Here is a 72,089-nt window from a genome sequence, read left to right on the forward strand (position 1 = left end):
CTAAGCATTAGAGTCTCATTTGAATTGAGCCCGCTTAGATGGCTGGATGGTCTGTGCTAAGTCCACACTTGTGGAGAGAGCATGGAAGATTGGCAGAATCATCTCATGAGTGGCAGGGCCAGTGTCTCTGACCCCCTGAGCAGATGGTCTGAGCTGAGCAGCCGTGGTAAAATGCCTCCACACCTGGACACAGGCCTAGGTTAGTCAGGAACATGGCAGCTTATTAAGAAAAGTAAGAATGAATGCTGCCATTTTAAATATTTCATGCAACAATCTCCCTTATGAATATCTATGCAAAAATACTCAAAAAATTCTCACAAACTGAATCCAAGAACACATCAAAACAACCATCCATCATGATCAAGTAGGCATTATCCCAGGAATACAGGAATGGTTCAATATACAGGAAATCCATCAGTGTAATCCAGTATATAAACAAACTCAAAGAAAAAAATCACATGATCATCTCATTAAATGCTGAGAAAGCATTTGACAAAATTCAACATCCCTTCATGGTAAAAGTCTTAGAAAGATCAGGAAATAAAGGACAATACCTAAACATAGTAAAAGCAATATACACCAAACCAGTTTCCAACATCAAACTAAATGGAGAGAAACATGAAGCAATCCCACTGAAATAAGGAACAAGACAAGGCTGCCCACTCTCTCCTTACCTATCGCAATATAGTACTGGAAGTCCTAGCTAAAACAATTAGACAACAAAAAGAAGTCAAAGGGATACAAATAAGAAAGGAAGAAGTCAAAATATCACTATTTGCAGATGATATGACAGTATACATAAATGACCCCAAAACTTCCACCAGAGAACTCCTAACCTGATAAACAACTTCAGCAAAGTGGCTGGTTGTAAAACAACAACTCAAACAAATCAGTAGCTTTCCTCTATTTGAAAGAAAAACAGGTTGAGAAAGAAGTTAGGGAAATGACACCCATCACAATAGTCACAAATAATACAACATACCTTGGTGTGAATCTAACCAAGTGAGTGAAAGGTCTGTATGACAAGAACTTCAAGTCTCTGAAGAAAGAAAACAAAGAAGATCTCAGAAGATAGAAAGATCTCCCATGCTCATGGATTGGCAGGATTAATATAGTAAAAATGGCCATCTTGCCGAAAGCAATCTACAGATTCAATGCAATCCCCATTAAAATCCTAACTCAATTCTTCATAGAGTTAGAAAGAGATATTCTCAAATTCATTTGGAATAAGAAAAAACCCAAGATATCAAAAACTATTCCCACAAATAAAAGAACATCTGGGGAAATCACCATCCCTGACCTCAAGCTGTACTACAGAGCAATAGTGATTAAAAAAAAAAAAAAAAAAAAAAAAAAAAACTACATGGTATTGCTACAGAGACAGGCAGGAAGATCAATGCAATAGAATTGGAGACCCAGAAATGAACCCATACACCTATGGTCACTTGATCTTTGACAAAGGAGCTAAAACTGTCCAGTGGAAAAAGGACAGCATTTTCAACAAATGGTGCTGGTTAAACTGGAGGACATGTAGAAGAATGCAAATCGATCCCTTCTCATCTCCTTGTACATAGCTGAAGTCCAAGTATATAAAGGACCTTCACATAAAACCAGATACACTGAAACTAATAGAAGAGAAGGTGGGGAAGAACCTTGAATACTTGGGCACAGTGGAAACTGGTCCTGAACAGAATATCAATGACTTATGCTCAAAGATCAAGAATTGACAAATGGGACCTCATAAAATTGTAAAGTTTTTGTAAGGCAAAGGACACTGTCAATAGGACAAAATGGCAACCAATGGATTGGGAAAAGATCTTTACCAATCCTACATCCAATAGAGGTCTAATATTTAATATATACAAACAATTCAAGAAATTAGACTCCAGACAACCAAATAACCCTATTAAAATATGGGGTACAGATCTAAACAAAGAATTTTCAACTGAGGAAACTCAAATGACCGAGAAAGACCTAAAGACATGTTCAGCATCCTTAGTCACCAGGGAAATGCAAATCAAAAGAACGCTGAGATTCCACCTCACACCAGTCAGAATGGCTAAAGCAAAATCTCAGGTGATAGTAGATGCTGGTGAGGATGTGGAGAAAGAGGAACACTTTTTCATTGTTGGTGGGATTCCAAGTTGGTGCAAACACTCTAAAAATCAGTCTCACAGTTCCTCAGAAAATTGGACATAGCATTACCTGAGGACCCAGCTATACCACTCTTGGGGTATACCCAGAAAATGCTCCAAAATATAACAAGGACATATGCTCCTCTATGTTTATAGCAGCCTTATTTATAGTAGCCAGATGCCAGCACAGGTCTGAGGTCCCAATATCTGTGAGACTGCTTCAGAACAACCTTGAGTATAAGAATAGCTAGAGGTACCTAGTGAGACCTGACCTTAAATAATGTTGAGAGAGATAAAATGATGCCTATTCAAAGAAAGAAAGGAACAAAAAAAGAAAGAAAGAAAGAAAGAAAGAAAGAAAGAAAGAAAGAAGAAAGAAAGAAAGAAAGAACATTTTGTATAATGAAAATAGATTAAAGTCTTTTGAAATAAGTTAATTAAATCTCTACAATTCAAATAAAAAAAACAAAAACAAAACAAAACAAAAACTATAGTAGCCAGATGTTGGAAAGAAACCAGACGTCCTTCAACAGAGAAATGGATAAAAAAAAAATGTAGTACATTTACAATGGAGTATTATTCAGCTATTAAAAACAATGAATTCAAGAAATTCTTAGATAAATAAATAGATGGAACTAGAAAATATAATCCTGAGTGCAGTAACCAAATCACAAAAGAAACACACATGCTATTCACTCACTGATAATTGGATATTAGCCCAGAAAATTCAATTCACAGGCCACATGAAGCTCATGAAGAAGGAAGACCAAGTGTGGGTGCTTCGGTTCTTCATAGAAAAAGTAACAAAATACTAAAGGGAGCAAATACGGAGACAAAGTGTGGGACAAAAACTGAAGGAGTATAGTGGGAGATATTTAAATCTCCAACCCAAATATGATGAGTCAATGAAAACAAAACTCAGTAATTATGAATATATTCTGTAAGCCTAGATTGGGCAGATACCCCTAAACTACTCTGTTCCCAGCTATGAGACCCTTATAACTTGAGGATTTTCCAGACCCTGTGTCTGTCCTTTTACCTCCTGCTTTCCAGTCATCCGTTTCTTTGTCATCTTCTTCCTCCATTGTCTTCCTCCAGTCTTGCCTCTGTTCTCTTCCACCAACCCTTATTTCTCCACCTTCCCTTCTTCTGCCCAATCACTGGCTTCAGCCTTAATTTTACAAACTAAGATTGGCAGTAGGTTCACTAGAATTCACCTGAGTAATGACTCATACTTCCTCTACAGCCCTTCACAAGAAAGGGAAATTAGTATCAAAATACAAGGCAGGTGCTATCCACAACAAAGGATGGGCCATCTGGATACCATTCCATCTGGGTATTCATCCCATGTGCCATCACCAAAGGTAGACACTTCCTGTAGTCAGAAAGTGCATGCTAACAGGAGCCTGATATAGCTGTCTCCTTAGAGGTCTGCCAGAGTCTGACATATTTAGAGGAGGATGCTCACAGCTAACCATTGAACTGATCATGGGGTTCCCAATGGAGAAGACTGAAGGAGCTGAAAGGGTTTGTGACCTCATGAGGAGAGCAACAATACCAACCAACCAGAGCTCCCAGGGTCTAAACCACCATCCTGGGAGCACATAGAGAGGAACCCATGGCTCCAGCTGTAAATGTAAGGGAGGATGGCCTTGTTGGGCATAGGTAGGAGAGGAGATCCTTGGTCTCATGAAGGCTGGATGCTGAGTGTGGGGGAATTCTAGGGTGGGGAGGTGGGATGAAGGGATAGAGTATTCTTGGGGGGTAAGGGGGTAAGGGGATAACATCAGAAATGTAAATAAAATATCCAATAAAAAGACAAAAAAATCAACATATGTATAAAAGAATATAGGATGTGCTTTCATGTGATATATATGTGTGTGTGTGTGTGTGTGTGTGTGTGTGTGTGTGTGTGTGTGTGTGTGATATAGAGATGAGTAAGATGAAGTATACAAAAATTTTAAAGCTTTTCATATGTATTGATTTGGTCATATAGATATCCACATAATACGTGATTATAATGTGTCTACCTAGATTGTGTATGTACATTTATCTATAGTTTTAAACTTTCTACAATAATTATGGAAGTCCTTTATAACAAGACATTAGATTCTTACAGATTTTCTATGGCTGTTGACCATCTGTCCATTTGTTTGTTTGGTTTTTTTGTTTGTTTGTTTTACTCACATAGACATTACTGGAACATAAATACTGAATTTACTGTAAATGTGGTTGAATTGGGGCTATTTTATGCAGTGAGAGGTGGCCATTGGATAAGATAAAGCAAACTAGTGAATTGGAACTGAGCATTCTACTTTCTGAATACTATCTATGATACTAGAAAATGACAATAAGCTGGAAAAATTAAGCTTATGGGCTGGAGAATTAAAACTTTAATTCACATGATAAATGTGAATATGCTTTTGATAGACTAGAGTTCAAATGAACATTACTAAGTCATGAAGTAAAGTGGAAATTAGTAATAGTATAATAAGAAATGAATGCTTAAAGCTTTGTGACAGGATTTTGAACATAAACAATAAATAGAATTAAGGAGTAGACTTAGATTGACTTTATCCCCTTAATACATTCTCATTCACATCTTCACTCAATCATTCTATCTCATTTACCACATGAATGTGCTTTATTAATGTCAAAGCCATGAGTAAACTTAAAAATGAAAAAGTATGTGTTTTTGGTCTTCTCTATACTGAGTAGTAGTCTTCAAATACTGAAATATTTTTATGTTTATAAAACCTAGTAGAAGCTAATAGATATGATGATACAAGTTGATAATCTTAATATTCTAAAGATTGAATCAGGAATATTGCTACAAATTTGAGGCCAACTTTGTCTACATAGCCAACACTGGCTACATAGTGAAATCTTACCTAAAAACAAAAGAAAGAGGGGGAGAAGCCAATAAAAATGTGTCCTATCTATAGCTGAGCACTCACAGTCATTTAATCTCTGTACTTTGAATACATGTAAATCTCTGCATTAACCATTGCCTATTGCAATACAAACTTATCTGCCTATGACTGACTGTATCAAAAACCTATGGATATAAACATATATATTTAAGAGGCAATTTGGCATGAACATTTAGAATAATATCAATTGTTTCTTCCCTAACACCAATGACTTTCCTAGCTATAGGCTTTGGGATCATGGTAGCAGGCATGAATTTCCTCCTATGAAAAAGGCCTCATGTCCAGTCAAGAAAGTAATCTGTTTTCCTATAAACAATCTTGCTACTATTCTACTAGTGGGCACATCTTTCCTGGCAGATTGTAGTTACAATATACATATTCCATCCCTGGGGAAAACCACTTATGTAGTTTCTACCCAAGCTACCTTTCTTCACTATGTGAAAGAGAGAGAGGAGGGAGGGAAGAGGGAGAGGTTTTCAACAGTAGAGTCTTGTCATCTAGGTATGGTGGACAGCCAAGTACAAAGGCAATAGTTTTCTGTATTGTTTTATATATCTCTGGAATTTCCATAACTGGTAACTAATAGAAAGATTCTTTCTTATCTTGTTGCTTAGAATATTTTTATTCCACAGTTAATTTGTGAATGTAAACTAAGGCACAATTCTTTGCTGGCATATATTGGATATGATAGACTGATATTTGTGCTAATGCCAATGAAGTATGGATTCTGAGTTTGTAAAATGTAAAAAGTTACCCTGTGCCTTGCTCTGACATATTAATCATAGATGAAACTATTAGCAGTCATTTGGGAATAAAAGGGTTTGACAAAATCAAATGGAACAATAAAATATTTAAAAATTTAAAGTTTTAAATGTTATAAACTTGCTCATATTGCTCTTCATCTATCACCATATTTTTAATATGTAAAAAGTATAACTAATGCATTCCTCAAACACATTGTGAGTTTTTGAGTTGAAAATCCCTAATCTTGATTTTACTAAATAGTAGCTAAAACTGAGTATCACCACAAAAACAATATTTATGTGTATTGTTGTGTTTCATTTAAGAGAATTATTCAAACTTTAAGGCTAACTATACTATTTCTTATTAAGAGGATAAAAACAACCCATATTATATTTCAAACATGAGAAGGCATGATTGGACACTCCTCTGAATAGTGAGTGAAAACAAAAGAAAGGAAGATAAACCAAAATAATGAGAAATTATTCTTCAGTGCTTTAGATTTAAATTGGTTTAACTGCATTTTACAAGCCTCAAAAGTTATTTTTAAAATGAGTATCTTAACATAATACTATTAATGTACTTCATTGCAGATGTTACTTTGGTTATTAAAGAAACATGCTATGGACAACTAGCTTGTCATTATCATTCATCCCAAAATTGTCAGGATAACACGAGATTTTTTAAAAAGTCATATTTACTTTTTCATTTAAATTACAGTTACTAGAAGCCTTGTTGAATGGGAAATCTGAGGCCCAAGTAAGGGAGGCAAATTTTAATTATGAAGCAAGGTCTAATGGTGTTAGAAAGCCGAACACAGACATAAAGCATGAATTCATTTTCGAACATTAAGAAAGTGAGGTGAGAAACAGAGTTTATTCACTAGAAAAAAATCTGAATATCCTTACCATTTCTAATGGGTTATTCACAAAATAAATGTGTCTCTGTGATATAAATGGTACTGTACTAAATTAATGAATCAAACAAACCCACAGACTTTATGGAGCTTAAAAACAATAGAAGTAGGCCTCTCACTGGGATCTCCATGGCTGGAACAGTCACACAGCTGATCTGCTCCCCTTTGGAAACTTCATCCGTCCTGAGGCATCCTAGACAGGTCACAGAATGCAGAGCTGCAGGCATCCGAGGGAGGTCAGGGAACACAGAGCTTCAGGCATCCTAGAGTGTTCACAGACCACAGAGCTGTAGAGCAGGAAACACCATATCCTGGAACATCCTAGAGAAGCGACTACACTCAGAGCAGCAAACAACTAGCTGGTCTACTACTGTGGAGACACCATATCCTGGGATATCCTAGGAAAGCCACTGTACCCAGAACAGCTGGAGCTCAGGATCATAAAGACATAAGGACCACGAAGAGCTCTGACACAACCAAGATTACTGGAAAGGCAGACTCCAGTCAGAACCAGTGAGTGCAAGTAGCACTACAGCTAACCAAATGGCAAAAGGCAAGCATAAGAATGTAAACAACAAAAACCAAAGTTATGTGGCACCACCAGAACTCACTTTCCCCACCACAGCAAGTCCTGAACACCACATCACACCGGAAAGGCAGGACTCAGAATTAAAATCATTTCTCATGATGATGATAGAAGACTTTAAAAAGGACATAAACAACACTCTCAAAGAATTTGAGGAGAACGCAGGTAAACAAGTAGAAACCCTTAAAAAAATACAAGAAAACACAACCAAACAGGTGAAGGAATTACACAAAACCATCCAGGATCTAAAAATGGAAGTAGAAATAATAAAGAAATCTCAAAAAGAGACTATCCTGGAGATAGAAAACCTAGGGAAAAGATCAGGAGTCATAGACAAAAATATCACCAACCTAATATAAGAGATAGAAGAGAGAATCTCATGCGCAGAAGATACCATGGAAAATATAGACACAATGGTCAAAGAAAATTCGAAATGCAAAAAGCTCCTAACACAAAACATCCAGGAAATCCAGGACACAATGAGAAGACCAAACCTAAGGATAATAGGTATAGATGAGGGTGAAGGCTCCCAAAGTAAAGGGCCAATAAATATCTTCAACAAAATTATAGAGGAAAACTTCCCTAACCTAAAGAAAGAGATGTCCTTAAATATACAAGAAGCCTACAGACCCCCAAATAGACTAGACCAAAAAAGAAATACCTCCTGTCACATAATAATCAAAGCATCAAATATATAAAACAAAGAGAAGATACTAAAAGCAGTAAGGGAAAAAGGCAAAGTATGATATTATACAGACCTTGAGAGATCACAAATGACAGCCCAGACTACTGTACCCAGCAAAACTCTCAATCACTATTGATGGAGAAACCAAGATATTTCATGACAAAACCAAATTTACACAATATCTTCCCACAAATCCAGCATTTCAAAGAATAATGGATGGAAAACTCCAACACAAGGATGGAAACTACAAACTAGAAAAAGCAAGAAAGTAATCTTCCAACAACCCTAAAAGAAGGTAGCTATACAAACATATCTCCACTGCCATTAACAAAAAAAAAAAAAAAAAAAAAAAAAAAAACCAGGAAACAACATTCATTTTTCCTTAATATCTCTTAATATCAATGGACTCAATTCTCCAATAAAAAGACATAGACTATCGGACTGGATATGTAATCAGGACCCAACATTTTGCTGCATACAGGAAATGCACCTTTGTGAAAAAGACGGACACTACCTCAGAGAAAAAGGTTGGAAAACAATCTTCCAAGCAAATGGTCCCAAGAAACAAGCAGTAGTACGTGATTCTAATATCAAATAAAATCATTTTTCAACCAAAAGTAATCAAAAAAGATAAAGAAGGACACTTCATATTCATCAAAGGAAAAATGTACCAAGAGGAACTCACAATTCTGAACATCTATGTCCCAAATGCAAGGGCACCCACATACATAAAAGAAACTTTACTAAAGCTTAAAGCATACATTGCACCCTACACAATAATAGTGGGAGATTTCAACACCCCACTCTCAGCTATGGACAGATCGTGGAAACAGAAACTAAACCAAGACACAATGAAACTAACAGAAGTTATGAACCAATTGGACTTAACTGACATCTATAGAACATTTCATCCTAAAACAAAAGAATATACCTTCTTCTCAGCACCTCATGGTACCTTCTCCAAAATAGACCATATAATTGGTCACAAAACAGGCCTCAACAGATACAAAAAGATTGAAATAATACCTTGTACCCTATCAAACCACCATGGACTAAAACTCATCTTTGATATGGACAAAAACAATGGAAAGCCCACATACATGTGGAAACTGAACAATGCTCTACTCAATGATAACTTGGTCAAGGAAGAAAGAACTTAAAGACTTTTTAGAATTTAATGAAAATGAGGACACATCATATCAAAACTTGTGGGACTCCATGAAAGCAGTACTAAGAGGAAAAATCATAGCTCTAAGTGCCCACAAAAAGAATGTGGAAAGAGCATACATTAACAACTTGACAGAACACCTGAAAGTGTTAGAACAAAAAGAAGCTAATATACCCAAGAGGAGTAGATGGCAGAAAATAATCAAACTCAGGGCTGAAATCAACCAAGTTGAAACAGAAAGAACTATACAAAATATCAACAAAACCAGGAGCTGGTTCTTTGAGAAAATCAACAAGATAGACCAAACCTTAGCCAGACTAACCAAAGGGTGCAGAGACAGTACTCAAATTAATAAAATCAGAACTGAAAAGGGAGACATAACAACAGAAACAGAGGAAATTTAAAAAATCATCAGATCCTACTACAAAGGCCTATACTCAACAAAATTGGAAATTCTGGATGAAATGGACAATTTTCTAGATAGATACTGTGAGAATACAATTTTGAAACAACTTAAAACAATAACAAAATTCATGGTCAACAAGGGACCACCAACAACTTGTTAAATATAGCCATAATAAAAATAACATGTCCCTCCTGGGGTAGGGTGACCAAGAAATGACAAGGCATGCAAAGACATGCCCAGACAGGTCCAGCCCAAGTGAGTAATGGGCCATCTGGTGTTTTCTTCTCTCTTCCTCCCTTTCCTTGAGATCTGAGGTTTCATGATGACAAAGGCATGCAAGGACATGCCCTGACAAGTACAGACAAATAGTTAAAAATAACTAGTTATCCTGACAGCTCAAATGATTGCTTATGCAAGTTGCTGATGTTTAAAATAACCAATCACATGTAACAGCGCCAAAACTTCCTGCTCTCCCCAGCCTCCACCTATAAATATCCCAAGCTTCCTGGGGTCTGGGTTGATTCCTCTATCTCCTGCAGGAGATACATTTCGACCCGAGGGCCCTCACCATTAAACTGCCTCTGCTGTTGCATCAAGAAGGTCTCTCATGTGTCTATGGGTATGCATTTATCTGGACTTGAGTGAGGGTCTCCCTTTGGGGGTCTTTGGAGGTAGGTCAGTATGAATGGTGTATGTCTGAGTGCGGTGCCACTGTCTTTGTGTCTTGGTTTCGGTTTCTGAGCAGCTGCCTTTGTAGACTGTAAGGAATCAGTGGCTGCAGAAGCAGACATGCTAGGGCTGCAGGCTGCAGCCCTGGAGGATGCTCCAGAGGCAGAGGGGAGTCAGGAAGACCTGACCGCCCTATTTCAGAACGAAGGAGATGAAGTGCTCCTGCTTGAGGGGAAGACGTGAAATCCTTCCCCATCAGAGATTGCGTTTGGCTGGTTCTATACGACCAAACATGGGCAAATGTGCCTGACTGTGTTATTTCTGTGTACTTGTGTTTTGGTTGTGAGATTGCTAGGTTTTGAAATGGGACAGGCTGTGACGACTGACTCCACTATCTTTGACTTTAGACCATTGGGCTGACATTAGGGCTAGAGGACACAATTTTTCAGTGACTGTGAAAAAGGGACCTTGGCAGACGTTCTGTGCCTCAGAGTGGCCTAACTTTAATATAGGATCGCCCCCTGAGGGGACATTTGAATTTGCTAACTATCAGATCTGTCAAGGCAGTTGTGTTTCAGGAAGGACCAAGATCACATCCAGACCAGCAGCCCTATATTACTGTGTGGGAAGATTTGGCCTGCTACCCGCCCCCATGGGTAAAACCTTGGGTCCCTCGTTGACCTAACTCCCGAGTCCTGACTATTCTATTTGGGAAGATGCATCTGGGAAGAAATCGAAACCACAGAAGGATGAAGAGAACAGTGCTCTGTCAAAGCCCCTTCCTAAGATATACCCTGAAATTGAGGAAACCCCTGAGTGGCCTCCTCCTCCTGCAGAATGGCTGGCCCCCATACTCCCACCCTATCCACCTCAGCCCATGCCCTCTTAACCCCAGCCCGTGCCCCAGCCTTCTGCACCCCAGGTCCCTGCCACAGAGACAGCAGGTGGTAGACCCTCAGCGGGGAGGAGTAGGAAGGGAGCAGCTTCTGTCCCCGAGGGTCCCAATTCTATGATGGCCCTGCCTCTCAGGGCCTTTGGACCCACCCCGACCAGCCCAGATCAATTACAGCTACTGCAATATTGGCCCTTTACTTCTTCTGATCTTTTAAATTGGAAAACTCACCATCCTCTTTTTTCAGAGAATCCTGCAGGACTCACAGGTCTGATAGAGTCCCTGATGTTTTCCCATCAACCCACCTGGGATGATTGCCAGCAGCTCCTACAGACCCTATTTACCACTGAAGAGAGAGAGAGAGGGGGGATACTCTCTGAGGCTCGGAAAAACATCCGAGATAACGCTGGATACCCAGTCCAGGATAAGGCTACAATAAACCAGAGATTTCCACTGGCTCGTCCCCAATAGGATTACCATACGGCAGAAGGTAGGGAATGGCTGTCCACTTATCTCCGGGCTCTGGTGGCAGGTCTCAGAGGGGCTGCAAGAAGGCCCACCAATTTGGCTAAGGTAAGAGAGGTTATGCAGGGAGTGAATGAACCCCCTTCAGTGTTTTTAGAGAGACTTATGGATGCCTATAGGAGGTATACCCCTTTTGACCTCATGTCAGAAGGACAACAAGCTTCCATAACTGGCCTTCATAGGGCAGTCTGCCCCTGATATTAGAAAGAAACTCCAGCGCATCAAAGAGCTGCAGGACTATACTATTAGAGATGTGGTAAAGGAGGCAGAGAAGGTTTATCATAAGAGAGAGATGGAGGATGAGAAACAGAAAAGAGAAAAGAAAGAAAGGAGAGAAGATGAAGACAGGAGAGATAGGAGACAAGAGAGGAATTTGACACGTATACTGGCCACAGTAGTAGTTGAGGAGAGAAGAGCCAAGGTTAGACAGATAGGGGACCTGGGCGACAAGCAGAGGCAGGGGCCAAGGAGACCCAGAAAAATATAGAGATTTAAGACAGAGTCTCGGGAATAAAATAGTTTACATATATAATTCTGTATTTAGATTTTTAGTTCCATCAATTGCCTACATTTTAAATTATGTATTGAAAATAAAAATCATGTGGAAAACAAAACCTGGCATTTCACATATTTTCTTGTTTCATGTTGAAAGCATTTGAACAAATAATAATTTCAATAGTAAAATATAATCACTGTTAAACTGAATTAAAATTTGGCCCTGAGAACCAAATACGTTTTTTTATTTGTTAAGTAATCTAGACTCCTATCTAGTTTATTTTGCTTTCACCAATCCTAAGAATTATAACTCAGTCCTAAACTTTTAGTCACAATATTATGTGATCACATAAATAAGCAATTATTAATATGATTTCAGAAGGTAATGGATTTTTTTCTTCAAAAAATAAAAACTTATAAATAGTTTAAATGCATTAACAAACTCAAAAGCAGTATTGAAGGGCGTTCATCTTGCATTCAGTAATTAGTATATATAGCTCTTTCTGGATGATGTCAAGTATATCACATCAATGGAAAAGAATGAAGAAAACTGAGAAAGGGAAAGATGATTATTTTAGAAAACAAAGTTGCTTTTGTTTAGAGACAGAATAGTTCAAGTTCTTGTACTTCACCATGTCCCAGACCTATATGAATAATTTCTCATCTATCATTATCTAATGAAATAGCACTTCTGAGACCTTCCTGAAATTACATCATTCTCTATGACCCCCATCACCTCCTTCGACTAGGAATTCAAATAAGGAAATGCCTAACTGGTCAGGCAACAAAATTTTTACAATTAATTTTGGAAAGGATTTTATAGTTATTAAATTTTTTTCTGAAGAAGCTCCACAAAAAAACCAAAAAACAAAACAAAAAAACCCGGTTGTTGCAAGTTACTAGACTGTTCCAAGTCAAGAGATACCATATAAGAAAGTTAAACACAGTAAGTTGAACAGCAAAGATAAAAATTTCAATTAGACTCTTAACCAGTTGTTCTCAGCAGTAATAAATTTCTGCATGTTAAATGGTTAATGTGTATAATTCATATTTGTTATTTCCAGCATTTGAAATAACTTTCAGAGTTCTTCAACTTAAAAAGAGGACACAGAATTTTCAAATAGTTAATTATTTAATAAATTTTTCTGGCTAGATCTGATGGAAGGCCATACCCATAAAATGCATGTCTCAAGCATTTCTTCTGATTTTTATATACATTTTTATTAGAGATAAACTCCATTAGCATGGAGAAATCAACTCTTATGTTTTGGTATTTGTATGTTTGTATGTGAGCATATTTTTGTGTGTGCAAATATGGAGATGTGTGATTACACTACTGTATAAGTAAGTATATACATGTATGTGAGAGAAGAGTGTGTGTGTGTGCCTGCCTAGCGATCAATTTCAGGTGTTTTCCCTCAGGCAGAATCCAACTTCTCTTGTTTACCCTTGTATTTTGGATTTATTGAATTTTCTTCTCTTGTTGGTCTATACAATCTAGACCTGTATCCTTTGAGACACAGTCACTATGCTGGGTGGCCTGTAAGCTCCAGTGATCTGCCTGTCACTACCTACCCAGTGTTGAGATTAGAAGTGAACATCATCATACAGAGCTCCTTCTTTTAGAAATGGGTTGTAGGCACATAACTTATGTTGTCATGCTTTAAAGGCAAGCACTTTACTGACTGGGCTTTCTTGACAGCCCAATTCTGCAAGGTATTTATTAAACAGAAAAGCAATTTAAATTAAAGTAATATTCTACATAAAATAAATTATGTCAAAATGGGTAATTTATATCTATTTATTGTATTTTATTATTATTGCATTTAAGCATGTCATGCCTGTAACCATGTTGTTAATAACACACAAAATGTGTGAAATAACCTTCTAAACTTTAATATTCTCATCTTTTCTATAATAAACCCACTCCCTAAACATAAAGAGTGAATTTTGAATGTTTATCTGATATTTTCATCTCATTTCTTAACACTGATGAAAATACCAAGTAAGACTTAAATGCTAAAATCATGGTAATTCACCATTTGTTATAAGAATACAGACATTTCAGGAAAACCAACAAATTCAATCTCTGAGAATAACAACTCCATAAAATAGACAATAAACATGTACATGTATGTGTAGGTGTATACATATGTATACATGCATGCATATATATACATGTGTGTATATGTATATATACATACATATGTATATATGCATATGTATATATATGCATGCATGCACATCATTTCTTTAGTGCTGCTTAGATGTGTGGTAGAACAACCTTCTATAATATAGTATTGTCAAGATTCAATGAAACTACTTTTGCCTAAATAACTTGTTGGGTGATAGTTATGTGCACTCTACATTCAGATGCAAATTTCTGTAACCCAGAGACCAGGTTGCAGTCTAAGCCTTGGCATTGTCTTTATTATTGAATCATTTCCTTTCTCAGTGATATGTAAAAGTTGTTCTCTTTCACCTTTTATTCAGGCATTGTCATTATTATTGAAGGATCTCTGTAGGAGTAGTAGCCATAGAGGTAACAACTTCCTCATGAGCACCAAACTGAAGCCAGCCTCAGAGTCTAGAGATTGAGGACTCAGACGATGACAACCAATAGGTAACTGCCACTTGGAGAACAAAGTTTCTTGGTACCAATGAGATGGGGGTGGGGTGTGGAGGGTATAAAAGTGCTCGCTGCAGCTTTCTCTCTTGCTCATTCTGCGACACCTAATCTCCAACTGTAGAAACTTAAGATTAAAAAGAAGCTCCAATTTTGGTTTTAACTCGAAAATTGGCTGCCCCCAGACATCCCTGGAGAAGCACACTCCAAAGACTTAAACACACATTCCAGGAGAAGGGCCCAAGATAAAGTAATCAGGAAGCTGAGCCCCTTAAGGTAATAAACCTGGGTGAACAGAAGCCATTTAGCTGACACTCATTGTTATAAAGATAATATGCAAATCTGAGTTACCTAGAGATCTACCCTGGGAATGGCTGTTGAAGTTCAGCCATGGTGGTTATTTTTTTGAAAGACCCCCAAAGGGGACTCTCACCCAAGTCCGGACCTGCACGCACCCAAGGACACATGAGAGACCTTCTTGATGTAATAACAAAAGGTAGTTTAATGGCAAGGGCCCTCCGGTCAGAACATATCTCATGCAGGAGATAGAGGATCCGACATCCAGCCCGGGAAACTTGGGATATTTATGGGTAGGGGTTGGGGAGAGCAGGAAAATTTGGCATGGTTACATATGATTGTATATTTCAAAACCTGGTTACATATGATTGGATATTCCCAAACCTGGTTTCCATCCAGCCTCCGTCCCAATTTACAACCAGGCTCTATCCTAATTTACATATGTATCTTGCTCCTGGGAGAATTCCTTTTAAGTGACTTCCATTTACCCAGGTGTTTTATTGTCTCTATCTTGGGTCTTTTGTGCTTTTGAAATGTTTATTCAAGCCCTTGGAATGCACCCCAGGGGCATGTAACACTTGAGTGTAAATTGAAACTCTGAACCTAAGAATCTTTCATGTTGAGACCTAAAATTTCATTTTTACAATTTATTCTCACAGTTTGAGAGGTAATTGTATAATTGCCCTCGTAAATTCTGTGAAAATGGTATATAAACTGCCCTTAGCTTTAGTTCAGGGTTCCTCTTGTCTGCATACAAGGGAACCCCAGTGCACTGGTTATCATTATTATTATGAATAAGCCTCATGTTATTGCAGCGAATCCCATCTGTGAGAGTTAGATTCACAACCCCCAAGGGCAAGTTCTGTCAGAGTTGAGCAGTACAGGACATAAAGCAACACATCTCCTGTCTCAACGTTGTGTAAAATTGTTGACCTTCATCTCTGATTGCTTACTAAAGAGCTGATCAGCCTATAGCTAGACAGAAGAGTTAAAATGACCTTCAGATCCAAGGGACAGTCCCAGGTAGAGAAAGGAGAGAGAGAGAAAGACAAAGAAGGATACGGATAGGGAGAGGCAGAGGGAGAGGGGGAGAGGGAGAAGAGGGGGAGGGGGAGGGAGAAAGGGAGGGGGAGGGAGAAGAGGAGGGGGAGGGAGAAGAGGAGGGGGAGGGAGAGGGAGAGGGAGAGGGAGAGGGAGAGGGAGAGGGAGAGGGAGAGGGAGAAAGAGAGAGAGAGAGAGAGAGAGAGAGAGAGAGAGAGAGAGAGAGAGAGAGAGAGAGAGAGAGAGAAAACCATCATAAGGGTGGCCAGAAGAGTCACCACGAGCAAGTGTCAAGGAAGGAGTTGAAATGAGGACATAGATGGAGAAGCAACATCCAGGGAAAGACTAAGATAGCAGCTAATGGGGCAATTTGCTGGAAATTAGTCAGCAGAGTTGGGTTATGATAGATGAGTATGTGTACATCTCTAGTGCTTAAACTTATTACAAAACAGAAAGATCTCCGTGTCATTATTTAGAACAAAAGATGGCATAGAAAAGCTCCATACTTCTACAGTGACCAATAAGCCTTTTTTTTTTAGCATTTTCCCCCTCCAGGTAAAATATTATCATACTACCCAAATTTGAGAATAGAGATTGCCATGACACCAGCAAATAATTGAGTAAAACAATAGAGATGTATCCTGGTATATGATAATGGATATGTTAATAAACTCTAGAAGAATGAGGATGACAAGAGTCATAAGATTCATACCTGAGAGTCCACCCATTATATATTTTCCTGTCCTCCCCAACTTCAAGAGGCCTTTAGAGATTCTAGAGAATATAAGAAATAAAAGGTTAACTAAAAGAGGGGCTTCCTATGGCAGAGTCCATGAAGTCAATATCCATGATTAGATGGGACTTTATAATAAATGGATGTTTAAGAAATCCTTCTCCATGCTTTAGAAGTAAGCTCAATTGTTTACCTACATTGTACCTTGGTAGAATCTAGAATGAAACTTTGATTTGTCACTGGCAGCCTATCTGGAGTGCCTGAAGTTCAGGCTTCTCAGGAAAAGATATTGCAGTGGCATTTTAGTTGTTATATATATTAGAAATATACATATTCTTACATATATAAATAGAACCTGTCAAGTCTGTATGACGTTACTTGTTATCAGTGATGACCACAGGAATGTCTTCTCAACAAGGACTAGCTTTCATAGTACCGTGAGGCACCATTCAAGTTCCAAGGGAAGGAAGCAACTAATAAGTTTACCCAGTTGATAAATATGAAATAAATCAACAACCATCCTGGCATGATGTCCTTAAGGGTACAATAATGATACACATTTCTCTTTAAATTTTATTTTTTTCCCATCATTTGACACCTAATCAAATTACTTTTCTTTTCCTTTCTTTTTTTTTATTGAGGAAATTACTCTTAGATTTCTAGATCTCATCTATGATTTCATCATAGTTCAAAAGTAAGTTTTATACTTTGAAGTGTATACATCCTAAATGATAGTGTAAGACTCTAGGGAGCAGAGCCTTAGTTTACCAGAGACCCCCTGAGTGAACCATTTGGAGACCTGAGATCTGAGATCCCTGCAAAATGCAAGAGGAATTTTTAAAGTTCCAACTTGCTGGGGCCATCCTGCATCCCAAAAAAGAGAGGCAACCTAGCACGCTGCATGTTCAGTAGACATTTATACAATTTCTAGGGGTGATGGACATTATGCATAATGTGATTGGCAGAACAATGACATTTTAAACTGATTGGTCTTTAGGGAATGAGGCGGCAAAGACACCCCAGTGTCTGTGTGTGGCCAATGGTCCATTGTTCATGTGCTCTGGGCTCCCTCCCCAGCTGCAGATCAGTCCCCACCCCCTGTAGTCTGAGGAATGTTAATTAGCCTCTGCCTTCTGGAGGGGAGGGATGCCTAATCATTCTATGACCTTTCTTTTCCAGGAGGGGAGGTGTTTGGTGTAATTTTCCTCTTCAATGGTATTCCAAATGTTTTGCAATTAAGTTTGTTTTATAAAAATATTTACTCTTTAGAAAATGTGAGGACAGGATTCTTACTGCAATTTGTGGCTTTATGATATCCAGTTATAGTCCCCTCACATGAATATATTCGAGTATAGCACAGGTAAGTATGTAGATCATTCATTAACAGCATAACAATTATCACAGACAAAACTGTTATTAAACTTAGTGGTCAGAACCTGTGCTGCAAGTTAGGTTCAGCCACCATTTCAATATTCAATTAAAAGAATCAAATTAACAGTGGAAAGCTAAAACAATGTATTTGTTCAATGTGGTCACATTGGAAAGAACCAGGTTAAAGAAGCCCCAAAGTTCCTCTTACATGGGCCCTGAGCTATGAATAAATTTAAGTAGAAAGCCAACTATATGTATATCAAAGAAATACTCTCTAGGTGTGGTCCTGCCAACCATTGAACTCTCCTCGTCTGGGCTTATATCACATTGTGTAAGAGAGTCTGACAAGTTGTTAGCACTGTGTAAAATCTCTTTCCAAGTGACAATTTCTCCCTCTGGATGGGGCCTTTTCCCTCTTCCAGCAGTAAAATTCTATAAATAATACCTTTTCGTTGGAGCCCTTTGTTTCAACATTTTGGTAGATTGAAAGGCATACATGTCTTTTTTATGACATCTTTATTTTTGTCAGAACTATTATAAAGTCAAATGTATCTTTTTTACAGTTTCAAAATTGCATCATGACTCCTCATAAATGAGATTGCAGCTATTGTAAGGGAAACAGGAGGATCTTTCTCCCTACTCCAAATGAGAACACAGACAAATAATATCTCCCAAGAAAGCCTTAACTTCTTGACACTTTGATTGAACATAACCCTCCAGAACCAACAGAAATAAATGTAAGTAATTTCAATGCATTGCAATTTCTTATAAAAACCTAAAGTAACTAAAGTAAATTATAATTTTAATATGCTTGAAATTATTCTTAAATGTGTTTTTAAGGGTTTATGAGTTTTCTCAGCAGGTATCTGCCACCAAGCCTGACTCAGATAATTGCATGGTATGAGTTTGAGCCCTTCTCCAGTTCCCTGAATAGCAGAAGGCGTAGACTGATTCATGTAAATTGTGCTCTGAGCTCTACACATGCACACAAACACACATACACACATATGCACACACACCCACATACGTACACACACATTATATAATAACAAATCTTTGAATCCAATGAAAAGCAAACTATAATATATGGATTATTATATAATCATATAACAGCATTTCATCAACAAAATAAATGAATTTTTGCAGTATTTAACCTGCTTAATTGTTGATGTATTATATTAGAAAAATGTGCTTATTTTGTTACACTTTCCATGATAAATATAATATTTGCTATTTAGCATTAAATATTAATAAAATTACAAAGACAACTGTAATAAATAGGAAGCTCCAAATAATGCTTGTATCACTGAAAAGGTAGAAACAAAAAATGAAAACAAGGCTAATTTGAAGAAAGTTCAGATGCCTTTGAGTCTGTGAATGCTCTATTCTTTACCTAGTTTATGAGAACACATGTATTCATTACATTACATTTTTTCAAATTTTGTTATAAATTAAAATTTCATAATGAGAAAAAAATTCTGAACACACTTCAAAATAAAACTATAATTCATTAGATGTATCTAGTAGTAAATTTACATATAAATGTTTTTATTTTTGTAATTGGTATTTATAAAAAGGTTGCTTATAGAAATAAAAAACATGTGGGGAATAATATGTATAATATGTACTATTCATTGGTCCAAAGCATTGGTTATATAATTCTAGACAGCAGTAGAAAATTAAGTGCTTGGATGATTATTGATTCTTATTAGCACCTTCTGTCTGTGCAATAGCTACCTATATAAAGGCTCCAGCCACCCCTGGCATTTTCTTTTCAGTTGATTTTGCCTTTTACTTCCACTGATAGATTAGTATTTCTTCAACACTGAAACAGGGTTTTCTATTGACTCGCGTGGACTTTTTACTTCTTAGTATTAGTCTTTGAAATTTAGACTTGACTGAGAGTTTCAATAATCACAAGTCAGTTTGAGAGAAGTTTTTACTAGAATTACAGATTACCTAAAACTTTAGTTAACTACATGGCACATCATTTTGAATACTTTTTTTGATACTAATGATTGCCAGAAACACTTTTGGATCTTGCTACTAGAGACCCAAATTTAAAATATGGGAAACCATAGGATATTCTGAGATTTCTATTTATTTGTTTATTCACTTATTTATCTAATTTTTCTTATTGCAACATCTCTAACTCTTATCTCATTTGACTCCCCAAATATGGGGTTTAATGATGCCTGGACATTTTTATTCTTCTTTAGAATGTAGTACTAATACATGTGTTAACCCACTTTTAATTACTATATTAGAATTATATAATTACATTTAAAGTTGAACATTATTACAAATAGGATAGATAAATTTAGGGCAAAATATATGTTCCAAGAGAATGAACTACATCTGGTGATAGCTTTAAAGCTGACAGTCATATGGCATGGCAAAAAGTATGGTATATCAAAAATAAGGAAACTGATATCTATGCATATAGCCTCTGCTATATTCTCAGTTTTTTTCTATAAATCCACCAAGGTTGATGATGTAACCTATAATATTATGATCATGTTCAATATTAACCATCAACACATTTTTCAAACTGTAGATGTTACAATTGAATGCCAGTATATTCTGACACCTTCTCTATTAGGCTCCATTCTTTGACATGTGGCCAGACTATATAAGAGGTTCACTTCCCTTATGGCTATGTTTTCACCAACTCAGAACTTTCTCTTCAAGACACCCAGACTTTCCTTAAGGTCAAAGATAGAATAAGGCCCTGATCATCCTAAGATTTTCCTCCTATACTTCAAAACTCACCTAAGTCACCCTCCAGTCCCCTTTGTGACTCTTTCATGTCACCCACCCCAGCACCCTACCTTAGGACAACCTTCAGTGACCCATGTGGCCATTGTAATAGAAAACAATCCATTTTAGCTCAGGCTCTAAGGAGGTTTCCAAGCCAACCAGCTTGCCACCTGCCCTCAATAATACTGGATATCACACACACACACACACACACACACACACACACACACACAGAGAGAGAGAGAGAGAGAGAGAGAGAGAGAGAGAGAGAGAGAGACTATACATACATACATATGTGCATGTGCATATGCATATACATATATATCCAACCCAGGTACCACTGCAAAAACACAATACAGAACACCCATACAACATACCCCACTTTACTAATACCATAGTAATTATCTCCAATGAGGACAACTTGAATAAAATTAAAGACACAAATTTCATAAAAGAAATTATAAACATGTCCAAAGAGCTCAAAATTTCAAAGAACATAGACAATTATCTAAATAAACTTAAAGGTGATATGAATATATCTCTGACCAACTATAAAACATATAAAATTATTAGTTAAAATAATTATTAGTTAAAATAGTTTGATCCATTAGATGAAAATTTAATTTAATAAATAAATATAAATGCTCTCTAGAAGGGGGATAATGACTTGACTGTAAAAAAAAGATTAAAGATAATCCTTAAAGAGAGAGAGAGAGAGAGAGAGAGAGAGAGAGAATGATTCACCTGTTAGTAGAATTCAGTGAATATAAATCAAGCAGGTATGTGCAGGTCAGCTTAAATACCTGGTTATAATAAAATGAATATAATTATATACTACTTAATTATAAGAAAACAAAATATTTTCTTTTAAAGTTCTCTATCCCTTATATTCTCTTTGGTTGATGGCTCAATCTCTGAGAGTTCCCAGGGTTCCAAGTTAGTTGACTCTGTTGGTCTTCTTGGAGCTGGGGGAGAGGATTCTGTGAGGGGAACACAGAGAGAGGTTACCTTTTGAATTGGAAAGAAAGAAAGAAAGAAAGAAAGAAAGAAAGAAAGAAAGAAAGAAAGAAAGAAAGAATATGTGTTCTTTCTGAACTTGAGGCATTTTGCCTCATAATTTTATCATGTCCATTGAGCAATTGACTATTATACTGATGTGCTTATCTTTTTTATATGACTTCTCTATTACACTTTTCAATATCCTTTTCTCTTTCATATGTTTAGTTTATATTTTGTTGTTGTGTTATAATACTGTGTGATTAGTTTCTTTACTGCCCTATTTGTTTTGTTTTGTTCTCTTGTAGCTGAATGGGAATTTCTTGCCCTGGATTTAGGAAATGTTATATATTTATTTTTGTTCATTTGTTTCTTTAAATTATTTCTGAAAATTTTATTCTATTAAGATTTTATCAAAATATCCTTTTTTGCCTTTGACCTGGCAGTCACCTTCATAGTTGATCTTTTATGGTTTCCAAACATTTTGCATAATTTGCTTGTGAGTTTTGGAAAAAATTTATTATTTGAATAATCTTATTTTCAAGCTCTGCTATTCTAATTTCTACATTATTTATTCTCATTTTTAGGCATTTCACTGAGCTTCTCATCATTGCTACCAACACAAGGACACAACAATTCATCGAGGAAATACTATTACAGGTTAAATCAATAACATATATCACACAGTGATAGTGAGTGACTTCAATTCTTGAATCTCATCAATAGACAGGTCATCCAGACAAAACCAATACAAAGAAATGCTGCTAAATGATATCACAAACCAAATGGCCCTAATAGATATTTAGAGACAAAGTCATCCAAACCAAGTGAAAAAAACACACTACTGACTTATAAACATGTCAAGAAAAGAAACTAAAATCTTCTAGAATTGATTGACTTGAAAATATAATATATTGAAACTTATAGAACCCAACGACATGGCTCTAATGAAGAAGTTCATATTGAAGCTATCTTATATTGCTAACTTAACAGCACACTAGAAAGCTCTAGAACAACAACAACAAAAAAGAAATAGCAACCAACAGGAATAAATTTCAAGGAATAATCAAATTCGGGGCTGAAATCAATACAGCGGAAACAAACAAACAAGTAAGGCAAAGTCGGTGAAACAAAGAGTAGGTCATTTGAAAAAAATCAGTAAGATTGACAATTCCTTAGATATATTCACTAAAATGAAAAAAAAACTACAGATGAAAGGCATCATCAACACAGACACCAAGGAAATGCACATACTTATAAGTATTTCAAAATCCTCTTCTCCATCAAATTGAAATATCTTAAAGAAATGGATAATTGTCTCAGTATATTGCACATACCAACATGTATGCAGCCCTAAAAAACTTAACCAGGAAAGCCCTACAGCTGGTAAACAATTTTCCAAAGTAACAGAATAAAAATTAGCACACAAAATAACAGCCCAAGGAATCAGAGAAGCAACACCTCACACAATAGCATCAAATAATAGAAAATATCTTGGGGGTAACAGTAACCAAGCATGTTAAGCAACTGTATGGAAAAAAAAAAAAAAAGCTTTTAAGACACTAAAGTGAAAAACTGAAGAACATATCAGAAGATGAAAGGGTCTCACCTTCTCATTGATCAATAGGATTGATATAGTAAAACTGGGTTTCCTACTAACAAGCAATCTACAGATTCAAAACTCAAAATTCTAATTCAAAATTCAAATTCATAAACAAGTTTTCACATAAGTTGAAGTCAGTTTTCAGGATCATATAACCATACAAACACACACACACACACATATATGAATACTTTCTCTCTGTCTCTCTCTGTCTCTCTCTGTCTCTCTGTCTCTGTCTGTCTCTGTCTCTGTCTCTCTGTCTCTGTCTCTCTCTCTTTTTCCAGGATATCTGAAACATGAATAATAAAAGAACTACTGGAGGTCTCAGCATCTTCATCTCAAATTATACTACAGAGATACAGTAATAAAAACATCATGGTATTTGTATAAGGAGAAAGGAATTTATCAATGAAATAGAATTCAAAACCCAGAATAATTTCATATACTTATGGACACAAGAGGTTTGTAAATAAAACAAAAATGTGGAGGAAAGGCAACATCTTCAACAATAGAGCTGTTCAAATTGGTTGGCTGCATTTAGAAGCATTTTAACAATATACGTATTTATAACTTTACTGAACCTCAACTCCAAATAGTTCTAAGACCTCTGCATATGGTCAGATACAACCCTGATAGAAAAGAAAATGAAATTTCATTGCATTGGCATAGAAAAAGTCTTTCTGTGCAGAATACCAATAGCATAAGGAATAAAATTAATAAATATGACCTCATGATACTGAAAAGTGTTTCTTTGGAAAAGGACACCATAATTTGGACAAAGTGGCAGGCGACACAATAAGAAAATATTTACACCAACTATACTTTCCAGATAAGGATAATATCCAAAATATATAAAGAACTAAAAAAAAATACTAGACTTCATAAAATCAACTAAATTTAAAATGAGGTAAATACCTAAACCAAGAATTCTGAGAATAAGAAACAGTGCTTAAAATAATTAGAGATATTCAACATTCTCATTCATCAGGGAAATGCAAATCAAAATTGTTGAGAGGCTTAATTTAACACCTATCAGAATGGCTAAGATCAAGGAAAGAAAGGCCAGCTCATACTGGGAAGGGTGTGGAGTAAGGGGAGCACCCCTCCATTGTTGGTGAGAAGGAAAACTTGTACAGTCACTATGTAAATCAGTGTATTATAGTTCCCTGGCAAGATGGGAATAGATCTACCTCAAGATCCAGCTATACACGTCTTGGGCATATAACCAAAAGACATTTTATGCTACTATAGAGATACTTGCCCAACCATGTTCATTGCTGCACTAGTATCACAGCCAAAAATTGGAAACAATGCAGATGTACATCAATGGAAAAATGGATAATGAAAATTTGGTACATTTACACAATAGAATACTATTCAGCAATTAACAAAATGAAATTCACAGGTAAATGGGGGGGATGAGAAAAAAATCATCCCATGTGCAGTAACTCAGACTAAGAAAGACAAATATTGTTGAATTCACTTATACATGGATGTTAGATGTTAGGTCATTGGCAAGCAATATATTATCTATGTAACTACAGAGGTTAGATATAGACTAAAGGAGTATGTTGGGGGGATGAATCCCCCTAGGAAGAGAAAATAGAATATATAGTTATGGATGGACAAGGGAAGTGAAATGGAATGAGATGATCAAATAGAGAGGAAGAAGTAATAGAGGGTGGGGGAAGATGTATGAGAGGGACAGCTAAAAGTAAGGGCTGTTTTAGATTTTAGGGGTCATATAGAAACAATAAAGTAGATTCTTCTTATGATATATACACACATGTTAACAATCTAAATGAAATTGCCAAATTGTGGGAGAGACAGAGCTCCAACTGGGCATTTCTTATCACCTAATGAAGCTTAAAGTATCAGAAATGGATTACCTCTAACTGTGTTGTTAGCCAAAGAGATTCCATGTGAACTTCCAAACAACCCAGTCTGTTGCCAAGTCTATAGTTGGTTTGCCACAAACTGAGGATAACATCCCATGGCTGAGGAAAACACCTAGAGAACTCATAAAACAAAGAGAAGCTGAGATGGAACTTACTAGAGCTTTCACACCTACTGACTAGTATTCATAATACAAAACTTCACTCTACATGCTACCAAAGAATGGTAAATGTCAAACCAACTATAAACCCTTTGATCTACAAGTGTGATCTGCCTGCAAGATATGCTAGTGCTAGTGGCACAAAGCTTGTGGGAGTAACCACCCCACATCCATGTTGATTTAGGGTCCACTACATTAGATGTAGTACCTGGCCAAGAAAATGAAACCAGATATGCCATGGATCTAGGGAAATATCAAATACTAGTTCTGCTAAAGGGACTTAGAAATAAAATGACCCTGAGTTGCATTCCTCATAGATAAGTGCGTTGTTCAGTCATCATCAGAGAAGTTTCTTCCTATAGCAGATAGTAAATAATACAGAAAACCACAGCCAGAAAAATATGTAGAAAGTAGAGACCTTTGAACACTTAACCTAAATAGTTCCTCTCTAACAAATACTCACAGGGATCAGAGAACCCTGTTGAAGAGAAAGTAGAAAAAGAGTAATAACCAGAGGGACTAGAAGACACAAAGGAATCAATGTATGTATGTATATTTACATGTGTATGTATGTATGTATGTGTGAAGTTGCTGGAGCTTGTTGAAGCTTGCTTAATCCACTTTGTGTGTGTGTATGTGTGTATGTGTTTGTTTGTGTTTGTGTGTATGATGTCTTCTCCCATTTTTGCCTGTCCCAGAGAATCAAGCTTTGTTCCTCACCAGTCATGTCTACTTTAAATCCTCAAGGTAAACATTTAATCATCAAAACATATCAAGAAGCCAAAGGCAAAAGTAAGTATAGAAATTAATCATCACCTTGATCACCATCCCAGCTTTAGCAAGAAATACATGTCATTTTTTTACTAGTCAGGCTGCCATTGTGTAGGGTGAGATGGGGGAAGGATTGTGGGAGGAGGTAACCAGGAGAAGAGCAGTGAATGGAATGTAAAGTGAATAAGTAACAAACAAACAAAAAATAAATAAATAAAATCAATTAATTAAAAAGAAAGAAAATACTTCCTGCTGATGTTGGAAGCCAGATAGATGTCTTTGGTCTGTGCTGTCATTAGAAACAATGTGGAAGTATATGATGTTTGATCCCACTGAATGTAAGGGCAAGGAAGCTACTTGTGCAATGGTATAGATGACTGCAGACTTGCAGTTGAGAATCAGAGTCATAGAAGCCCTGGGTATCCCCCCACCCTGGCATTTCAAGTCTCTGAAACAAAGCATTTTCTTAATTGAGATTTCTTCTTCCCAGATGAGTATAGCCTGAATTTAGCTGAAAACAAACAAATGAATTTTAAAAATATATAATTACAAACCAATGGTCACAGAGAGATGTCCTTAGTTAAACTCAGTGTGAAACAAAATAAAGCAAAAATAAAAGAAAGTGAGAAAGAGAGTTTTTGAGAGTGTTGGCAGATGTGGGAGAGACATAAACAGGAGTAAGAGGAATGAAGGTAACCATAATTCACACCTGTCTAAAACTGTAAAATAACAAATTTAATTAAAAGTATGATTTTAAAAGTCAAACTATCCAATTAATAAGTATAAATTTTATGTATCGATTCAAGTTAAAGTATACCCTTAAGATAATTATAATTTAAAAAAGTCAAAACATAAACTTTTGTGGAGATTCACACATGGTATCCAAATAATAGCAACTTCCATGCTAAATTCTTACACATTTGTTAACCCGTATTTTTATTTGGTGAGAGTATTATAGAAAGTATACCGTGGGGGCCCTGAGTTTTTGGGCTCTTCGATTTCTCTAACTTTTCCAAGATAATCTCAGTTAAATCACCAGACTTCACATTGGCCTAATTGACAAACCTCTATTTTTAGAAATGACTTCAGACAAGAATTTGGCTGCTGCATCTCAACAGAGTTCATGAATATAAAAATTGAGATCTTCTCCAAAATATTTTTCATAGACAGATACATAATCGTCTTCAAAACAACTCTATCTGGAATTCATTCTGTTTCCAGAGTAACACTATGGGTGGCATTTAGTAATTTCTTTTCTTTCAGAAACCTAGCTAATAAGTTATGGCATGCTAAAACAGAGTAATAAACATGACAAAGGAATAAATTTGGTTTAATAGTTATAGAAAGGGTTCAGGAAGACCAACTAACCACAAACAGTGTATTATTTTAAAGTAACAATAAGAAGTTTTTTATAATCCTTAAACTTAAGACAAAGGAAGCATAGCTATTGAAATATAGTATGTAGGAAGCTTCTGGACACAGACTCAAACAGGGTGACATGATGGACTGGGAAATAGCTAACATAAGCCCTTTCCTCAATGTTTTCTTATTTTTTATTTCTTTGTATTTTCATATTGTAAAACTTGAAGGGCTACCACTGCTATTGTCCATATAGATTAGTATACTGAGGCACAGATCTGAGAAGTATAAAGGTGATTCTGAAGTAACCATAAAATAGTCAATAGAATTTCTTACTGAAGACAGCAAGAGTAGCACATATGACTGTATTCAGTACTTGGGTGGAATTCTTTTAACTTAGGATCAGTGGGTCCATATGTTGAATGCCATATTCTGAACCACATGAACATTAACTGAGGTTGCAATAATAATTTCTAAAACTTAAAAAAATTGAATTGTGACTAATTTTTTTAGTTAAGTTCCCAGGGAAGGCATTGTTTTAGGCTTTTATTGGTTCAGGAGTACATTGTCTGTGGAAAGTAAACTGTTAAAAATGGCAACATCTATACAATGTCACACAATAAAACAGCAATTGCTAGAAGCCACTTCAATAATCAAGTCAATCATATGGTGACTTGGCCAGTTTTACTCCATCACATAACTAGCTGATAATGTTCCTCATCTGCATCCATTTTTGTCACTAGTTGAATGTCCTCAAAACTTAATCTCCAAATTTATATGTTGATAATGTTTATAAATGAAGGGTATGGGATGCCACTGGAAGTAGAATGTCTTTGGTTTGCGGGCTTTATGAGCAGAGTGGCTTCTAGCAATTACGGTTTTATTTATAAATGAGAATGAGAAACTAGAGCTGAAAAATACTCATCCTCACACTTAAAAGCCTCCCAAACATGAGCCAAATAAGTTTTTGTATAAACTTTCCTGTTTAGAATGTTTTATTACTACAATAGAAACAGGCTGAGATATATTCTTTCATAATATCAACTGTCATCATAAAACAATGAAATGATTTATAAACTCAAATTCATGAAAAAGTTAACCATGACTCTGCTATCTATAAACCATGATTTTTTTCAATGTCATTAACAATTCTGAACTTAAACACTATTTCCTCTAAAATTTGCTTTAATAAAATGTTATATTTTCCTAATGAGTTTTCAGTATAAATACTATAAATATTCTTTATAATTATAATAAAGAACTAAGAAGTTAGGTGAACTCCATTTAAGGTGCAGTTTTAGAATATCCAAAATAACAAATCAGCAGGAGAACATGCCTTAATTGCTGGTAGGGGTGCAAATGTGTATAACCACGCTGGAAATTAATATGATAATTACTTAGAAAATTGGGACGATCTACCTCAAGAAACAGCTATACCACTCCTGGGCATATACCTAAAGTATGCTCCATCCTACTACAAGGATACTTGCTCAACTATGCTCATAGCAGCTTTATTTGTAATATTCAGAAAGTGGAAATAGCCTAAATGTCTCTCAACTAAATAATGGAAAATGAAAATGTGGTGTATTTACACAATGGTTTATTACTCAGCTGCTAAAAAAAAATAACATCATGAAATTTCAGACAAATGGATAGATCTAGAAAAAATTATTTTGAGTGAGGTAACCCAGATTCAGAAACAGAAAAATAGTTTGTACTCACTTATAAGAGGATATTAGCTATAAAGTAAAAGATAACTATGCTACAGTCCACAGACCCAGAGAGGCTAAGTAACATGGAGGGCTTAAATTTGGGGGAGATGCATAGATCCTCTTAGGAAGAGTAAACAGAATAGATGTTGAGGGTATTCTGGTTACAGGTAGGAAAGGAACAGGAGGGATCAAGTTGGAAAAGGATGAAGAGCATACTGGTAGAGACAACTGAGATTGGGGACAGTTGGGGACCAATCCCAGGGCAAGGTAGAAACCTAGAACACTGGAATCTCCCACAAATCTATGAGCTAAGATTTCTAGAAATGGAAATACAGAGCATGAACTGGACATCTCCTGTAACCAGGCAAAACTTCCAGTGGAGAGATTGGGACACCAATGTAGCCACAAAACCTTCAACCTACAATTTGTCCTGTCAGCATGCTGTGCTGGGGTAAAAGTGGCACAGAAATTGTGGGAGTGGCTAACCAATGGTCGATATCATGAGAAGAAGCCCACTCCTGACACTATGGGTAGGGCCCTGGATAGCTGGATAGCCAGAGATTTAGGACAGAACCAAATATGCCCAACAAAAAAAGGTCAAATAAAATGATTTCCTAATGACATTCTGCTATAGACAGGAACCTGGTATAATAGTCTCAGAGAGGCTGTATCCAGCAACTGATAGAAACAGATGCAGAGACCCACAATTAAACATTAGGCAAGTCTCAGAGAATCCTGCAGAAGGGGAGAAAAAAGACTGTAGGAGCCAGAGGGGTCAAACCAACCTAACTGGGTTCATCAGGGATCTTGCATGTGTCTGACCTAAGCTCTCTGCATATAAAATACATCATAGACACACACACACACACACACACACACACAATGGTAGTGTAGCTTGGTCTTATTGTGGGACTCCTAAAAGTGGAGTGAGGGCTGTCTCTGACTTTTTTACCTGTTTTTTGGACCCCTTTCCTCCTAGTGGGTTGCCTTGCCCAGCCTTAATATGGGGCGATGTGGCAAGTATTATTGTAACTTGATATGTCATGTTTAGTTGATATCCTTTGGAGGCCTGCCCTTTTCTGAAAGGATAAGAAAGAGGAGTGGATGGGGAAAGGGGAAGGAGAAAAGGGGGAAGACATGGGACTGGAAACAGAGGTTGGGATGTAATATATCAGATAATAAATTGTTAAAAATGTAAAAGATTATAGATGACAATTTTTTCAGGAATTTTATTTAAACAATCTCAAAATAAATATATTTTATTATTGTTTTCTAACACCTAAAGTTAATGATCAGACTCATTTTTAAAATATGAAATTTAACTTTATTCATTTTTAAACATATGACAAATGGTTTACTTAAACATAAGTTTAATATATATCTTTGTTGTTGTTAAATTTTTCTTTCATTAATTACATTAGATATAATTTTCATGAGAGTTTTATAAAATAAATTTAAAATCCCAAATCCATAAATTGTAAAATATGCATATTTGTTTTCCAACCATATTTTACCATTCCTGTAGGATGATGTCTATTTTAAATGCATCATGAAATTTTACTGTTTTTATGACCCCTACATTTATCTACATTCTCTTCTCTAATATCACAAACATCTTAACTCCAAACTTCCTCAGGTGATAAGCAACGGTGAAAGGAAGAATTACAACTGTAATAATGCTATCAATAGGACAAAACTGCAACCAACAGATTGGGAAGAGATCTTTAACAATCCTACATCTGATAGAGGGCTAATATCCAATATATACACAGAACTCAAGAAATTAGACTCCAAACAACCAAATAACCCTATGAAAATGGGGTACAGAGCTAAATAAAGAATTCTCAACTGAGTAAATTCGAATGACCAAGAAGCATCTAAAGAAATGCTCAACATCCTTAGTCATCAGGAAAATGCAAAACAAAACAACCCTGAGATACCACCTCACACCAACAGAATGGCTAAGATCAAAAACTCAGGTGATAGGCAGAGGCTGACAAGGATGTGGAGAAAGAGGAACACTCCTCCATTTTTGGTGGGATTGCAAGCTGGTACAACCACTCTGGAAATCAGTCTGGCGGTTCCTCAGAAAATTGGACATAGCACTACCTGAGGACCCAGCTATACCACTCCTGGGCATATACCCAGAAGATGCTCCAACTATAACAAGGACACATGCTCTACTATGTTAATAGCAGCCTTATTTATAATAGCCAGAAGCTGGAAAGAACCCAGATGTCCTTCAATGGAGGAATGGATACAGAAAATGTGGTACATTTACACAATGGAATATTTCTCAGCTATTAAAAATAATGAATTCAAGAAATTCTTAGGCAAATGGATGGAACTAGAGAATATCCAAAGTAAGGTAACCCAATGAAAAGGGAACCTACATGGTATGCACTCACTGATAATTGGATATTAGCCCGAAAGCTAGCAATACCCAAGGTTCAACTCACAGACCACATGAAATTCATGAAGAAGGAAGACCAAACTTTGAGTACTTCTGTCCTTCTTAGAAGGAGTAACAAAATACTCATGGGAGCAAATATGGAGACAAAGTGTGGGATAGAAACGGAAGGAGTGGTCATCCGGAGACTGTTCCACCTGGGTATCCATCCCATGTGCCATCACCAAAGGTAGACGCTGATGTGGATGTCAGGAAGTACATGCTGACAGGAGATGGATGTAGCTGTCTCCTTAGAAGTCTTCCAGAGTCTGATATATACAGAGGCAGATGCTCACAGCTAACCATTGAACTGATCATGGTTTTCCTAATGAAGGAGAGAGAAGACTGAAGGAGCTGAAAGGGTTTGCAGTCCCATGAGAAGAGCAACAATACCAACCAACCAGAGCTTCCAGGGTCTAAACCACCAGCCTGGGAGCACATAGGGAGGGACCCAGGGCTCCAGCTGTATATATAGGGGAGGATGGCATTATTGGGCATAGGTGGGAGAGGAAGTCCTTGGTCCAGTGAAGGTTGGATGCCCCAGTGTGGGGGAATTCGAGGGTGGAGAGGTGGGAGTGGGTAGGTGGGGGCACATCCTGATAGATACAGGAGGAAGGGGGATGGGTTAGGGGGTAATGGGGAAAAGACAGATCACATCTCAAATGTAAATAAAATATCCAATAAAAAAAAACCTGATACTTGATAAAAATTACCAAATAGACTACATTCTTGAAACTTTGCCTTGTTGAATTCAGCAACAGTCTTACAAATGCATGAAAGACCACATGCTTGGGCTATTACTATATAACAAAACACCCTGAAATTTAACATCTAAAACAAATCTGTTGTATATTGGCTGGGCTGTTCTTCTGCTTAATGTGGTGAGGCTGACAGAGGCATTAGGGCAGCTGGAATGTCCAAAGTAGCTTTATTCACATGACGGGCAGTAGACTGTGACAGATGTCTGGGAACACAGCTGGGGATGTTGGCAAAAAACTTTTATTCTTTCCATCCATATATTTCCACAGTGTGCTCTGGATTCGCCCAGCTTTGCAGCTGGGTTCCAGGGAGTGCTGTTTCAGTAAGATATATTGCTTAACATCACAGAGAAATCTCCTATGAAGAAAAACCAACAGAAAAAGATAACAAGATATTTTTTTAAAATTAATATTCTTTAAAAATCTAGAAAATTACATATTCAGTCCACAGAACAGGAAAACTAACACTGTATAATTACATTAGTGAAGATACTAAAAGATAAACAATATGAAACCACAACATAAGAAGATAATGAAGTAAATCATATCAGGTAGCAAACAAAAACAATGAAAATATGTTAACAGTAAAAGGGCAGAATAAATACAAATGAGGAAAAATTGTCAAATTGTATTTTATAAAAAAATAAAAGAAAATAAGAATATGGAATAGAAATTGGATAGAAAATATTGATTGGTATAATATCAAAAATAGAAAAGTATTTCATTCAGAGGCAAATAGATGGAACTAGAAAATATCATCCTGAGTGAGGTAACCCAGCCACAAAAGGACACACATTGTATGTACTCTCTGATAAGTGGATATTAGCCAAAAAATCTCAGAATACCCATGATACAACTCACAGACCACATGAAGCTCAAGAAGAAGAAAGAACAAAGTGTGGATGCTTCAGTCCTACTTATAAAAGAGAATAAAATACTTATGAGAGGAAGAGGGAGGGAGGGACCTGAGAGGGAGAAAGTAGAGGGAGGCAAAGTGGGGCAGGATCAGGTTTGGGAGGAGAGTGAGGAGGGGAGAAATACAGAGGGTCAGGAAATTGAACAGAGTTGTGTAGCAGTGGGAGCTGGGGAGCTGGGGGTAGCAACCAGAAAGTCCCAGATGCCAGAAAAGCAAGAGGCTCCCAGGATGCAACAAGAATAACAGCCAAAATACCCAACAAAGAAGTAGACACTGTAGAGACCATATCCAGAGGTTAGGCACGCTCCAGGTTGAGGGATGGGGCCACCCACCTGTCTCAAAAAATGTTAACTCAGAATTGCTCCTGTCTAAAGGAAATGAAGGGACAAGGGGTGGAGCAGAGACTGAAGGAAAGGCCATCCAGAGACTGCTCCACCTAGGTGTCCATCCCATCTGCAGACACCAAACCCAGACACTATTGCTGATGCTAAGAAGTGCTTGCTGACAGGAGCCTGTTGTAGCTGTCTCCTGAGAGGTTCTACCAGAGCCTTACCAATACAGATTAGGATGCTCACAGCCAACCATTGGACTGAGCACAGGACTCCCAATGGAGGAGTTAGGGCAAAGACTGAAGGAGTTGAAGGGGTTTGCAACCCTACAGGAAGAACAATTTCAACCAACCAACCCCCCCCCCCCCAGCTCCCAAGGACTAAACCACCAACCAAAGTACACATGGAGAGACCCATGGCTCCAGCTGAATATGTAGCAAAGGGTGGCCTTATCTGGCATCAGTGGGAGGAGAACCCCTTCCTTGGTCCTGTGAAGTCTTGATGCCCCAGTGTAGGAGAACTCTAGAGGTGGTGAGGTAGGAGTGTGTAGGGGGGAACATCCTCATAGAAGCAGGGGGGATGGGATAGGGGCTTTGTGGAGGGAAAACCGTAAAGGGGGATAATATTTGAAATGTAAATAAATAAAATAACCAATAAAAAATTTAAAAAAGAAAGTAAGTGTAGAATCACTTTCAGCTGTCCATGGGTGTGCCTGATTGCCAACATGAAGTGTTTCAAGTTGAACATGTAGAACAATGCAAAATGGGGGAAAGCAAATAAGCAGGTATCTAGTATAGTATTGTAGGATAGTATGGAAGGAGCTGGAAGTGACATTGAGGGGGAGCACAGTAGGCAAAAAGAAAAAAAAAAAGAAAAAGAAAAAAACCATGCTATTTTCTATTACCCTGTATACAGGTAAATATTTTCTACTATATATCTAAGAGAATCTCACCATTATGTAGGTGTTTAATTTCTAAATCCACACTTTTTGTGAACTTAATTTTTATTATAATAATGAACCTTCAGATATCAGCTTCTTTCTTATAAAGACAGGAAAATCTTCCACTTGCAATTTGTTCCTTTACATTTGTTTCCTCTCTTTGTTTAGTTCTCTAGATATTTTATTTTTAATTTTGTCATTCCAGATATGTATTTGAAATTATGTACTTTTTTCTCTATTCTATCTTTTTTGTGAGATTAGCTTTTAATTTTTGCTTAGCTGGAAGAGTTCTTATTATATTTAGTCTGCTATATTGCTGAAAACAAAATCATACACATTTATTTGCCATTTTAGCTTTTGGTCTTCCAATACAAATCAAAGACAGACATACTTTCCTATAGATTAGTTTAAATATATAATCTATAAAATTATAAATGCATTTAAATTTATATTGTGGGTTATAAATATTCTAAAATTAAATGTAAACAAATATATTTAAAAATTAAAATACAAACATTTTCTATAACCACATGATGCTTAGTGATTCATGTTTTATCTATTCCTTGCCTTCTTGATACCTTCTAGATTTTGTCATGTATAATGTACAGTTTCTGCCTCTGGCAGAGCTAGAAACATAAACCAATTGGGATTTTCAATGCTATGACAGTGAATCAAATCACTCTGTCATCTGGACCAGAAAGTGAACAATAAACTTGGTGACAGTTAAGAAAACCAAGGACTTGACAGACTATCATATCCTGTCCTCCCCCTCAGCACATGGAGATTGCAGCAGAGGTCTTAAATGTCAAAACCCATTGCCAGGGATGTTTAAGGTAAACACATGGCTGACTTCAGTCTGTCAGTAGAATATCTGCAAGGAACGTTTTCCTGATATTTTTGATGTGTTGTCTTATCATTTGCAGAAAAAAAAATCTCTCAGATTTGGTGGCATCAAGTTATCTTAGAATAATAATAGTCTACAATGAAGAACAACTAATATTTCACTCATTTAGTACTTTTTTCTTTCCTTTAAGAATATGAATTGTCTAACTAAAAAAAAACATTCCTGAAGTCAATATAATTCAGTCATTTCTTTCCATATCTTCATAATTCAGTCTAGGAGTCTATAATGTCTTGTTTGTGATCTGTGTCTTTGCAGCTGTCTTTTTGATTTTTTTATTTTCACATCAGAATGGTAAATGAATGACAACTGAAAGAGGAGAAAACAAAAATAAATGCTTCCCATTTTTGATCTTACAGAATATCTCATATGGATTTACATTAAAGAAAATATTTTTCATGTACAACAAGGTAAAGCCTATTGATATGGAGGGTATTTGGAGGATTCATAGACTTCACATAAATATCCTGAGTTTTTTCAATATAAAACATGCTTTTGTAATGCTAACTTCAAAATGTGACAATAGAATTATTTGGTATTTTTAATTTATTGATTTTGAAACAGGAAATAATACTTTACAAATGTCATAATATATTCACTTCTGCATGTAGTAGAAAAGTACATCTTATGTGTACTGAAGTTAGTTAGCACAAAAATTTTCCCTGTCTTATATCTCTCACTAATCTATTGCTCAATTATAAAAAACTTACTTTATCACTTATTTCTACATTAACTGGTTTGCTTTTCATAGGGGGGAATACGTCCTCACATTTAATCTTTGATATTATATATTCTTTGCTGGAAATAGTATGCATTTAATAAATGCAGAATTGTGCTAAATTTACCTAAACTTGTACCTTCAATATCACTTTGTTTCACGATATATAATTTCAGTTTAGCTTGGCAGAACATACATAGTCCCAGCACTTTGTGAGGCTGATGTGGAAGGGTTGGTAATTCTAAAACAGCCTAGATTGCACAGTGAGAACCTGTATCTTCTCTCAATAAAAAGAAGCAGAATCAAATGGAGGAATATGGGAAGGTGTAGAGGGCACATATTTCTTTATAGAAAACTAGTGAGTGGACTCACCTTACTTTAGTGTTTAAAGTCTTATATCTCCTATTCTTGTTTTGGCACATATGAAGTGAAATGGTAGATGTAAATTTTCAAGGGCAAGACACATTAATACCCTAATGCAATTGATTTATACATGGCTGCAGTAAGCCAGCATTCTGGCACTGATTCAGAATTTCTTCATTTATCTCAGAACAGATAAAATGTTCCCACAGAGTATTAAACACTCTTGCTCATAGAAAACAAAGAGAAAAGAGAGTCAGATTTATCTTTTTGAAAGACTTGACAGAATTTAAAGCTTAATTATGTAATATCAATGACATTTTGTAGCCTTATATGTTAACAGATGAGCTTCATATCCCATAAGAAAAAGCATATATCTCTTTTGCTAGTTCTCTCTCTCTCTCTCTCTCTCTCGCTCTCTCTCTCTCTCTCTCTCTCTCTCTCTCCTCTGTGTGTGTGTGTGTGTGTGTGTGTGCATGTATGCTCTTGTAAATTTCAAGTAACTCGATCTGTGTATGCATTAACATTTCTTGTTCCATTGTGATACTTTTATTTTAGCTATTCTATATAATACAGAACATGATTATTAGAATGTAAATAATATATAAAAATTCTATAACCTATTCAAACAAATGAGTACTATTATTAAGAAAAATGTCCCTTTTCCTAAAATCCAAATAAAATCTTTATGTGGCTTTAATTTTCTTAGATATCCATTATCATTTTTATTGTTGTTTGATAGCTATTACTTTATTATTTTATTAAGGAAGGAAATATAGTCTGAATCTTTGGACAGGATATTTAAACATTTATGGAATTGTGTCTACCACCAGATAATCCCTAAAGAAATAGGAAACCTAAACTATATCTCCAAGTAACTAGTTTTTCTGGCTCTTTTTATAATTCAGGAAGTTTGTGGCAAGGAAATAAAGTAAGGCCATCATTTGTGTAATAAAAGGCAGGATATTCTTGCTATGTATGTCAGACATGATTAGCTATCTTTTTCTTATTTAGGTTGTTTTAATACTTCTTTGAAAAAGGTTTTTTGATAATATTTAACCTCCAATTGTCTTTACTTATCTTCATTCTACTACATCTGATACTTCTCTTCTTCCCAAATACACTCCTAGTCCCTCTCTTATTTCTGTTTTTATAGGCAGGCTTAGGTCATTTGCTGTGTTTTTATGACTGAATTTTCTTCTTTTCTCAATATCTAAATAATTAATTCTGTCCCTAATTTAAGTGCTATATTAGATTATTTTAAGCTGTTATATAGCAGTGGCATAATTATCTACACTTTCAGATAAAGTAATATTTATAGAATTAACTTATTCATAGTAGAAAGCAAATTCCATACAGTCAAGTATGGAGTTATGTAATATCAATGACATTTTGTAGCCTTATATGGCCTAATTTCAGATAAAATATTCTTAATTACTACTTATTCAATATATCTGGGCTCAGTTTCTAGCAATAACTGTTTTTGTTAGAAAAGTTTGTTTGAATGGGTCATGTTTCTCCATTTGGCTTGGGTAATTTTACACTTGGTTCTCAGTTGGTGGCACTGCTTGGTGAGATTTACATGGTATTGCAGAATTGCTAGAGGAAATATGTCACAAGGGGTAGGCTTTGAGATCATACTCTACATGTGGTTTGCCCTCTCTGCTTTGTGGTAGCCTTCGAGGATGAGTGCTCAGTTTCTTGATCCTACTATCCTTCACCACCATAAGGAATTCTTACTGTTCTGGAATTATAAGTCCAGTTCATTTCTTCCTTCTCTAATTTGCTTCTGGTCTTGATGCTTCCCCAAAGCAACTGAAAAGTAAGTATTATTAAAAGCATTCAAATAGCTTAATATAAAGGGATCATGGTATTATCTTTCTAGTAGAATAACCTTTAAGTCTTTGTTAAAGGACACACCCTCTTGGAGACATGGGATAGAGGAAGAGGTGTGGGATGTAGAACAGTCAGAGGGTGGACTGAGAGCAGGATAAAGTCTGGACTGTAAAAAAGATTAAAGAATAAAAAAAGAATATATTACAAAGGAATATATTAGTAAAACAAAAAATATTCTAAGATTGTGATGTTAATGTATCTAAATCTCTAAATCTGATTTTGTTTAACAAATTTATTCTAGTTAATGCATTTACATTTCACAGTCATCATAATAGATATGTAGACAGTCATTATTTACATAATTTAAATATATGTTATATATAGTAGTGGTAAAACCACCCAAACTGATCCAAAATAAACCAATTTATTTCTAGCTCAAAATGTAACTTCTTCTGTGTAGTCAGTCTAGCTTACCTCCCCTCTTTTTTTCCAGTCTTTCTAGGAGGATGAAAATATTTATTTTTGTATTGGAATCAAGGAATTTGGAACACCAAGCCAGATTTCACCACTCTAAAGGAGGTGAAATCTGGGATAATGGAGCTTAAAAATGAGGCAGACTAAAGTTTGACTCAATAGCCAACTTTATTCAAAGCATCAGGCAATTTATATCCTGAGGGTTAAGGGGAGTCATGTGAATAAATTGTACAATCATAAGGACAAGAGACAAGTGTCAAAAACACATTTTTACATAGAGGTATATAAATATATCAATATCCAGTTGTTATGAATAATCTGATGTAAACTCCTGTTAACTGTTACACCTGGGAGGGGCACAAAAACACATTCCCAGAACATTTCCATGTCTTTGAAGAAACTGAAGACACAGACACTTGTCTTTTTTTCATTGAATTTTTTTCACAAGCATTCAGGATGTTCCTTGCAGGACTGTATTCTTGACCCATATTCTGACAAATACTCACTATCATTCTGCAAAGGCTGCCTTAGACACATGCCTAAAATCTTTTGCTCTGTATGCCTGATGCATGTGGTCTTCCCATGGCCTCCAGTCACTCAACTTGTGGGATTGTAAAAACCATTTTTCAGTTGAATTTGTCAGATAAGCTTAAATTTGTTGATTCAAGATCTACCCAAAGGTCTTGCTCCTCTAGAGCCCTCAAAAGTGCCAAGTTTTTCTCAACAGCTACCCTTATTAGTCTGGATATTTTGGTCTGTGCTTAGGAATGACTGCTAATCTAGACTCATATATCAGTTACTTTTCTTATTGCTGTGATAAAATACCTGAATATAACATAGAAGACAGAAAGGCAGACTTAGCTTCCAGTTTAAGATGATGTAGAGTCCACCAGGACAGAGAAGATGTAGCAAGAAGAAAATGACAAGACTGGTCACACTGTGTTGTCAGTTTGAAAAAAAGGCACAGTAACAAGTAAATTCAATGGCAAATCTCACAGTCCACTCATAGTAATCCACTTCCTCCTGTGACATGTTGCCTCCAAAAGCATCCATACATTCCAAACAGTATACCATTTATGAACCATGTGGGAAAACTATGAGGCTATGAGGGACATTTCATATTCAAAACTGCTCTATGTCCCCATGCTACATATTATACAAGTCCTTTCTTCAACTTATAAAATATATGTGCTGGTTTCAGATGTGAATATTGTTAAATTATCAATGATCCAAGTATAAAATTACAAATATGAGGTGAAGAATCACGGTTTACAATGACACTTGAAGAGTATGTAGGAGAAAGGAAGATTGCAATATCCACTATGATACTTGTATATCTGTATGGACTAGTAAATAAATTCAGATATTTTGAAAGTCCATATATTTGCTGCTGCAAAAAACTAGCAAGGTGGAAGCTAGTTGACTACTATATAAATGCCTAAGACTCAGCCTAGTTTGGTCAAAACTGATTTATCTGAATAGATTCATTAGCTGTTTCCTGTATTTTGCAAAGACATTTCTCTTAAAATTAGCACTTGGCTCTTTTCTGTCTCTATTGCTTAAGGATGCAAACATCCCATCTGCTATTTTCAGGAAGTCCTTCATTAGGAATCCTATTATCATTTCATAATACTAGTATCTTCAAAAGTCTCTGCATAGTAAAAGTATCTGTTATATACCCCCACATTGTTTTTTTCAATTAGCTTCCTTAAAAAATTGAGCCTTTCAACCTCAAAATTAAAAATTTATCATTGAATTCATTCATTCACATACTTTTCTTCAGCAAATTAGAGCTAATAGTAACTACCTTGGAATAAATGCCTCAACTTGGTATTATTTCCTTGGCATGATACTAAGTACCAGCTGGCAGGCTTACCAGTTTCTGAATCTTTCAATCATCATACATCTTGACAATTTAAATGTCCTAGTGAGTCTCATAGACATTAATTAATATCATGAGAAAATGGAATCTCTCAAAGCCAATTTATTAGCCTTTTAAAAATATTTTGTTTTAATTTTTACATGGGTAGATTTGTCTACAGGTATGTCTGTGCATTGTGTGTGTGCCTGATGTCTATGGAGACCAAAAGAGTTCCATTGGAACCAGAGTTACAGACATTTTATGATCTTCCATGTGGATGCTGGGAACTGAGCCTGGGCCCTTCAGAGGAGCAAAAAAGTGTTCTTAATCAGTGAACCATTTCTCTAGCCTCATTATGAATCCTTTTAAACCATCCAGTCATAGTCTGTTTTAGTTTCTACAACAAAATATACACTGGCTTGCTAAGAAACAATAGGTGTTTATGCTCCTCAAGTGTAGAAGCTGAATCACAAGATCTATATATTGTGAGATATGACGATATAAAAGACATGGTATCTTTTTATAATTAAATTGCTAGAACATATATTTGTACTGTCACTGACATTTTCTCTTTATTTATTCACATGACAAATAAGATGATCTCTTTTGCCTCCTTTTATAATGGCACTAATCCTATTTATGGGGACCTTTCCTTCCTGACCTTGTCATCTCTTGCCATAGTATTTTCTATTGCTATGATAGGACATGTTAACAAAGGGAACTTTTTTTAAACTTTTAATTGTCCTCACACATACATTTAGAAAGCATATTTATTTTGCTGTATGGTCATATAGTTCTTTGTCTCCCACTGTTATAAATAATAGTTCATAAGTTACTTTCATCACATTGAAATTTTGATTTTCCAAATATGAGTTAGGAGCATATTTCTGTTATTTACAATTAAACATACTGAAACAGATAGTTGTATTGTCTTCAGTTTACCATTTCATCTCTTTAATACACAACACTCAGATTCCTTTTAACAACATTGTTCTCTAATACTGAACTTGAAATGTGTATTTAGGCTGTGGTAAATTTCAAATTTGCAAAACAGATCTTATAAGGCAGGCCCTGTCACTACCATTTGTTCTTCCTCATACCTTACTTCATGTTGCCATACCACATTTTTCTATGAAATCTTACAATATTGTTACTTAATTATATTTTTCTGTCATCATCTTCTCCCCTCAGTAAACTATAAACTCCATACAGACAGACTTATTTTGTTTATTTTGCAATTGTATCATTGTTCTTCCACAAACACTTGTCTAAATATAGATCCTGAGCAGTGAAGTCAATAATTATAAGAAGTATCTACAATTTTTACTTAATATTTTTTGCTTTTCAAATAATGTCACTAGACAGAGTCAAGACAGACAGTTTATAGTTTAATATATATGGTGAATCATTTCTGTAAGAAGCATAGTGTCAAGGATCAGACAGACAGGTACCCAATTGGAACTAGATGCTCTAGTTTATTCCACACTGCTACTACTACTTTTCTTAATCCCATGTACCAAGCATAACATTATATAGATACTGAGAACATAGGCTAATAACAGAGAAGGAAGGCTGAAGCTGTTGGAGTCAATAGGTGAATATCACTTAATGTAGCACAGTCAAAAAATAAGGGAGTAAAGAGGGAGAGAACGCTACTGATTTATATTCCTTGTTTCCTGAAATTGCTCTCTTATTGCTTATTTTGGAGGGACAAGAACTAGATCTAACTTAAAAATGAATTGCCTCTTCATTTTATATGTGCTTAAAAGAGCAATAAACTTGTAAATGGCTATAAAATATGCATTATACAATGAATATACGGAAAATTTTCAAATAACAAAGTAGCTCTTGAGCCTATGGAAATTCTGAACATGGAAAATTCAAGTTACAAACAGTGTACTTGCCTCCAAATTGAGGACTTTATAGTATATTTAAAATTATTAATGAAAACAAGAAGCCTGGAATTTTATATTCTCTTCCCTAATGACTAGTCCTTCCTCTTCTCTAATGAAACAGCAACATTTAGTGTATTCTGAATTATTACAAGACACAATGACCAGGTTGACCTCTAATGTAGAAAACATACTAAACTATATCTGAAAGACACAAAATAAAAATAGAATCACTTAGGACTGCCATTTGTACTCCAAAATTAAACTGTCTCATTGTTTCAACCCTTGTTATACTAAATACCATTTGTACTTGAAACAGATGGGCACTTGCTAATTAAGAAAACTGCTCGAGATCATTAAGGAAATAGCAAACAAGCAAATGTAGTCTCAATTCTCATGGTCACTCAGAGTACAAAGCTTGGCCACATTACTCATATGTTCCATCGTTTACTGAAATATTGACTCAACCTAATGATTTCCTGTATATTCATTTTAACTGCTGTAATTACAAAACCTACAGCATTCCCAAAGCCATTTGTGCCATTTATTATCCTTTCTTTAATTCTCTTTTTCAACACTTAGCAAAATGATATTGGAGGATTTGGCTAAACATTTGTGATGCAAATTAACAATTAATAAACTTTAGTTACAAAATTTTAGTCTATCTGAGAAAGAGAAATATAAAGCAATCATTGACTATATATTATTTTGCTATTAAAATTTGTTAGAAAATTTGCAATTTGGGAGTATAAAGTAGTTGAATAAGTTTTAAATATAAGCCATAATATTTGAGTTGTAATAGAGGCATGTGCTTACTTGGACAAGGAACAGGAAAAAACAGATGGGATGAGAAAGATTTCAGGAACATAGAGCAGCATGTAGAAATGTTCCAAATTGTTGACATGTGTGACATATGTCTCTTAAATAGGATGGAAGAAGGATGAGACATTAAAATCAGTACAATCTTCTACAGAAATTTCCTATGAATTTAGGACTGGTCTTAAAATCATTAATGATATTTAATGGTTTCAAATAAAGGAACCACATGACCATACACACATTATAGAAATGATCCCTTATTTGCAGCTCCATGAGGAGAGCAAAAATACCAACCAACCAGAACTCCCAGGGTCTAAACCACCAGCCTTGGAGCACATAGGGAGGGACCCATGGCTCCAGTTGTAAATGTAGGGGAGGATGGCCTTGTTGGGCATAGGTGGACGAGGAGATCCTGGGTCCCATGAAGGCTGAACACTGAGTGGGGGGGGGATTTGAGGGTGGGGAGGTAGGAGTGGTGGGGGTAGGTTAGGGCACATCCTCACAGAAGCAGGAGGATGGGGGATGGGATAGGAGGTTCCTGGGCAGGGGAGGTGTAAGGGGTTAAAAACTAAAATGTAAATATAATATCCAATAAAAATAAAAAGAAATGATCTCTTAAAGAATAAGAAATAAATTTATATAAAACTATGGTTAAAACTATAAAAACCAGTGAGATTTTTACTATATGCTAGATGAGTAATGAAGAAAATTTGATGATCTATTTGGTGTAATATTGCATAAGAAATATCACAGTGGTATAATCCACTGTGTACTTGAGAAAAGCAATGAGGTAAACATTTTAAAGTGTTTTGGAACAAATGGAATTGTAATTGTAAAAGAATTTCAGGGATGACAACAGGTCAGATAACAGCACAGCTTGGTTAACCATGGTTAAGTTTTAAACTATATTCTATGTATGATGAGTAAAAGGTTTGGGGCACAGAAATGTCTGGTGTCAATTCTATGGAAATTTTATATAGCTCCTGTGTTGAGAAAAAGACTGAGAAATCAAAAGTGAAAAGCAAAGTTATTGAATATTTGGAAGATATTAGATATAGAAAGATAAAATTATAGTGACAAAACTTTGAGTAGTACTAATAGTTTGATTTTTACATATATTTTTAAAGCAGAGCTGATGAAGTTTGCTGATAGATTACATTTTGTAAAATAGTAAAGATATCTCCAATTTGTAACAAAATCAAAAGATTAAGACTGTTTATTGGCTGGAGAAAATGTGTAGAAAGGTGAGGTTAGAAACAATTAAGAGTTAAGTTTTGACTTAACTCGTAATGTTAATTTCAGTATTGTATTAGATGTACAAAATGTCAGATAGGCTGATGGATTTGGAAGCAAATGTTTTACAGCAATGGTCTGGGCTCTTTTGAATCTACTCTGTTTTGAATTCAAGTTGAGAGGGTTGAGCATGTAACTTAGTGGTACAACACTTGTGAAGGAAGGACAAGGTCCTGGGCCCAATCTTCAATACAGAGAAGTCATTAAGTTGCAGAAAAAGAGTCAACAAGGGAAACTGAGAAGTAACAATGAGTAAAATAAAATGAAAATTAAGAAAGTGTACCCTTCCTAAAACAACCAATATAATGCAATATTATTCTTTCACTATAAGCACATGAGTTTATAGATAACATATTTTATGTGTACATGCATGTATACATACATACATACATACATACATACATACATACATACATATACTTGAATAGACACAGATAATAGTGGTTACTGGAAGAGGAAGTAGCCTAAGAAGGAGGATTGGCTAACTTTATCAAAAGCCACATAAAAGAGGCCTATTAAGGCCAACACAGCCAAAGCACCATTGGATTTTGTAATATGGAGGCTGTTATAACCTTACCAAGAGCAGGATTAGGAGGGACAAAAGAATAATCAGAGTACATTCAAGAAAGAATAGAAAGAAAAATTGGTATAAGCAATTACTTTTAGATTTTTACTACAAACAATACTAATCCCTCAGTAGAAGATAAGTAGTATTATATGTTATGGAATATAATTTTTCCAAGCTAGTAGCAACAAAAGAAATTCAGCTACAACAATATAAATAAATTTTAAATATAATGTTGAGTTAAAAATGTGAGAATGATTTTTATAAAAATAGTACTCATTTATATGTAAAACATGTTTGTAAAATGTCTCTGTATTCTTTTAGGAATATACATATAAGAAATTTTATACATATTAACTGTTTGTATGAATATACTATCTTTTACAAAAGATCATATTTGTATTAATTATATGCCTTTGAAATATTTTACTATTAAGTTATATACATCAATACTTTGTATATGCCTGGTTACATCTACTTATAAAAGTTACCACTTCCTCTTTATGTGTCCTTATGAAAATTACCCTAAAATTTGTACTAAAGTAGTATGAGTTTTGAATTGTAGCACGATCATCTTAATTCTTTTTTTGTAAATAATATGGATATTTGTTACTACTATACAGATCAGTAATTTTATGCATATGTATTATTTGCTTTTCATTTTGGGAGGCTTTTAATTACATGCTATTATTCTGTTGGATGTTTGTCTTTCTATATGCATCTTAAATATTAATGCTTTACTACATGAGTTGCACACATGTTCTTACCATTAGCAATTTGGAAAGATGAAGAACAATGCACTCAGTGGAAGTAAAGAGAAAAGAGTAAAATGTAAACATTTAGAGTCATCTGTACCCTCTGAGTCTTATAATCATTCTGCCTCCTCTTCTGCATAGATACCTGAACCTTGAAGAAAGGGATTTAATGAAGATGTATTCAGGACTGAGTGTTCAAAAGTTTCCCATTCAGAATATTTTCCAGGCTCTATATTAATTCCAATCTACTACAAAAAGAATCTTCTCTGATGAGGTCTGATTGAGGTACTGATCAACAGGTAGAATGGTATGTCATTACTACTTTATTGCTATATCCTTTTAACATAATAATAGTATCAGGTTTCACCCTGGCTATGGCCTAGGCCAGTCTCAGATTTTTGGCCACTTTAGCAGTGTCAGGTAAGGATTGAATCTCATGAAGTGGACCTTAAATCTAATCAGAAAGTGGTTGGTTACTCTATGAACATTTGTACCACTATTGCAGCAATATATTCTTCAGGCAGATCACTGTTGAAGGCCTGGGAGATATTTAAGATTATTTTTTCTCCTCCAGTAGCATGCAGAATAACTTCTAATACTTCCAATGACATGAAAGCTAGTCATTGGGAGTGAAGCTTCTGGTTAGGCACCACATTGACTTCTGTATGTTGGATGATAAATATAATTGTCTCTAGCCATAAGGCCTTACATTCTGATATTTTGGTTATGGATGGCCTTAGACATAGCCTGTAATAATTGTGAGTTTCTCTGAAGCTCATTTGGCCAATGACTCAAGAAGATGTAACTTATTTCTGGTGGTAGAAGGATTTACCTGGTGGCTTAAAATATCTAGTTGGTGCATCATCTCCTCTATTTTCTGTTGATTTCTTTTCAATGTGTGGGTGTATGTATGTAATGTATGTATGTATATGTATATACAAATATTTATATACATATATGTATGTATATGAAAGACTCTATACTAGTAGGATTTCATAAAAGCCTTGAAATGGCAATTAGTCTGAATTGTCCCTCCCCTTATTCATTCTTTCGCCCTTCTATTCCACCTCTCCTCTTTTAATCCTCCTTTTCTAATTTATCTTTGTCTCTCCCTAACAGTGTATTATAAACCCCCTTCCTTGGAAGATACTCTCCTTCCTGCTAGTCCCTTACTTGATATCCCACCTCAGCACTTATTCAGATTATAGCACACATATTGAAGGCTTAAAAGTTAATATCCTTGTGTGGACCCTGGATTCCGCCAGAGACATCCTGGAGGCACCACGGATCCCACAACCATAGGTAGGAAGACCCACACACTGACCTAAACCCATAGCTGAGTACTGGGAGTGCTCAGATTCCAGCGGATACCCACCCTTCACCTCCCCTGTGGAATAGCACTCCCCTTCTACCCTTCTCCCAGATCTGAGGCCTAGACCAGACATCTGCCCTGACCTCTCTTGTGTGGACCCTGTATTCTACCCGAGACATTCTGGAAGGTCCACTCAACCCAGAGCCACAGAGGAACAATTGAACTCACAGCATCAAACAACATATCCTGAGATATCCTAGAGGAGCCACTGCAGTCAGATCACTGGGCAACATATCCTGAGACATCCTAGAGGAGACACTGCACCCAGAACAGCAGACACCTAGCTGGACTGCTACCTTGGAGGCACCATATCCTGAGGCATCCTAGAGGTACCACTGTAATCAGTGGAGCTGGAGAAGATCACAGAGACATCTGGTCCCCGAGGAGATCAAGATAACAAGCAAGATAACTGGAAAGGCAGGCTTCAATCAGAGACAGCATATACAGGCAGCACTAGAGTTAACCAGATGGCAAAAGGCAAGTGCAAGAATGTAAGCAACAGAATCCAAAGTTACATGGCATCATCAGAACCCAGTTCCCCCATCATAGCAAGCCCTGAACACCCCATCACACCAGAAAAGCAGGAATCAGAATTAAAATCACTTCTCATGACAATGATAGAGGACTTTAAGAAAGACATAAATAACACTCTCAAAGAACTTAAGGAGAACACTGGTAGACAGATAGAAACACTTAAAGAGGAAACACAAAAATCTCTTAAGGAATTGCAAGAAAACACAACAAAACAGGAGAAGGAATTAAACAAAACCATCCAGGATCTAAAAATGGAAGTAGAAACAATAAAGAAATCACAAAGGGAGACTACCCTGGAGATAGAAAACCTAAAAAAAAAAAAAAAAAGATCAGGAGTCATAGACACAAGTATCACCAACAGAATACAAGAGATAGAAGAGAGAATCTCATGTGCAGAAGATACCATGGAAAACATTGACACAACTGTCAAAGAAAATGCAAAATACAAAAAGGTACTAACCCAAAATATACAGGAAATCCAAGACACAATGAGAAGGCCAAACCTAAGGATAATAGGTATAGATGAGAGGGAAGACTCCCAACTTAAAGGACCAGTAAATATCCTCAACAAAATTATAGAGGAAACCTTCCCTAACCTAAAGAGAGAGATGTCCATAAATATACAAGAAGCCTACGGAACTCCAAATAGTTTAAACAGAAAAGAAATACATCCCTCCACATAATAATTAAAACATCAAATTTACAAAACAAAGAAAAAATAGTAAAAGCAGTAAGGGAAAAAGATAAAGTAACATATAAAGGCAGACCTATAAGAATTACACCAGACTTCTCACCAGAGACCATAAAAGCCTAGAATGATATCATACAGACCCTAAGAGAACACATATGCCAGCCCAGACTACTATAACCAGCAAAACTCTCAATCAATATTGACTGAGAAACTAAAATATTACATGACAAATCCAAATTTACACAATATTTCACCACAAATCCAGAACTTCAAGGGATAATTGGTGGAAAACTCCAACACAAGGAGGGAAACTATAAATTAGAAAAAAGCAAGAAAGTAATCTTCCAACAACCCTAAAAGAAGGTAGCTATACAAACATATCTCCACTGCCAATAAGAAAAAAACACAGGAAACAACATTCATTTTTCCTTAATATCTCTTAATATCAATGGACTCAATTTTCCAATAAAAAGACATAGACTATCGGACTGGATATGTAATCAGGACCCAACATTTTGCTGCATAAGGAAACGCACCTCTGTGGAAAGGACAGACACTACCTCAGAGTAAAAGGTTGGAAAACAATCTTCCAAGCAAATGGTCCCAAGAAACAAGCAGTAGTAGTGATTCTAATATCAAATAAAATCGTTTTTCAACCAAAAGTAATCAAAAAAGATAAAGAAGGACACTTCATATTCATCAAACGAAAAATGTACCAAGAGGAACTCTCAATTCTCAACATCTATGCCCCAAATGCAAGGGCACCCACATACATAAAAGAAACTTTACTAAAGCTTAAAGCATACATTGCACCCTACACAATAATAGTGGGAGATTTCAACACCCCACTCTCAGCTATGGACAGATCATAGAATCAGAAACTAAATCGAGACACAATGAAACTAACAGAAGTTATGAACCAATTGGACTTAACTGACATCTATAGAACATTTCATCTTAAAACAAAAGAATATACCTTCTTCTCAGCACCTCATGGAACCTTCTCCAAAATAGACCATATAATTGGTCACGAAACAGGCCTCAACAGATACAAAAAGATTGAAATAATTCCGTGTACCCTATCAAACCACCATGGACTAAGACTCATCTTTGACATGGACAAAAACAACGGAAAGTCCATATACACTTGGAAACTGAACAATGCTCTACTCAATGATAACTTGGTCAAGGAAGAAATAAAGAAAGATATTAAAGACTTTTTAGAATTAAATGAAAATGAGGACACATCATATCAAAACTTGTGGGACTCCATGAAAGCAGTACTAAGAGGAAAAATCATAGCTCTAAGTGCTCACAAAAAGAAAATGGAAAGAGCATACATTAACAACTTGATAACACACCTGAAAGTGTTAGAACAAAAAGAAGCTAATATACCCAAGAGGAGTAGACAGCAGGAAATAATCAAACTCAGGGCTGAAATCATCCAAGTTGAAACAGAAAGAACTATACAAAATATCAATAAAACCAGGAGCTGGTTCTTTGAGAAAATCAACAAGATAGACAAACCCTTAGCCAGACTAACCAAAGGGCACACAGACAGTATTCAAAGTAATAAAATCAGAACTGAAAACCAAAGGGCACACAGACAGTATTCAAAGTAATAAAATCAGAACTGAAAAGGGAGACATAACAACAGAAACAGAGGAAATTAAAAAAATCATCAGATCCTACTACAAAGGCCTCTATACTCAACAAAATTGGAAAATCTGGATGAAATGGGCAATTTTCTAGACAGATACCAGGGACCAAAGTTAAACAAGGAGCAGATAAACCATCTAAACAGTTGCATAACTCCTAAAGAAATAGAAGCAGTCATTAAAAATCTCCCCACCAAAAATTGTCCAGGGCCAGATGGTTTCAGTGCAGAATTCTATCAGACCTTCAAGGAAGACCTAATACCAATAATCTTCAAGCTATCCCATAGAATAGAAACAGAAGGAACACTACCCAATTCATTCTATGAAGCTACCATTACACTCATACCTAAACCACAGAAAGACCCAACAAAGAAAGAGAACCACAGACCAATCTCTCTCATGAATATTGATGCAAAAATACTCAATAAAATTCTTGCAAACCGAATCTAACAACACATCAAAACAATTATCCATCAAGATCAAGTAGGCTTTATTCCAGGAATGCAGGGATTGTTCAATATTCAGAAATCGATCAATGTAATCTATAACGGGCGCCTCCAGTGTCGCCCCACACCCGTGGAAGAGAAACAGGAGAGACAGTATTCGGGTAGTTACTGCAAACGAGGCTTTACTCTGTAACACACACGTGGAAAACGCAGAAGGACACGGAAGGGGTAAGACGCGGAAGGGGCATAGCTTAAATACAGCCTAGAGTGACGTATTCAATTCTGATTGGCTGTTCGCTCACCACCCAATATTATGCCTCGGGATTGGCAGTGACTTTGGCGCGCCTTTTGCCTTTTGCAACTGCACAGTTAATTGTTTACTTCTGGAGAAGACATGAGGCCAGCGCCATCTTGGGATGGCAGATTATACCACCGTTAACAGCAGCTTCCTACAGTAATCCACTACATAAATAAACTCAATGAAAAAAACACATGGTCATCTCACTAGACGCTGAGGAAGCATTTAACAAAATTCAACATCCCTTCATGTTAAAAGTCTTGGAAAGATCAGGAATTCAAGGCACATACCTAAACATAGTAAAAGCAATATACAGCAAGCAATTAGCCAACATCAAACTAAATGGAGAGAAACTTGAAACAATCCCACTAAGATCAGGGACTAGGCAAGGCTGCCCACTCTCCCCCTACCTATTCAATATAGTACTGGAAGTTATAGCCAGAGCAATTAGACAACAAAAGAAAGTCAAAGGGATACAAATAGGAAAGGAAGAAGTCAAAATTTCACTATTTGCAGATGATATGATAGTATCCATAAGTGACCCTAAAACTTCCACCACAGAACTCCTAAACCTGATAAACAACTTTAGCAAAGTGGCTGGATATAAAATCAACTCAAAGAAAACAGTAGCCTTCCTCTACTCAAAGAATAAACAGGCTGAGAAAGAAATTAGGGAAATGACACCCTTCACAATAGCCACAAATAAAATAAAATATCTTGGAGTGAATATAACCAAGCAAGTGAAAGAACTATATGACAAGATCTTCAAGTCTCTGAAGAAAGAAATTGAAGAAGATCTCAAAAGATGGAAAGATCTCCCATGCTCCTGGATTGGCAGGATTAACTTAGTAAAAATGGCCATCCTGCCAAAAGCAATCTACAGATTCAACGCAATACCCATCAAAATTCCAAATCAATTCTTCATACCAATAGAGAGAGCAATTTACAAATTCATTTGGAATAACAAAAAACCTAGGATAGCAAGAACTATTTTCAACAACAAAGAACTTCTGGGGAAATCACCATCCCTGACCTCAAACTGTACTACAGAGCATTAGTGATAAAAACTGCATGGTATTGGTACAGAGACAGGCAGGAAGATCATTGGAATAGAATTGAAGACCCAGAAATGAACCCACACACCTATGGTCACTTGATCTTTGACAGGGGAGCTAAAACCATCCATTGGAAAAATGATAGCATTTTCACCAAGTGGTGCTGGCTCAACTGGAAGTCAGCATGTAGAAGAATGCAAATTAATCCATTCTTATCCCCTTGTAGAAATCTCAAGTCCAAGTGGATAAAAGACTTTCACATAAAGCCAGATACACTGAAACTAATAGAAGAGAACTTGGGGAAGACCCCCGAATACCTAGGCACAGGAGAAAATGTTTACTTTTTAACACAGGGGTTATAAACATGAAAATGCAGGATGTGGGGAAGGGGATGACACAGGAGCATAGATGTTCAGGGAGAGTACAGTTATCTTTCAGAACACGGTATCAGCTGGGTAAAGGTTCAGGGTTCAGGTCACTATGACTCTGCTGATGATTCACTTGTCCTTATATAATTTGGTACTATCCACCAAGGCTATCTATTTACAAGGTCTATGACTACTCAGGATGGTAGATTTCCACAAAAGCTGCCTGTTTACAATAGTTTATAGACATCTGTTTCAGTGTTTTTCCATAGAGACACAAGAATTTTGTTAGCAGGCATGTATGTCAGGCCTATTGCTGATTTTAGGCTTATGGCTGATTTTAGGCCTTCAGTGTATAAGCAGGGCTGCCCCTGACATCTTCTCCCTTCTCTAATTATAGAAGGGCTATGGTGATTCTAATCTTGCCAAGGCGGGGATAGAGGCCTGACCTCCAGTAATTAAAGGGGACCTTGTAATGGCTCCAGTCCTCCTGTCATTGTCCAGTGAGACATGAGGGCCAGACCCATCCTGATGTCTTTTTCCTGGAGAGGGGATACTTTTGACATCAACCCCTATGCAGTGAAGCTTGTCCCTCAGGGAACCCAGAAACATATTTTTAACTTTTATTTATATTCCTTTGCAGTGCTTAGCCTCGCAGCCTAAGCAAAAATTCAGATCGCCAGGCAGAGGGGGTTCTGGGTGGCCCCTCTCTGCTTGGTCTAGGGGTAGAAGTCCCCTCTTTTAGGTTGGGTGGAGATGGGACTTGGGAGCACCCTGGATAGAGTAACAACCTCACCTAGCATTTTGTGGTCCTCCATAGCTAACTTATGATAATGTATCTGAATAGATTTTGCTATCAGATTATCTATCTGTTTCACAAAGTTAGTCAGCCTATTTAAGGCCCAGGGACCAAAGGAAATAAGCAAAAATAACCTAATTAATGGTCCCAAGATGGAAGGAAGTAGGGTTAACAATCATGGAGAGGTTGAAGACCAATTCTTGTACAAGCTCTCATTTTTCTCTTTCTCTCTCTGTCTTTTCTCAAGACCTCCTCTGGCCTTTTTCATGCTCTCTTTAATCATCCCTGTTTTGTCTATGTAAAACCAGCATTCTTCTTTAAGGGCTATACACAGTCTAGAGGTGTACACTATCTTTTCTATTGTAAAAGAGAAAATCAAGTCCAATAAAGTCCTTTGCAATTTGGGGGATCGCATCAGACAGCCAAACGAGGGATTTCTTCATATTAGTGATGTCAGTCTATAGCTGTTTGATGTCCTTGTCAAAGGCCCATTGGAGGTCTGAGTAGTATAAGTCCGGAAGCCAGCGTCAGGATTAGAACTCCTAACAGCAGACATCACCAGTGATTAATTTTTTATCTGGAAAGGAAAAAAGAAGGGAATTCTCAGGGAAATTTCTCTTCACTGGATGTCAATTGTTATTCATCTTATTTATAATTGGGCCTGGTGTTGTGGGGGTATCTATTTAGTTCATTAATCTTTTTGGTGGCCATTTAGCTGTGCCTTCTGTGGTATCAAACATGCATATCAATCCTCGGCCCCATGTAGGAAGTGGGTCCTGGCCATTCCATTTAAGAGTAAAAGGGTCCTTCCACATAGTTGTGGCTTAGTTTCTATTGGTCTCAGCGATGCCAGAGGCAATCAGTGGCTGATTTGCCATGAGCTTTCAGTTTTAGAAAGTTAAGAATAAACAAGGCATGCCCCTTCCACACTCAGAGAGTCATGAAGACACTATTTAAAGAAATATAATTCTTTATTAATAATTTCTTTTATCAAAGGACTATTATATAACAGCTGACAATCAATCTATATCAATCTATATAATATATAAATTAATGAGAGATTCTTCTACTTTTTGTAAAATTACTCCTCTTTTGTCAATTAATTGTTGAGAGAAATTAGGATTTGCATCTCTCTTGAGAATATTAAACAGAGACATAAATTCTTTTGTGAAGAGCTTAAAGTAAGATCTTAGCCAATAAGCATCTCCTGGAAACCTTTGAGAATTGTTTGAAATAAATAAACTATCTTTTTTTTTCCAGACCCATTATCTGTTTTTTTTTGGGGGGGGATATTTTACATATTTACCTTTCACTGTTATCTCCACTTCCTTTCTCCCCCAAAACCCCTTATCACATACCCCCTCTTCCAGTTTTTATGAGGGTGTGCTCCCACCATTCTCCCAATCCCACCTCCCTGCTCTTGCATTCCCCAACACTATGGATCTAATCTTTTGGGGAACATGGCCCTCCACTTCCACTGTTGCCTAACGAGGCCACCCTCAGTTACCTATACAAGTGGAGTCATGAGTCCCTCCCTTTCTGTTCTCAGACCCTGGGAGCTCTGGTTAAGTATTTTTCTACTCCTAAAAAAAAAAAAAAAGCACCCACACTTTGGTATTCCTTCCTCCTCTTGGGTTTCATGTGGTCTATGCATTATGTCTTAGGTATTGTGAGCTTTGGACTAATATCCACTTATCAGTGATTGTATGCTATGTATGATCTTTTATGATTGGGTTACCTCACTCAGGATGATATTCTCAAGCTCCATCCATTTGCCTAAGAATTTCATGAACTCATTGTTTTTAATAGCTGAGTAGTACTCCATTGTGTAAATATACCATATTTTCTGTATCCATTTCTCCAACTTCTGGCTATTATAAATAAGGATGCTATGAACATAGTGGGGCATGTGTCCATGTTATATTTTGAAACATCTTTTGGGTATATGCCCAGGAGTGGTATAGCTTGGTCCTCAGATAATACTATGTTCAATTTTCTAAGGTACCACCAGACTGATTTTCATAGTGGTTGTACCAGCTAACAATTCCACCAACAATAGAGGAGTGTTCCTCTTTCTCCACATCCTCGCCAGCATCTGCTGTCACCTGTGTTTTCGATTTTAGCCATTCTGACTGGTGTGAGGTGGAATCTCAATGTTGTTTTCATTTGCATTTCTCTGATGACTAGGAATGTTGAACACTTCTTTTGGTGCTTCTCACCATTCGAGATTCCTTAATTGAGAATTTGTTTATATAGTTACATTGAAGGACTTCCGTATATTAAACCAACCCTGCATTCCTGGGATAAAGCCTACTAGATCATGATGGATAATTGTTTTGATATGTTCTTAGATTCGGTTTTCAAGAATTTTATTGAGTATTTTTGCATCAATATTCATTTGGGAAATTTGTCTGAAGTTCTCTTTCTTTGTTGGGTTTTTGTGTGGTTTAGGTATGAGCATAATTGTGGCTTCATAGAATGAATTGGGCAGTGTTCCTTCTATTTCTACTTTATGGAACAGTTTGAAATGAATTGGTATTAGGTCTTACTTGAAGATCTGATAAAATTCTGGTCCCAGACATTTTGGTGACTAGATTTTTAATGACTGCTTCTATTTCTTTCAGGAATATGGGACTGTTTAGATGGTTTATCTGCTCCTAATTTAACATTGGTAACTGGTATTTGTCTAGAAAATTGTCCATTTCATCCAGATTTTCCAATTTTGTTGAGTATAGGCTTTTGTAGTAGGATCTGGTGATTTTTTTGGATTTCCTCAGTTTCTGTTATTATGTCCCCTTTTCAGTTCTGATTTTATTAATTTGAATACTGTCTCTCTGCCCTCTGATTAGTCTGGCTAAGGGTTTATCTATCTTGTTGATTTTCTCAAAGAACCAACTCCTAATTTTATTGATTCTTTGTATAGGTTTTTTGTTACTATTTAGTTTATTTCAGTCCTGAGTTTAATTATTTCCTCCTGTCTACTCCTTTTGGGTGTATTTGCTTCATTTTGTTCTAGAGCTTTCAGGTGTGTTGTAAAAATACTAGTATATACCCTCCCCAGTTTCTTTTTGTAAGCACTTAGAGCTATGAGTTTTTTTCTTAGCACCGCTTTCATTGTGTCCCATGATGTGTCTTCATTTTCATTAAATTCTAAAAAATTTTTAATTTCTTTCCTTATTTCTTCCCTGACCACATTATCATTGAGTAGAGTATTTCCATGTGAGTGTGGGCTTTCCCTTGTCTTCCTGTTTGTGTATCCAGCCCGTTAGCCTATGTCTTTTTATTGGGGAATTGAGTCCATTAATGTTAAGAGATATTAGGGAGAGATTATTGCTTCCTGTTATTTTTGTTAACAGCAGAGGCATTTTTTGTGTGTTTATCTTCTTTTGATTTTGTTGGAAGAGACTTACTTTCTTGCTCTTTCTGGGGTATAATTGCCCTCCTTATATTGGTGCTTTCCTGCTATTATTCTTTGTAGTGCTGGGTTTGTGGAAAGATATTGTGTAATTTGGTTTTGTCATGGAATATCTTGGTTTCTCCATCTATGGTAATTGAGAGTTTTGCTGGGTATAGTATCCTGGGCTGGCATTTATGTTCTCTTAGGGTCTGTATGACGTCTGTCCAACATCTTCTAGTTTTATAGTCTCTGGTGAGAAGTCTGGTGTAATTCTAATAGGTCTGTCTTTATATGTTACTTGGCCTTTTCCCCTTACTGCTCTTAAAATTCTTTCTTTGTTTTGTGCATTTTGTGTTTTGATTATTATGTAACGGAAGGTATTTCTTTTCTAGTCTAGTCTATTTGGCGTTCTGTAGGCTTCTTGGATGATTATGGGAATCTCATTCTTTAGGTTAGGGAAGTTTTCTTCTATAATTTTGTTGAAGATATTTATTGGCCCTTTAAGATGGGAATCCTCACTTTCTTCTATACCTACTATCCTTAAGTTCTGTCTTCTCATTGTGTCCTGAATTTCCTGGATGTTTTGTGTTAAGAACTTTTTGCATTTTGTGTTTTCTTTGACAGTTTTGTCAATATTTCTATGGTATCTTCTGCACCTGAGATTCTCTCTTCTATCTCTTATATTCTGTTGGTGATGCTTGCATCTATGACTCCTGATTTCTTTCCCAGGTTTTCTATATCCCTGATAGTCTCCCTTTGTGATTTCTTAATTGTCTCTACTTCCATTTTTATGTCTTGGATGTTTTTGTTCAATTCCTTCACCTGTTTAGTTGTGTTCTCTTATAATTCTTTAAGGGATTTTTGTGTTTCCTCTTTAAGGGCTTTCACCTGTTTATCTGTGTTCTCCTCAATTTCTTTGAGGGTTTTATTTATGCCCTTCTTAAAGTTCTCTATCATCATCATTAGAAGTGATTTTAGATCTGACTCTTGCTTTCCTGATGATATGGGTAATTCAGGGCTTTCTAATGTGGGAGAACTAGGTTCTGATGAAGCCGAGTACTCTAGGTTGCTGGTTCTTGTATTCTTGTGCTTGCCTTTCCCCATCTGGATCTCCTTGGTGCTACCTGATCTGTCTCTGACTGGAGCCTTGTCTTTCCTATTATCTTGGTTGTGTCAGAATTGTTTGGAATGAGTGCTGCTGCTGGAGTTAGAGCTGAGGTCCAAGATCTGCTCAGTGTTCAGGCGGAAACAGGAAGGAACCAGTGCTCTGGGCCAGGAGGGAATTCCTGGATCCCTTTGGGTCCCTGTTACTCCTTGTTTGGGCAGAGTATTGCTGTCTCCTGACCTGAGATACTGCCCAGGTTAGAACTCCTGGGAGCCTTGCCACCTCTGGGTTTTGCGAGGTTGGGTACAGAGCTGCCTCTTGGGATCTGCTCTATGCTCAGGCCCAGACAGGAAGGAACCTGTACACCCACCCAGGAGTGAATTCCTGGGTCCCAGTGGGTCCCAGTTACTTTCTATTTGGTGTGAGTGTTGCTGCCTCCTTACCTAAGATAGTGCCCGGGTTAGAGCTCCTGAGAACCCTGCTTCCTCTGTGTTCTGTGAGATTGGGTGCAGAGCTATCTCCCGGGATCTGCTGAGCACTCAGGCCCAGACCAGAAGGTACCAGTGCTCCTGGCCAGGAGTGAATTCCTGGGTTCCTGTGTGCCCCGGTTACTCCCTGTTTGGGGTGAGTGTTGCTGATTCCTTACCTGAGATACTTCCCTGGTTAGAGCTCCTGGTAGCCCAGCTTCATCTGGGTTTTGTGAGGTTGGGTGCAGAGCTGCTGCTGGTGGTCCGCTCATTGCTCAAACATTTCTGTATTAATGTTCATTTTGATTAGAGACCTGTCTGCTTCTGACAGCATCCTGTATTGAATTCTAAGAAGAAATTGAGTATCTTTGGAGTTACTCCAGTTGTGGTGAGACAGCCACTAGAAAAGAATTGCCTCTTTCCATCTACAGAAAAATTACTGTCCAGAAAAGGACACACTTGCAGAATAGTCGACTGATTATATCTGCCTAGACAGAGTAATCTGCCCTTAATTCTGCAGCACTAAGGCCTGTCAGATGATCCTGGGCCAGAAGGCTAAAGATCAGATGCTCCAACCTCTTGTAGTAGAAGGAGTGTCCAGGTGTTCAGAAGTCTCTATAAATTGGCTAAGGTTTAGAAGCTATGCTTTGTGCTTCCCACAAGTTTAGTTAACTCAGTCATTCTGGATTTCTGACAGGGTTGAAAATTTATAATCTCATAGCCAATCCTGGCTATTTATCTTGAGAGAAAAGATTTGAGTGGATGGTTTTCAGCTGACATTCATTCTAAAGCCAAGGAAAAAGCCAGGTTCAGAACTAAGTGTTTTAGTTAGGATAGATGACAGAGTTTCTGGTTAGTCAACAAAATGATTGACTGGGTATTAGGACTATTTTGTACCTTACTGGTACAAATAGGCATAATTATGTTCTAAATGTATTTTGAGAGAAAAGTTTTATTTTAACCTGAAGGGTGATATGTAGGAGGAGCTAAGGTGGGAGGAGTACTGAGAGGAAGAGAAGGAGTAAGGAGAGGAGGATAAGGAGAGGAGAAGCTAGGTGATGAGAGAGAGAAAGAGGGGGGAGACAGGGAGGCAGATGTTCATGTGTCTTCACCAGTCAAAGATAGTTTATATATCTAGGTTGGGTAGTGTGTTACACATCTGATTGAGCATTACCAAACTTATAAAGCCTTTGATAAAAACATTTCTAAAAAAGTGTATAAATGCAAAAAGAAAAAGGGAGCATGGGATAGGGGTTTTTTAAAGGGGGGAATGGGGAAAGGGGATGACATCTGAATTGTAAATAATATATCCAATAAAAAATTTAAAAAATGATATCCATGCATTAAAAATATACTATATTTGCCTTTGGGAACCTGAATTTCCTAACTCTGGATGGTATTTCTAGTTCCATCTATTTCCTAAAAAATATTCCTAAGTTAATTTTTCTTAACTGCTGAAGATATCATTGTGAAAATGTACCACATTTTCATAATCTAATTACTGGATGATGAACATCTAAACCATTTTAAATTTCTGGCTATTGCTAATAGAGCAACAATAAACATGGTGAATGAATTCTCTGTGTTAGAATAAAGGATCATTTGGGTTTATGCCTCAAAAGTTATATAACTGATCTTGAGGAAGATTGATTCCCATCTTCCTGAGGAACTACCACATTGATTTCCATAGTTCTTGTATAAGTTTACACTCCCATACACCAAAGGATAAGTACACTTCTTTTGCCACATCCTCACCAACATGAATGGTCATTTGCTTCATTATTCTTTGCCGAGATGAAAAATCAAAGTAGATATGATGAAAAATCAAAATACTTTTGATAATCATTTCCCTGATGACTAAGATTTTGAATATTTTTAAAGTGTTTCTCACAGTTTTGTGTTTCCAAATTTGAGAACTCTATGCTTCGTACTTTACCTTATTTTTAAGTGGGTTATTTATTTTCTTAATATCCATTCATATATATATATATATATATATATATATATATATATATATATATATATATTAGATACTTACCCCTGTCAGATGTTGTTAAAGACATGTCCCATTCTGTAGCCTTCTACTTTGTCCAAATGTTGGTGTGCTTTGTTCTACAGATTTCAGCTACGTGAGGTCCTATTTATTGTTGATTTTAGTGCCTATAATACTGGTGTATTACTCATAAATTCGTTCTTTCTCCAATGTTTTCAAGACTGTTCTCCACTTTTGAATCTATTAAATTCGATGTATTTAACCTTGTGTTGAAATCCTTAATCCAGCTGTAATTGAGTTTTGTTCAAGATGATAAACATGGATCTATTTCCATTCTTCTGCATGCAGATATGTAGTTTGACCCACAGCATTTGTTGAAGATGTTAGATGTATTCCAGTGTCTCTTTTTGCCTTATATTTTAAAATCATGTTTCTATAAGTGTGTGGATATATGTTTGGGTCTTCAATGAGGTTCCATTGATCAATGTGTCTATTTTTATGCCAATACTGGCTGTTTTTAATCACTATAGCTCTATGATATAACTTAAAATCAGAGATGTTATACCTCCACCAGTTTTATTATTACAGATTTTTTTGCTATTCTGAGTTCTTTTGTGTTTCCATATGAAACTGAATATTTTCTTTATAATTTCTGTGAAGTTTTTGTTTTGTTTTAGAATACTGACAATGATTACATCAAATCTGAAGATGGCTTTTGTCAGGATGGCCATTTTTATCAATCCTAGTTGTCCAAGAGCATGAAAGATTCTTCTGATCTTTTGATGTCTTCTTCAATTTTCATTCTTTAATATTTTAAAATTTGTATTATGTAAGTTTCAATTTATCTTGTTAGAGTTATGCCAAAGAGTGAGTGAATGAGTGAGTTAGCTAGTTCGTTTGTTGTGAAAGTTATTGTTTCCCTGATTTTTTCTTAGTCTGTTTTTCATTTTATATAGGAATAATGCTACTTTTAAGTGTCAATTATTTATCCTACTACTTTAATGAATGTGTTTATCAACTGTAAATTTTTTCTAGTGGAATCATTAGGATAGTTTATATATAAATAATATAATCTGTAACTAAAGATACATTTACTTCTTCCCTTCCTATTTTTATCCACTTGATCTTCAATTATCTTATTGTGTAGTTAAAACTTCAAGTTCTATATTGAATGGATATGGAGAGAGTGAACAACTTTGTCTGGTGGCTGATGTTTGTGGCATTGCTATGTGTTTCTCTCCACTTAATTTGATGTTAGCTTTAGCCTTGTTTAAATTACCTTTATTGCCTTTGGATAATTTAAACATTAGAGTCTCATCTTCCTACTGGGCCAACATGGATGGCGGGATGGTCTGGGCAATGCCCAGCCTTGTAGTGACAATGTGAAAGATTGGCAGAGCCATGTCCCATGCTGGCATCTCGTGGCTAGCAGGGCTGGTATTTCTGGCTGGCTGTTTCTAGCTACAGTGCGAACATGACTTCATGGCCTCAAAACATGGAATCTGATCTAGGCAGAGACACTGCAGCTTAGATAATCGGATTGATTGGCAGCTGTTTTTTTAAAATAATTATTACAAGAGGAGCATCTTCTGGGTACAGGAGTGGTACAGCTGAGTCCTCAGGTAATGCTGTGTCCAATATTCTGAAGAACCACCAGACTGATTTCCAGAGTGGTTATACTAGCTTGAAATCTCACCAACAATGGAGGAGTGTTCCTCTTTCTCCACATCCTCGACAACATCTACTATCATCTGAGTTTTTGATCTTGGCCATTCTGATTGTTATGAGGTGGTATTTCAAAGACATTTTGATTTGCATTTTCCTGATGACTAAGGATATTGAACACTTCTTTAGGTGTTTCTTGGCCATTTGAGTTTCCTCAGTTGAGAATTCTTTGTATAGCTCTGTACCTCATTTTGTAAAAGGGTTATTTGGTTGTCAAGAGTCTAATTTGTTGATGTCTTTGTATAAATTAGATATTAGCCCTCTATTGAAAGTAGGATTGGTAAAGTTTTTTCCCCAATCTATTGGTTGCCATTTTGTCCTATTGAGAGTGTCCTTTGCCTTACAGAAGCTTTGCAATTTTATAAGGTCCCATTTGTCAATTCTTGATCTTAGAGCATAAGCCTTTGGTATTCTGTTCAGGAACATTTCCCCTGAGCCTAGGTATTCAAGGGTCTTCCCTACCTTCTCGTTTATTAGTTTCTGTATATCTGGTTTTATGTGAAGGACCTTTTTCTACTTGAGCTTGAGCTTTGTACAAGGAGATTGGATTGATTTGCATTCTTCTACATGCTGACCTACAGTTGAACCAGCACCATTTGTTGAAAATGGTGTCCTTTTTCCACTTGACAGTTTTAGCTCCTTTGTAAAGATCAACTGACCATAGGTGTGTAGGTTCATTTCTGAATCTTTGATTCTATTCCATTGATCTTCCTGCCTCTCTCTGTACCAATACCATGCAGTATTTATCACTAATGCTCTGTACTACAGCTTGAGGGCAGGGATGGTGATACGTCCAAAAGTTCTTTTATTTTGAGAATATTTCTCTCTATTCTGTTTTTTTTTTTTTTGTTATTGCAAATTATTTTGTAAATTGCTCTTTCTATCTCTATGAAGAATTGATTTGGAATTTTGATGGGGATTGCATTGAATCTGTAGATTGCTTTTGGCAGGATGGCCATTTTTACTAAGTTAATCCTGCCAATCCAGGAGCATGGGAGATCTTTCCATCTTCTGAGATCTTCTTTGAATTCTCCCTTCAGAGACTTGAAGTTCTTTACATACAGATCTTTCACTTGCTTGGTTAGATTCACTCCAAGGTATTTTATATTATTTGTGACTATTGTGAAGGGTGTTATTTCTCTAATTTCTTTCTTAGATTTTTTATCCTTTGAGTAGAGGAAGACTAATTATTTGTTTGAATTGATTTTATATCCACCCTTTTTGCTGAAGTTGTTTATCAGGTTTAGGAGTTCTCTGGTGGAAGTTTTAGGGTCACTTAAGTATACTATCATATCATCTGCAAATAGTGAAATTTTGACTTCTTCCTTTCCTATCTGTATCCCTTTGACTTCCTTTTGTTGTCTAATTGCTCTAGCTAGGACTTCCAGTACTATATTGAATAGGTAGGGTGAGAGTGGACAGCCTTGTCTAGTCCCTGATCTTAGTGGGATTACTTCAAGTTTCTCTCCATTTAGTTTGATGTTGGCTACTGGCTTGCTCTATATTGCTTTTACTGTGTTTAGGTATGTGCCTTGAATTCCTGATCTTTCCAAGACTTTTAACATGAAGGGATGTTGAATTTTGTCAAATGCTTTCTCAGCATCTAGTGAGATGACCATGTGATTTTTTTTCTTTGAGTTTATTTATGTAGTGGATTACATTGATGGATTTCTGAATATTGAACCATCCCTGCATTCCTGGAATAAAGCCTACTTGATCATGATTTGTTTGATGTGGTCTTGGATTTGTTTTGCCAGAATGTTATTGAGTATTTTCGCATCGATATTCATAAGGGAGATTGGTCTGAAGTTTGCTTTCTTTGTTGGGTCTTTGTGAGTTTAGGTATAAGCTGTGAGTTTAGGTATGAGCATGATTGTGGCTTCATAAAACAAATTGGGTAGTGTTCCTTCTGTTTCTGTTTTGTGGAGTAGTTTGAAGAGAATTGGTATTAGGTCTTCCTTGAAGGTCTGATAGAATTCTCCACTAAAACCATCTGGTCCTGTGCTTTTTTTTTTGGTTAGTCTGGCTAATGGTTTGTCTATCTTGTTGATTTTTTTTCAAAGAACCAGCTGCTGGTTTTATTGATTCTTAGTATAGTTCTTTTTGTTTCAACTTGGTTGATTTCAGCCCTGATTTTGATTATTACCTGCTTTCTACTCATCTTGGGTGTATTTGCCTTTTTTTGTTCTAGAGCTTTCAGTTGTGCTGTCAAGTTGTTAGTGTATGCTCTCTCCAGTTTCTTTTTGTAGATACTTAGAACTATGTGTTTTCCTCTTAGTACTGCTTTCATGGAGTCCACAAGTTTTGGTATAATGTGTCCTCATTTTCATTAAATTCTAAAAAGTCTTTAATGTCTTTCTTTATTTCTTCCTTGACCAAGTCATCATTGTGTAGAGCTTTGTTCAGTTTCCATGTGTATGTGGGCTTTCCATTTTTTGTCATTATTGAAGACCAGCCTTAGTCCATGGTGATCTGATAGGATGCAAGGGATTATTTTCCAAGTTTTTGTATCTGTTAAAGCCTGTTTTGTGACCAATTATATGGTCAATTTTGGAAAAGGTACCATGAAGCACTAAGAAAAAGGTATATTCTTTTGTTTTAGGATCAAATGTTCTATAGATATCTGTTAAATCCATTTGGTTTATAACTTCTGTTAATTTTATTGTTTCTGTTTAGTTTCTGTTTCCATAATCTGTCCACTGATGAGAGTGGGGTGTTAAAATCCCCTACTATTATTGTGTGAGGTGCAATGTGTGCTTTTAGCTTTAGTAAAGTTTCTTTTATGTATGTGGGTGCCCTTGCATTTGGAACATAGATGTTCAGAATTTAGAGTTCATCTTGGTACATTTTTCTTTTGATAAGTATGAAGTGTCTTTCCTTATCTTTTTTGATTACTTTTAATTGAAAGTCAATTTTATTTGATATTAGAATGGCTACTTCGGCTTGTTTCTTGGGACCATTTCCTTGGAAAATTGTTTTCCATCCTTTTACTCTGATGTAGTGTCTGTGTTTGTCACTGAGATATGTTTCCTGTATGCAGCAAAATTCTGAGTACTGTTTATGTATCAATTCTGAAAGTCTATATCTTTTTATTGGGGAGTTAAGTCCATTGATGTTAAGATATATTAAGGAAAAATGATTGTTGCTTCCTGTTATTTTTGTTATTAGATGTGGAATTATGTTTGTGTAGCTATCTTCTTTTAGGGTTGTTGGAAGATTACTTTCTTGATTTTTCTAGGTTGTAGTTTACCTCCTTGTGTTGGAGTTTTCCATCAATTATCTTTAGAAGTACTGTATTTGTGGTAAGATATTGTGTAAATTTTGTTTTGTCAGAGAATATCTTGGTTTCTCCATCTATGGTAATTGAGAGTTTTGCTGGGTATAGTAGTCTGGGCTGGCATTTTTGTTCTCTTACGGTCTGTATGATATCTGTCCAGGATCTTCTGGCTTTTATAATCTCTGGTGAGAAGTCTGGCGTAATTCTTACAGGTCTGCCTTTATATGTTACTTGACATTTTTCCCTTACTGCCTTTAGTATTTCTTTGTTTTGTACATTTGATGTTTTGATTATTATGTGAAGAGAGGAATGTCATTTTTGGTCTAGTCTATTTGGGGTTCTCTAGTCTTCTTGTATGTTCATGGACATCTCTTTCTTTAGGTTAGGAAAGTTTTCCTTTATAAGTTTTTTGAAGGTGTTTACTGGCCCTTTAAGTTGGGACTCTTTACTCCCATCTATACATATTATCCCTAGGTTTGGTCTTCTCATTTGTCTTGGATTCCCTGGATGTTTTGGGTTAGGAGCTTTTTGCATTTTTGCATTTTCATTGGCAGTTGTGTCAACATTTTTCATGGTATCTTCTGCACATGAGATTCCCTCTCCTATCTCTTGTATTCTGTTGGTGATGCTTGCGTCTATGTCTCCTGATCTCTTTCCTAGGTTTTCTATCTCCAGGGTATTCTCTCTTTGAGATTTTATTGTTTCTACTTCCATTTTTAGATCCTGGATGGTTTTGTTTAATTCCTCTACCTGTTTGCTTGTGTTTTCTTGCAGTTCTTTAAGGGATATTTGTGTTTCTTCTTTTAGGGCTTCTACCTGTTTACCTGTGTTCTCCTGTACTTCTTTAAGGAGTTATTTATGTCCCTTTCAAATTCCTCTATTATCATCATGATAAGTGATTTTAATTCTGAATCTTGCTTTTCTGGTGTCATGGGCTGTCCAGGGTATGCTATGGTGGGAGAACTGGGTTCTGATGATGCCAAATAAATTTAGTTTCTGTTCCTTATGTTCTTGTGCTTGTTTTTTGCCAATTGGTTAACTCTAGTGCTACCTACACTCACTGTCTCTAACTAGAGCCTGCCTTTCTAGTTACCTTGCTTGTGTCAGAATTTCTCAGATTCCAGATGTCTCTGTGATCCTGAGCTCCTGGATGGAAGGACTGCTGCTACTCAGGCCGCCTCTGGGATCCTGAAATCCTGCTTCTCTGAGTGCAGTGGTTCCTTCTCTGCTTTGAGTGCACTGGTTCCTCTAGGATGTATCAGGATATGGTGTCCCCTGATCTGAGTGCCGTGGTTTCTCTAGGATGGCTCAGGATATGGTGTCTTACTGGGAGCAGACCACCTATGTGTTTGCCCCAGCCAGAAGGACCAAGCAAGGGACAGAAGGGGAGTGGTATTCCGGAGGGGTAGGGTTTGGGTAGCTGATGGGTCCTGAGTGCCCCTGGCTCCCAATTGTAGCTCTGAGGCCTAGAGGAGGGGAACCTGCTGCTCTGAGTGCAGTGGCTCCTCTAGGATGGCTCAGGATGTGGTGTCTTCCAGGGAGCAGACCAGCTAGGTGTCTACCTCAGCCAAAAGGAGTAATGTTTATTGATTCATGTTATTTTGTTGTCATGGTATTGACTCCTGCCACATCTCATTTAGGTTTATTTTTCTAGAATTATTTACTCCTTGTGATTTGGAGAGGGCTGTGTTTAACTACTATAGACTGACTTTTTCCTTCTAGTACATTCTCTATAGTTAAATTTGTTTGTATCATAGCATATTTTTCATTCTCTATCTATTTTAATTGATAATTTTGCTGGGCACAGTAATCTATACTAGAATATCTGGCCACTGAGAGTTTGTTAAACATCTTTTCTTGCCTTTCTAGCTGTCAGAGTCTCTACTAAGACACCACACATCATTCTAAAGTGCCAACCTTTATATACAACTTGGTTATATTCACTTTTTCTCTGATATTTTTCAATATTTTTTATGTGTTGTGGAGAATATCTTTTCTGGTTCTGTATATTTGGTGTTTTGTTTGCTTCTTGTACCTTAATAGTATATTCTTCCTAAGATTGGGTAAGTTTTCTTTAATGATTTCATTTAAAATATTTTTTTCTTTGATTGATGCTTCTCCTTCCTATATTCTTATTATTCATAGGTTTGTTGTTGTTTGTTTTTTGTTTTTGCTTTTTGTATCATTCCAGATTTCTTGTATGTTTTCTGCCTTGATTGTTTTTGAGTTTAACATTTTCTTTGACTGAGATACTTTTCTTCTCTCTGTTTTTGACATCTGAGATTCTCTTTTTCATGTCTTGTAATCTTTTGGTAAGGCTTTTTGTTTGACATTATGAATTTTTCATTTCCATTTTTATTTCAGTTTGGATTTTCTTTAGTGATTTTTTTCTTTATTAAATTGTACTATCATGTGTTGAATTTTTCCATCATTTCATTCAACTGTTTATCTTTTCACTGACTTTGTTAAGAGATTTATTCATACCCTATTTAAGGTCCTTGAACAGATTCATAATTGACACTCTGCAGTACTAGTTTTGTGATTCAGTATATCATATTTCTAAGTACCTATTTCAATATGTTTGCAGACTTTTGTAGGAGAAATATTCTCTTGGCTGTTCATGTTTGTGATTTTCACTGGGTTCTGGGCATCTGTAATTATGGAGTTCAGGATGATTCTTGGTATCAGTTTTATCAGTTTTATGTTTGTTAGGTAAGGGTTCTATTCTTTGGTTATTGCAACCCTGTCTGTATCCTAGTGCTTTTGTGGGTCATCAGGTGACAGAAAGGAATGGAGGTGGGCTAGGAAAAAAAACTGAGTGGGGTCTCAAGAAAGAAATTGCAGGACCAGAGTACACACCAAGATATTGAGTCCTCAGGGAATGGAATTAGGGTGGAAGGTGCATCTCCTTCAGGCAGGCTGCAGTAAGACAAAGAAAAGTCTAACGAAGGACAGAAGGAATAGTAAAAATCACCTATCTGCATGACTAATCAACCAGGTCACTGGGGATCCATGATAGAAGGTATTTCTGAGGATCAGCACCTGACCCCATACATGGAGTAGTAATGGACTAGAAAAGAAAGTTGATAGAGTAGGTGATGAAGAACTAAGCAAGTCCTGCACTTAAAGATATAGTTCTGCAGAATCAAGGTAGAGTGGGAAGTGGGACTCCTGCAGATAAAACAAAGAATAAGTCTAGAAATTACTGAAATGACAAGGTTAAGTGGATCATGGATCTACACAAAGAGCTATTTTGATGGTTTTATATCTGTTAATAGTTTTCTTTTATAACTTACAGTATTATTAATTTTGGAGAAAGTTGGATGGGCTGATAAGAATATATATTTCACAGTTGTTGGATGGGGCCTTAGTTATGGTTTAACTGCTGTGAACAGACACCATGACCAGTGCAATTCTTACAAAGAACAACATTTAATTGGGGCTGGCTTACAGGTTCAGAGGTTCAGTCCATTACCATTAAGATGGTAACAGGGCAGCGTCCAGGCAGGTATGATGCAGGAGGACCTGAGAGTTCTATACCTTCATCTGAAGGCTGATATCAGAATATGGGCTTCCATTATGCTAAGGAGGGGCTTAACGCCCACACTAACAGTGACACACCTACTTCAACCAGGCCACACATATTTCAACAGAGCTACACTTTCTAAATATGCCACCCCCTGGGCTGAGCATTCCTATTAAATCCCTTTAATTTATTATACAATTTATCTCTGAAGTACCTTTATTGATATTTTATCTGGAAAATCTATTTATAAAACTGAGATGTCAAAGATACCAATTATTATTGTAGCTGAATTTTTTATCTCTTTATCTCTAGTACTATTTGTTTTATGGGTAAAATAAGTTTTTTCTGTATATCTATTTACAATAGCAGTATCTTCTTGAATGACTGTCTACTTTATAAATATATAATGATCTTATTTACAATGTCTGTGATAACTTTTGCTTCAAGTCTTTGTCAAGCATTTGTACTTCTATTGATTTATTTCTACTTTCAGTTCCTTGAATTACTTTTTTACCTTTAACTTTTAAGCTGTTTTTCTTTGCCAGTGAACTCAATTTTGTAGGCAGCAAATAGTTTACCCTTAACTATTTAATAGGATCTGATAATTGGTGTCTGTCTTAGATAGGGTGTCTGTCTTAGCATATTCAAACTGCTACAGTATCAATAATTTGAGAACTAAGACCATTATATTTAGAAAATATATTGAATGTTATTTAATGCTATGCTCATAATAATATGCTCTAATAATGTATCTTAGAATGATAAGAACAACTTTATAAAATAATAATCAATTATTTAACTTTATAATTGAAATATCTATGAGATTTAAATTGTAAAATATGTGAATGAAATAAAAGTCAATAAAAGTATTATCCCAATGGCTATACTAAGGTAAACTGAATGCATAGAAAACTTATTATTACTATCTAGTAACTAGATGAGCACAATAATTTAATTTTCTTTATGAAAAACTGAAGTCTAAAAATTAAAAACACTAAATGATGTAGAACAGCAACTTCCAGACATCTTTGCTCTGATTTAAAAAAAAATCAGGCTACTTTTTGTATTTTAAATATGCTTAAGCCTAATAAGAGAAGAGTTGGATGTATGGCAGTCTGATATTGACTTCTTTATGTTATTTTAAAGTATATATTCTCTGATTCTCTTAGTTTTGTTACACTACTATATGCACTGATCACACTATCTCCTCTGTGTTATGTATTGTTTTATCTGAAGACTCATGAGAACTAAGAATTCTTATATTAATTTTGCCCCTTTTTCTTGGAGAAAAGTCAAAATAGTAAGGGATGATAATAGAAAATGCAGCCAGCTTTTCACAACCTCTCATGTAATTTTCAGCTAAAGAAATCTGAAGATGAGCTTAAGAATTACAACTTGTAAGTAATGCTTATTGAATTTTTTCTCTACTTTTTTTGAATAATTTCACATTACTTAGGCTGTATTATTATTCATTTGTGTCACAATAGAGGTAGAAACATTAAACTAATGAGTATCTTGCCTCAATTGTCAAGATCTGAATGACTATCATGAAGCATCTTTCATTGTAAATGTAATTTAGGAAATTTAGTGATTTGGAAATATGTAAGATGTTAGTTACTACTAAGCCATTTTACTAATACAATGAAATTAAAACCATTTAAAATATATGAATGCTATTTGAGACTAAGAAGGATTGAATGAGCAATTATAATATCTTGTAAAAGCTACAATTTATCATTTTGTGAAGAACATGAAGACTTTACTGAATAACAGTGCTTATAATAGAACATATTATTTATAATGTTATAAAAAAATTAATGTCCATTTTCCTAAATTCTTCTATAAAATTCTTGTCCTTGATAATATGATGTGGGTGCCCTTCATAGCAAATACCTTAGATGGATTCTCAGAATATGGTTGATCAGTCTAATCCATATTGTAGAAGCAAAGTACTGAGAGCAGGAAAATTTCATGGTAAGAGAAGTTAAAAAAGAAAACATTGAAAAGTTACATGCCACTCATCTCTTTTTTAACCTACTCTATAAAACCAAAGGGTTCAAACTCCAGGCAGATTACATAAACCTGGAAAATTAGGAAGATAAATATGTTTCATAGAATTCATTGGGCTCTTCCTGGATAGTGTGTGGATTGCTGTCTATAGGTAGGTGAACGAAGGTACAAGATAAGGTGACAGCCTGTGAGTTGGCAGTAGAAAAGGAATGTCGGCAGAGATTTTTAAAGACTAGGAAAAAGGGACAGAGAGAAGAGAAAGGAAGGAGAGGAAGACATAAGATGAAACTTATAGGAGAGAAAGAGGAGACAGATCCACACAGTCCTGACAGCCATTAGTACTGGGGATTTCTTAGATAGATGATTAAATAATAATTAGGGTGCATCTGCCCCATCTAGGTGTGTAGCTTGTGTTTATATCAATTGAATTTTGAGTTCATTGTGCAAGTGTTTGTAGGTTGAGAATTTACTAATATAAATCTGACTGATAAATTATAAGCCTCTAGAGTTTTGATTTTACTGGGGCTGGGAATGTGAACAGAATTTGCAGCAAGAGAACTGCAAGATGGAAGGTTTCTACATGGGGTTAGCCATAGAGGCAGTGAGGTTGCAGGGGCCAGAGAGTAGTGGATAATAGCGCAGGATGGTGCATTTTTAATATTTCCAGCAACAGTGGTGGAGTTGAATTGTTTAATATTTAAATTGATAACAAAATATTGCAACATTATTTAGAGTCCTGAAATAAAATAGAATTTAGGTATGCCTGACGACATGTGTGGGATGCTAGGCTAACATACCTGCAAGGACTGATTGTACAGGGATAAATAGTGGACTCTCCCTGTAAAGAGGAGTGTAAAGATGTAAGAGATAATGCTTGGCAAAATGTATACATTTGAATACACCTCAATATACTCTCCAATACCATCTACCTCCTAATATTCATGAAGTTTGGCAATTTCCTCCAGCTGGACAAAGAATTTATAAATTCATTCTAATATGATCTTTTGCAAAATCAATGCGATATCAATC

The sequence above is a fragment of the Arvicanthis niloticus genome, chromosome X (assembly GCF_011762505.2).
Source record: "Arvicanthis niloticus isolate mArvNil1 chromosome X, mArvNil1.pat.X, whole genome shotgun sequence".
Lineage (NCBI taxonomy): Eukaryota > Metazoa > Chordata > Mammalia > Rodentia > Muridae > Arvicanthis > Arvicanthis niloticus.